The sequence below is a fragment of the Phoenix dactylifera genome, unplaced genomic scaffold (assembly GCF_009389715.1).
Source record: "Phoenix dactylifera cultivar Barhee BC4 unplaced genomic scaffold, palm_55x_up_171113_PBpolish2nd_filt_p 000182F, whole genome shotgun sequence".
Taxonomy (NCBI): domain Eukaryota; kingdom Viridiplantae; phylum Streptophyta; class Magnoliopsida; order Arecales; family Arecaceae; genus Phoenix; species Phoenix dactylifera.
The window spans coordinates 857,992-930,080 of NW_024067712.1; the positions used below are offsets into that span (position 1 = coordinate 857,992).

At 42.5% G+C, this 72,089-nt stretch overlaps 2 protein-coding genes and 1 long non-coding RNA gene across 6 annotated transcripts; 2 read left to right on the forward strand and 1 right to left on the reverse strand.

Moving 5' to 3' along the window:
* The first annotated feature begins 31,832 nt into the window (after nt 1-31,832).
* LOC103723152 (BEL1-like homeodomain protein 7) lies at nt 31,833-59,574 on the forward strand. 4 transcript variants are annotated; one of them, XM_008813974.2, is made up of 7 exons: nt 31,833-32,546; nt 33,350-33,440; nt 33,911-34,145; nt 34,213-35,014; nt 56,981-57,357; nt 57,451-57,511; nt 58,559-59,574. In XM_008813974.2, the coding sequence occupies exons 3-7, from the start codon at nt 34,009-34,011 to the stop codon at nt 59,195-59,197; spliced, it is 2,016 nt and encodes a 671-aa protein (XP_008812196.2). In that variant the 5' UTR covers nt 31,833-32,546; nt 33,350-33,440; nt 33,911-34,008; the 3' UTR covers nt 59,198-59,574. The 4 variants fall into 4 exon arrangements, with proteins under 4 accessions (XP_008812196.2, XP_008812200.2, XP_017702156.2 ...); XM_008813978.2 differs by having other exon boundaries at nt 31,835-32,546; nt 34,224-35,014; XM_017846667.3 differs by lacking the exon at nt 31,833-32,546 and adding an exon at nt 32,649-32,743 and having other exon boundaries at nt 33,911-35,014.
* Nucleotides 37,110-38,410, forward strand: LOC120105037. The gene is made up of 2 exons (XR_005507418.1): nt 37,110-37,322; nt 38,232-38,410. It is a non-coding gene; the product is annotated as an uncharacterized LOC120105037 (long non-coding RNA).
* LOC113462083 lies at nt 40,287-42,686 on the reverse strand. The gene is made up of 4 exons (XM_039117088.1): nt 40,900-42,686; nt 40,682-40,815; nt 40,518-40,593; nt 40,287-40,425 (listed from the first exon to the last, which is right to left on the reverse strand). The coding sequence occupies exons 1-2, from the start codon at nt 41,705-41,707 to the stop codon at nt 40,790-40,792; spliced, it is 834 nt and encodes a 277-aa protein (XP_038973016.1). The 5' UTR covers nt 41,708-42,686; the 3' UTR covers nt 40,287-40,425; nt 40,518-40,593; nt 40,682-40,789.
* Nucleotides 59,575-72,089: the final 12,515 nt, after the last annotated feature.

Sequence of the window (72,089 nt, forward strand, 5' to 3'; positions counted from 1 at the left end):
AATGGAGTAATTGTTGGGAACCCGCCCATGCCGCTGATATTTCAAAAATTAAATCAGATGGCAGCGGAATCGGCATGCACGGGTTCGACGTTCATCGCATGAACGTTGTTTCGAGACCTTTCGTAATTAGGCAAGAATTAAAAACTTTTAAAACTATTAGGAAGATCAAATCTTCACCTTGCGCGGGTAGATGATCACCGCAAATCTGAATTCGTGGTTTTAGGATGATGGTTCGTTTGAAGCCGTTCAAACGTCCGGCCTCTACGGGTATCCACACGAAGCAGAGGACCGATCAAAGCTTTCTTGTCTTCCCGGGGTGCTAGCTCCCTTGCAAAGACTTCTTTTGATGGCTGATCTCCTCTCTTTCAATCAACCCTTGATTGTGCTTGAGAGGAGGAAGAAGAAGGATGAAGATGGGAAGAAGATCAAAAGCCCCTGCAGCCTTCTTCTCTTTTCATGCGTTGGAGCCAAGGAAGAAGACCAAGAGGAGGGAGACGCCTCCTCTTCTTTTCCCTTTGCTGATGGCGGCTGAACCAAGGAAGGGAGAGGGGTGGCCACGTGATGGAAGAGGAGAGGGAGAGCTCATACCTAGGGCGCCGGCCCTAGGTCCCTTTTTATAAGCATCAAGGGCTCCTACAAGTTAGGAGCCCTTGACAACCTTCTTTCTTTGGAGCGCCGGCCCCTTCTCTCTTCTTGTCGCCCTAACCAATTGAAGAGGGGCTGATGCCCCTCTTACTTGGTTAGCCTAATCCTCTTCCAAAGAGGATTAGGTGCCTCTCTCATGGTTTAATCCTAATCTAATTAGGATTAGCCAATTTTGGGTTCAATCTATGCTAGTCCTAATCCAATTAGGAGTCATGTTGATTCATTAGATTAATAATTAATTTAGACTTAAGGAATCCTAATCCAATTAGGATGTATTTAATTTTAGTCCTAATCCAATTAGGACTCTATTTGAATCCGAAGTCCTAATCCAATTAGGATTTCTAGGAATCCTACTCCAAGTAGGAATCCAATTTTAATTCAAAATTTCTAATCTCATTAGGATTGTAGGAATCCTATTCCAAGTAGGAATCCCAGTCCTACTCCAACTAGGATTCCCAGTCCTAATCCAATTAGGACTCTAGGAATCCTACCCGAAGTAGGACTCTTGTTTCAAGTCCAATTAATTAATTTCCTTTGTTCCTTTCTTCAACTTCTTATCAATCAAATTGATTACTTGTGATTCCTAATCACGATTTCAACCATCGGATCGGTCAATACTTCTAGTGTGTGTGACCCCATAGGTTCTATTCTGACTGGTAGTGAGATATATTGTGATCTCTATCTCAATATCATTGAAAACTCCTTTCAATGGGTTGGAACGATTCCAACTCAACTCATTAGGGTTTATCGATCATCAAGATAATCCCTATGAGTCCCACCATCCACCAGTGACACCTAGCAGCATGTAGTGGCTACCCAGCAGAATGGAATGATGAACCTCTAGGTGCAGTTAACATGTGATACAGTCCTACTATCGTGGATCCCTACAGGACGGAGGTCATGGACAACTCGTCAAACCCCATCGTCTGTCATATGTCAAGATTTATTCGACTTGAGTTCGATAGTGGAAAACTCTTTCTCCACTTTACTGCCCTGGCCAAGGTCTTAGAACTCAGTCTAACAAATCACATAGGATCACTCCTCTTCTATCAAGGTCGATAGATTCCTTATAGGTGCATACCCTACTCCTACAGTGAACCTACTGCAGCCAATCTACACTGCATGGACCCATATGGCTAGAGACCATGTATGTGTGCAGTCAAACTACAATAACCTCACTGTGAGTAGCCGAAGCACCGCAGGTCAAAGGACCAGTCACACTACTGCAACATCAAGCAAGTCACTGACGAGTGGATAGACATCCAAGTGACTTCTTGTCTTGGTCACGCTCAGTACCCTTGTTCTCTAACAAGCACCTGCACTATCACTTCAGTGTCCCTACACTGTGGACTCAAGTCTCGTCCATCCAGAAGGAGAGTGATCTGTGCACTGATCGGATCGATCACCGTCCTCGTGATGATCCATTGATCAGGAGCATTTAGAAATCAATCACCAATGATACATGGCTCAAATTCTCAACTCTTGAGAATATGTATCATCATCTTATTAATTTCTTGGACGATTCATAGACACATAAACAATATGAATGAAAAGATGCCTTTTATTTATTCAATAATAAATAGTCAAGTACAAAATTATGTCTCTAGAATCAACAATGTGTCAGCCAAATTGGCTTCTAGGGCATACATCTAACAATCTCCCACTTGCACTAAAGCCAATTGGTCATATATCTTAGGCCCATCTTCTCAAGGTGGGCTTCAGTCTTTTGCTAACTCAGCTGCTTAGTGAACGGGTCTGCCACGTTATTCGCGGAGTCTACTCTCTGCACCTCTACATCATAGTCGCGTATGAAATGGAAGCGCCGCTCTATGTGCTTGGACTTCTGATGAGACCATGGATCCATAGCTAGTGCTATGGTGCCAATGTTATCGCAGTAAAGTGTTATGGCATCTAATGACATTACACCTAACTCTGCAATTAACTTTTAATCAGAAGGTTTTCACTGCACCCTTAGATACGGCTTAACATTCAGCTTCTAAGGTAGAATCTATAATGATCAGTTGTTTGGAACTCTTCCAATTTACTGAACCATCATTGCACATATTCTGATGTAGACTTTCTATCATCAATATGTGTGCATCCTTCTACCTTCAACTCTGATCTTCTCCCAAAGACCAAGAACATGTCCTTAGTTCTTCTCAAGTACTTAAGACTGTTCTTTCACAGCTATCCAGTGTTCTTCACCTGGATTCGACTGATATCTGCTTGTGACACTCACAGCAAGAGCTATATCAGGTCGTGTACATAGCATGGCATACATGAGGCTTCCTATTGCCGATGCATAAGGAATCTTGCTCTTGCGTTGAATCTCTTCAGATGTGTTGGGGCACATCTTCTTGGAGAGATGAATTCCATGCCTTAGGGGTAAGAGACCCCTCTTGGAGTTTTCCATGCTGAACCTCTTCAGCACCTCCTCTATGTACATCTTTTGTGAAAGACCAAGCATCCTTTTAGATCTATCTCTATAGACCTTTATTCCCAAAATATAGGATGCTTCCCCAAGGTCTTTCATGGAGAATTCTTTTGACAACCAAACCTTGACCGAGGTTAGCATGGAAATATCATTCCCAATCAGGAGAATGTCATCTACGTACAGTACGAGAAAAACGACAGCACTCCCACTAACCTTTTTGTAAACACACGGTTCCTCTTCATTTTTGATGAAATCAAACGTTTTGATTGCATCATCGAAACGAGTGTTCCAACTCCGAGATGCTTGCTTAAGTCCATAGATGGACCTTTGCAGCTTGCAGATCTTGTGATCTCCATCACTGGAAGTGAAACCTAAAGGCTGTTCCATATAGATATCTTCATCAAGATATCCATTCAGGAAAGCAGTTTTCACATCCATCTGCCAGATTTCATAATCATGAAATGCTGCAATGGCAAGCAATGTTCGGATGGATTTTAGCATGGCTACAGGTGAAAAGGTCTCCTGATAGTCAATGCCTTCGCGCTGACTATACCCTTTCGCCACAAGCCTTGCCTTATAGGTCTCTACCTCTCCATCCGAACCTATCTTCCTTTTGTAGATCCATTTGCATCCAATAGGTACAATACCTTCTGGTGGATCTACTAAGATCCAGACTTGGTTGGAATGCATGGAGTCTATCTCTGACTTCATAGCTTCCAGCCATTTCTCGGAATCGTATCAGATATCGCCTTGTTGTAGGTTTTGGGATCCTGTATGTGATCCCTATCTCCCACTAGGAACATTTCCTCGGTATCCTCTTCTAGTATACCTAAGTATCTATCGGGAGGATGGGAGACCCTACTAGATCTACGAGGTGGTTGAGGGACATCGTGTACTGGCTCTTTATGAATGGGTTCTATAGGATCCATGACTCGTTGCTTTTCAGAGACTTTCTCTTCAAGCTCAATTTTCCTCCCACTGCCTCTATCAAGGATAAACTGATTTTCCAAGAAGATGGCATGACGGCTCACAAACACATTGTGATCCTCTGAGACGTAAAAATTGTATCCTAATGACTCTTTAGGATATCCTATAAAACGAGCACTTATGGTCCTAGCCTCTAACTTGTCCGCCTGTAGTCGCTTGACGTGGGCCGGACATCCCCAAATCTTGAGATGACCCAGACTTGGTTTCTTACCATGCCATATCTCATACGGTGTGGTAGGAACAGATTTAGAGGGAACTCTATTCAACAAATAAATCGCTGTGAGTAAGGCATCTCCCCAAAGGAACATAGGTAAATCAGTGAAGCTCATCATGGACCTGACCATATCCAATAGGGTCCGATTCCTCCTCTCTGACACCCCGTTGAGTTGAGGTGTACCCGGAGGTGTCCATTGTGAGACTATGCCGTTTTCTTTGAGATAGTTCCGGAATTCCCCACTAAGGTATTCTCCTCCTCGATCTGATCGAAGAGCCTTAAGAGGTTTTCGAGTTTGTTTTTCTACTTCATTCTTGAACTCTTTGAACTTTTCAAAAGACTCAGACTTGTGTCTCATAAGATACACATACCCATACCGTGAGTAATCATCGGTAAAGGTAATGAAGTAAGAATAACGTCCCCTGGCTAGCACATCGAATGGGCCACATACATCTGTATGTACTAGGGCAAGTAATTCAGTGGTCCTCTCCCCATGTCCTACAAAGGGCAGTCTTGCCATTTTTCCTTGAAGACAGGACTCGCAAACTGGATATGACTCGGAAGTCAATGAGCCTAAAAGCCCATCTTTATCCATTTTGTTCATTCTGTCCTCTCCAATATGGCCAAGCCTGAGGTGCCACAAATATCTTTGGTTTATCTCATCTCTGGATCTTTTGGATCCTTTGGCACTCACATCTTGCTCGGTAACATTCACAGATACATCCATATGTAAATGATAGAGACTGTCAATCATGAAACCGCGTGCGACTATTTTATTTCTTAAATAAATAGAACAGCAGTCTTTGTCAAATGTAAAAAACATGACCTTCCTGTGCTAGACATGAAACAGAAATCAAATTTCTGCTAGCAACAGGTACATAATAGCAGTCTCTAAGTATTAAACTAAATCCAGACGGTAGTCGCAGATGGTAGGTGCCCACAGCCACAGCAGCAACTTTTGCCCCGTTGCCAACCCGAAGGGTTACCGCACCTTCCGCCAGCCTTCTACTTTCCTTTAGACCCTGCATGGTAGTGCACAGATGAGCACTAGAACCAGAATCTATAACCCAACTAGAAGTAGAAGAAACCGTTAGATTAGTTTCAATTATGAGCAAGTCTATACCTTCTGAAGGTGTGTCACCTTTCTTGTTCTTTAGGCTCTCGAGGTATGAAGGACAGTTTCTCTTCCAGTGGCCTTCGACATTGCAGTGGAAACATTTTCCTTTGTCGTTAGCACTTTTCTTTTGAACTTCCTTCTTTGGCTTCTTGTCTTTCTTCTGCTTCTTAGCAGGCTTCTTTTTCTTCCAAGTAGACTTTCTCTTGGAACCAGAAGTCAACTCAGCAGCAAGGACATTGCCCCTTGAACCTTTCAAGGCTCCCTCAGCAGTTACCAACATGTTGATTAGTTCAGTCTTAGTGCATTCAATTTTATTCATGTGGTAGTTTACTATAAACTGACCAAATGAATCAGGAAGTGACTGTAGGATCAAATCCACTTGTAATTCCTTGTGCATGTTCATACCGAGCTTCTCAAGCTCCTCTAGGTCCTTGATCATGGTCAGACCGTGATCATGGACAGACTGCCCTTCGCGCATCTTCGCTTTGAAAAGCCTCTTGGACACTTCAAAACGAGCTGTGCGACTCTGCTCACCATACAACTCTTGCAGGTGTGCCAGTATGTCCCTAGCAGTCTTTATATTTTCATGCTGGCATTGGAGTTCATTAGACATAGATGCCATCATATAGCATTTTACTCTAATGTCATCGTCCAACCACTTTTTATGTATCTCACGCTGAACATCAGTAGGACGTGCTGGTAGTGTGGGAATATCTGAATCGAGTATATAGCCTATTTTCTCACAGTCCAAAACAATTTTGAGATTTCTAAGCCAGTCCTTGTAATTGGTTCCGGTCAGTCGGTTGGTCTCAAGAATACGGGTCAAAGGGTTTGAAGCCGACATTGTATCTGCAGAGAGTAAAGATTCTAATTAGACTTTTGTACTTGATCCTAATCTGTCCTAAGGTCTTTTAGAACAAATGTGACTCCCACTATTTTCTCGAATTCCTCACACTCCCCTGGTAGGAAAACGGAAATCCCACACGACTAGGGTTTCTAGTGGGTACTGCGGTCCCACCAATTCATATGCCACCTCACCTAACAGTTATTGGTGACACATAGATGGATGAGTGTACAACTCTTGTACAATGCTTCTCAAGCATGTTGCAGTGCAACTTGGTCTCTAAGCCATGAAGACCTCACCTAACAGTTATTGGTCCCATTTCTTAGTTAAGTCAGACCCACCGTATAACCGTAGGAATAAAGTCGTCATTGGGTCCTCACCTAACAGTTATTGGTGCCCAACCCCACCTTTACCCTACAACATCTCATGTCTATAGAGAGGTCTAGCCCCCCAATGCAACTTGACCACTGTATCCAGCCGAGACAAGTCAACATCAGAAAGGCCTTAGCAGCTCTACTACAGTGGAAGACCTATTGACTTAATATTGGTTAATCAGGTCTTAGTGTTTGCAACTTGAGCCTTTCATAAGAGGTAATCGAACAATTGACCAGGTAAGCAGGTGGGAGGCTCCCCTTACTCAGAGAGTAAGGTCCTAATTAAGTAACCACCTTTCATGCTTTCCTAGACACCAATTAGATCAATTAATCTAATATGACTTGCTCATGTCGGTTCACTCTCGACTTGATTGAGGAGGTTTTGATTTAGGTCTCAATTGGGTTTGCTACATCACATGTAGACCTATCTACCCGACTCTCATTCACATCACATGCAAACGGCGCATTGCAGGCAGTTATAATCGCGGCAATAATTAAAGCTAAACTTTAACTAGGTGATGATCATGGATTCTAATTAGGTCGTATTACAAGCACATGCACATCAATCGATCAAGTGGTCTTCAACTCTTGAATTGATTCCAAGCTTCCTTGATTCGATCCTTGATCAACTCTTGATCCCATCGCCATCAACCGCTTAGATCACCTTTCATCTCATGCCTTTGCTTCAACTTGATCGTTGATGTACATCACATCACAGAAATACAACCAGATGTAAAATAAAAATAAAAATAAATTACATCTCCTTTTAGGAGGCACGCAGGCCTCTCAAAACATCAAATAAGATGCATGCAAGCATCTGAAAAATTACATGACATCGCAGATCACATCGCAGGTCATTACATTTGATACCAAAAGGGGTTGAATCCTATGATCATCACCGTATGCTACAATTATAATTTCAGATCTGAAAACTAACTGATTATATCATGACATAGGTCGCTGATCATGCTAATCATGATTCTAAACTTTGTAATCCCATTAACAATGCAATTAGAATCATCTTTTTATCACATAAAAATCAGCATGTAAAAAATCAGCACCCCTGAAAAAATCTGCATGCAGAATTTTTCAGCATGCATGATCATTTAATTTTCAGATCTAATATGCCTTTAGATATTTAATTCTTGCCTTAATCTACGAAGCCTAGGCTCTGATACCACTGTTGGGAACCCGCCCATGCCGCTGATATTTCAAAAATTAAATCAGATGGCAGCGGAATCGGCATGCACGGGTTCGACGTTCATCGCATGAACGTTGTTTCGAGACCTTTCGTAATTAGGCAAGAATTAAAAACTTTTAAAACTATTAGGAAGATCAAATCTTCACCTTGCGCGGGTAGATGATCACCGCAAATCTGAATTCGTGGTTTTAGGATGATGGTTCGTTTGAAGCCGTTCAAACGTCCGGCCTCTACGGGTATCCACACGAAGCAGAGGACCGATCAAAGCTTTCTTGTCTTCCCGGGGTGCTAGCTCCCTTGCAAAGACTTCTTTTGATGGCTGATCTCCTCTCTTTCAATCAACCCTTGATTGTGCTTGAGAGGAGGAAGAAGAAGGATGAAGATGGGAAGAAGATCAAAAGCCCCTGCAGCCTTCTTCTCTTTTCATGCGTTGGAGCCAAGGAAGAAGACCAAGAGGAGGGAGACGCCTCCTCTTCTTTTCCCTTTGCTGATGGCGGCTGAACCAAGGAAGGGAGAGGGGTGGCCACGTGATGGAAGAGGAGAGGGAGAGCTCATACCTAGGGCGCCGGCCCTAGGTCCCTTTTTATAAGCATCAAGGGCTCCTACAAGTTAGGAGCCCTTGACAACCTTCTTTCTTTGGAGCGCCGGCCCCTTCTCTCTTCTTGTCGCCCTAACCAATTGAAGAGGGGCTGATGCCCCTCTTACTTGGTTAGCCTAATCCTCTTCCAAAGAGGATTAGGTGCCTCTCTCATGGTTTAATCCTAATCTAATTAGGATTAGCCAATTTTGGGTTCAATCTATGCTAGTCCTAATCCAATTAGGACTTGAATGAACCATGACTCAATTGAACTCTTCAATCCTAATCCAATTAGGAGTCATGTTGATTCATTAGATTAATAATTAATTTAGACTTAAGGAATCCTAATCCAATTAGGATGTATTTAATTTTAGTCCTAATCCAATTAGGACTCTATTTGAATCCGAAGTCCTAATCCAATTAGGATTTCTAGGAATCCTACTCCAAGTAGGAATCCAATTTTAATTCAAAATTTCTAATCTCATTAGGATTGTAGGAATCCTATTCCAAGTAGGAATCCCAGTCCTACTCCAACTAGGATTCCCAGTCCTAATCCAATTAGGACTCTAGGAATCCTACCCGAAGTAGGACTCTTGTTTCAAGTCCAATTAATTAATTCCCTTTGTTCCTTTCTTCAACTTCTTATCAATCAAATTGATTACTTGTGATTCCTAATCACGATTTCAACCATCGGATCGGTCAATACTTCTAGTGTGTGTGACCCCATAGGTTCTATTCTGACTGGTAGTGAGATATATTGTGATCTCTATCTCAATATCATTGAAAACTCCTTTCAATGGGTTGGAACGATTCCAACTCAACTCATTAGGGTTTATCGATCATCAAGATAATCCCTATGAGTCCCACCATCCACCAGTGACACCTAGCAGCATGTAGTGGCTACCCAGCAGAATGGAATGATGAACCTCTAGGTGCAGTTAACATGTGATACAGTCCTACTATCGTGGATCCCTACAGGACGGAGGTCATGGACAACTCGTCAAACCCCATCGTCTGTCATATGTCAAGATTTATTCGACTTGAGTTCGATAGTGGAAAACTCTTTCTCCACTTTACTGCCCTGGCCAAGGTCTTAGAACTCAGTCTAACAAATCACATAGGATCACTCCTCTTCTATCAAGGTCGATAGATTCCTTATAGGTGCATACCCTACTCCTACAGTGAACCTACTGCAGCCAATCTACACTGCATGGACCCATATGGCTAGAGACCATGTATGTGTGCAGTCAAACTACAATAACCTCACTGTGAGTAGCCGAAGCACCGCAGGTCAAAGGACCAGTCACACTACTGCAACATCAAGCAAGTCACTGACGAGTGGATAGACATCCAAGTGACTTCTTGTCTTGGTCACGCTCAGTACCCTTGTTCTCTAACAAGCACCTGCACTATCACTTCAGTGTCCCTACACTGTGGACTCAAGTCTCGTCCATCCAGAAGGAGAGTGATCTGTGCACTGATCGGATCGATCACCGTCCTCGTGATGATCCATTGATCAGGAGCATTTAGAAATCAATCACCAATGATACATGGCTCAAATTCTCAACTCTTGAGAATATGTATCATCATCTTATTAATTTCTTGGACGATTCATAGACACATAAACAATATGAATGAAAAGATGCCTTTTATTTATTCAATAATAAATAGTCAAGTACAAAATTATGTCCCTAGAATCAACAATGTGTCAGCCAAATTGGCTTCTAGGGCATACATCTAACAGTAATCTCCAGAATCTATTCAAGGGATATTCGGAGATTAGTTGAATCCTACTCAAGAACAAATTGACAGATTTTCCCTCTAAAAACCAAAAATTTCAGTTCAAAAACTTCAATGCATTAAAAGGAAATTCAGAGAATTAAAACAAAGTTGAATGCATATGCTGAGGGGGAGAATCTGAATTTTTAAGAAAGCTAAATCATTAATTATATATAAGCCAAACAATTGATTGCATGATATGAAGGCTTATATAATTCCAAATGAAAGGGGGAGCTTTAATTCCAAAATTTATTGTTTCACACCTTTCAAACTTGGATAAAATAAATAACCAGACATTTGAATTCATTTATAGTTTTTATTTTCTTGGTTATTGAGCAATTTACTTTACATATACTCAATGTTTTGTCATCATCAAAAAGGGGGAGATTGTGGAGTGATTGATCATAACCCTATTTGATTTTGATGAGATCAAAGCATTTGAGTATATCTTTTGTTTACTAATGAATTCAATTGAGTGTTTCAGTGAAAATCTTGTCTAAGTGGTTCTAGACTTGGTTCATAATATTTTAGATAAGTTAAGAAGTCAGTTTGAACCAAAGTCTGAGACTCGAGTCGACTCCAGAGTATTACGAGTCGACTCCAAGCGTATCAGGATCACTGGCACGGGCTCGAGTCGACTCCTGACCATTACGAGTCGACTCCAACTGAGAACAGACAGACAAACAGAAAGCATCAACTCAAAACCTGTCAACGAGTCGACTCCTGAAGTGCGCGAGTCGACTCCGATGTTCACCGAGTCGACTCCGGGGTAGTATGAGTCGACTCCAAGAAGTTACAGACAGAAAAGTCAGAGAGCGAATTTCGACCCTGAGATTCGAGTCGACTCCTGTGGAACGCGAGTCGACTCCGATGGTTGGCAGGTCGACTCCAAAGAAAGTGAGAGTCGACTCTCAGTGGTACACAAAGAAAAAGTCAGAGAGGAGTTTTCGGACTCTGAGATTCGAGTCGACTCCCGCAATACACGAGTCGACTCCGAGACAGCGCGACACCAAAAAGACAGAAGGCCAAGTTTCGGAAACTGAGAGCCGAGTCGACTCCAGAGAAGTTCGAGTCGACTCCAAGACTGGACGAGCCAAAAGACAGAAGATCGGGAGTTCGGGCTCTGAGCGCCGAGTCGACTCCCAGGATTATCGAGTCGACTCGAGTGGGCCAAGTTGAAAATTGGCTCCGTGGACTTCAAAGGATGAGCCGACTCCGAAAGTGCCAAGTCAGCTCCAGAAGTTGGCGAGTTGACTCCGGGTCAAGTCGAGTCGACTCCCAGTCGAAGAGGCGACTTTAATTCAAATCCGGAACAGTTGCCGAGTCGACTCCAGAAAAGCATGAGTCGACTCCCGCTACAGCCGAGTCGACTCCTGATCTCGCGAGTCGACTCCGACCCCCCAACGGACATATTGTCAGGTTGTGCAGAGTGTGCAGAACGGGCAGAAAAAGGTCTCTAACGGCTAGTTTCCGTGGGGGATGGCTTAAATAGCCACAGAGGACTGTAGCAAGGCAGAGAAGCACCATTCCATTCAAAGAGATCAAGCTTTCATTCTCTGCAAGTTGGTTTTCAACGAAAAGAGGGAAGAGCGGCATTAACTCCATCCAACTTCCTCTTCCCAGCATTTAAAGAAGCCTCCTCCTGCATTCAAGTCGACCAGACATTCAAGAGGAGACCCAAAGTTCAAGAAGCCCTACTCAACTCCAACTCAAACGTGTTTGAGGGCTTCTAACCTCTCTTCAGTTTATATTGTTATTTATCTGCTTTTGAGAAGCTTTGTTTTTCTGTTCGTCCTTTTTCTTTACATCTTATCTTTGCTTGGTTCAATCGGAGGATTGAATCAAGGGTGTAGAGGTTGGTTGGTGAGCCGAGTGTAAAACCAACGTGTGTAAGGGTTCGATTGTGATTCCGGAAAAACAATCGGGGTGGTTCTAGTCGGTGAGCCAGGGAAAACCGACCGAGTTCGTTGTGAGCTCGTAAAACAACAAGTTTGGTTGTGAGCTTGTAAAACAACCGGCTGTAATCCAAGGGGTTATAGTGAATTCCCAAGTGAGACTTGGGGAGTGGACGTAGGAGCAAGGGTTAGCTTCGAACCACTATAAAACATTGTGTTTGTGATTGATTGTCTCTCTCTATTTCTCTCATTTCATTCACAGCACATATAAACGAATCAATCATCACGCTAAAGCATTAATTAGTCATCCACAAACGTTTTAAATAGCTAAATTATTTTAAAACCCAATTCATCCCCCCTCTTGGGTTGTCTATCTGGGCAACAAGTGGTATCAGAGCCTAAACTCTTCTACCTTAGAGTCAAAGATCAAAATGACAACCCCATTTGGATCTTCCCACATCGAGGGTCAGTCCACCCAAAGACCCCCTTTCTTTAATGGATCCGACTACTCATATTGGAAGGCTAGGATGAGAATATTTATCCAAGCCCAAGATTATGAGATGTGGACCATTATAGTAAATGGGCCATACATCCCATCCATCTATGTAGAGGGTGTCAATGTACCCAAACTAGAAAAGGATTGGGATGACCATGACTTTAGGAAGGCACAACTCAATGCGAAAGCAATGAATGTGCTTTATTGTTCACTAGATAGGAATGAATTCAATAGAGTCTCTACTTGCAATTCAGCAAAAGAGATTTGGGACAGACTTGAAGTGACCCATGAGGGCACAAATCAAGTCAAAGAATCCAAAATAAATATATTAGTTCATAAGTATGAACTATTTAAGATGGATTCAAATGAAACAATCACTAGCATGTTCACTAGGTTTACTGACATTGTCAATGGCCTAAAAAGCCTTGGCAAAAACATACTAACAGTGATCTTGTCAGAAAAATTCTTCGCTGTCTACCAAGATCATGGGAAGCCAAGGTGACGGCAATCCAAGAAGCCAAGGACTTGAACAAGCTTCCACTTGAAGAGCTCCTTGGATCCCTAATGACTCACGAGCTAACTATGAAGCAACACAACGAAGAGGAGTCCTCCCATAAGAAAAAGGTAATAGCTCTTAAATCTACATCATCTAACAAGGACTTGTCTTGCAGTAGCAGCAGTGAAGAAGAGGATCATGAGGGAGATGATGATGAGGCTCTTCTAGTGCGCAAGTTCAGAAAATTCATCAACAATAAAAAGTCCTTTCATCAAAGGAGAGGCCCCTCAAATTCCTACCGCAAGGATAAAGGTAAGAAAAGGGAAAGTGAGGGGATTGGGTGTTATGAGTGCAAGAAACCGGGGCACATCCGAGCTGAGTGTCCCTTACTAAAGAAGGGGAGCAAATACAAGAAGAAGAAAGCTCTCGTCACCACCCTATCGGACTCCGACTCATCATCATCATCATCGGATGATGAACAAGAAGAAAAGGCCAATTTCTGCTTCATGGCCAATGAAAATGAGGTAACGTCCGAATCGCATCTAGATTTTACATTTGATGAATTGTATGATGCATTTAATGAACTAATGATTGAATATAAGGCCATAAATCTTAAGAATAAAGAGCTAAAGATAGCTAATCAATCATACCTACATAAATATGATAAATTAGTTAAGGATAAGGACTCTATCACCAAAGAAAATTTAGAACTTAAGACAAGCAATCAACTCTTAACTCAAAAGACTAATACCTTGAGTAAAGATAATGAAAAATTAACTAAGGAAATTTCAGAACTTAAAAACAATAAACAAATCTTAAACGAGAATCTCATAAAAGATTTAAACATTCTAAAAACCGAAAAACAAACTCTAACTAAAGAACTTGAAAAGTACAAACCTTTGGTTGAAAAGTTTACATATAGTTCTGAAAAATTGAATATGATACTTAATAGTCAACGAGCGGTATTTAATAGAGCGGGTTTAGGGTATAAACCAAAAAATAAGCAAAAACTTCTTAGTAACTTCTTTGTTAAAGCTGGGGAAAGTAAAACTAAGAAAATAACCTGTTTTTGTTGTGGAACCTTAGGACATAAAGCAAATGTGTGCGATTATAGAAAAGGTAAAACTAAAAGAAAAATTAAAAGGGTATGGGTTCCAAAAGAAACCAACATGACTAACCATGAAGGACCCAAGAAAACTTGGGTACCTAAGATTATATGATCTGCTTGTGTAGGAGTGTCTTGCAGCCAAGGTCAACAAAAATTGCTGGTACTTGGATAGTGGCTGCTCAAGACACATGACGGGTGACAAGGATCAATTCTTCACCCTTGAAGCTAAGAAGGGAGGTGCTGTGACTTTTGGAGACAACAACCAAGGTCACATCATTGGTATTGGTAAAGTTCAAATTACCCCTTCTATTTTTATTGATAATGTTAGATATGTTGATGGTCTTAAGCATAATTTATTAAGCATTAGTCAATTATGTGATAGAGGCTATAATGTTATGTTTAAACCATCACTATGCATCATAACAAACCCAAACGACAATTGTTTAGTTTTTAAAGGAATAAGACGTGGGAATGTGTATGTTGTAGATCTTGAGGATCTTGCCAAACACAACCCATGCTTAGTTGTTAATGAAACTAAGGACAATGATGCTAGTTGGCTATGGCACCGTAAGTTAGGTCATGCAAGCATGGACACAATATCTAAACTAGTTAAAAGAGATTCCGTGATAGGTTTGCCAAAACTAAGATTTGAAAAGAATAAAATATGTGAAGCTTGTCAATATGGCAAACAATCTAGGAACTCCTTTAAATCCATAAAATGTGTCTCTACTTCTAGACCTCTAGAATTATTACACATGGACCTATTCGGACTAACTAGAACAACAAGCCTAGGTGGAAATAAATATGGTCTAGTTATTGTAGATGATTATTCTAGATACACATGGGTCATGTTCTTAGCTCATAAGGATCAAGCATTTTCTGTTTTCAAGAAATTCCATAAAGAAGTAACCAATGCTAGAGATACCTCAGTAATAGCTATTAGAAGTGACCATGGTACCGAATTTGAAAATCAGTTATTCGATGAGTTTTGTAGTAAACAGGGGATAACTCATAATTTTTCTACACCTAGGACACCACAACAAAATGGAGTTGTGGAAAGAAAAAATAGAACTCTAGAGGAAATGGCTAGAACTATGTTATGTGAAAGTAACCTCCCTAAGTACTTTTGGGGAGAAGCCATTAATACTTCTTGTCATATATTAAATAGAGTTCTATTAAGACCCATTATAAAGAAAACACCTTATGAACTTTGGAAAAATAGAAAACCAAAGGTAAATTACTTTCATGTTTTTGGATGTAGGTGTTTTGTTCATAATAATGGGAAAGATAATCTAGGAAAATTTGACTCTAAATCTGATGAGGGCATATTCTTAGGCTACTCTACAACTAGTAAAGCCTATAGAGTCTTTAATAAAAGAACCCTAGTCATAGAAGAATCTATACATGTTGTTTTTGATGACTCGAGTGATATCTCCTCTAGTAAGAGAGTTAATTTTGATGATGATACGGAAATTCTTGAAGAAAAGATTGATGAGATGACATTACAAGATAACAATCAAAAATTAATTGAAGATGCATCATCAAGCCAAGAGACTATAGTAGATCATGGGCTAACTAAAGCTTGGAGGTATGCTCACGGGCATCCTAAGGAATTAATTCTAGATGATCCGTCTCAACCTATTAGGACTAGAGCATCCCTTAGGAACATGAATAATCATCTAGTCTTTGTTTCACATTTTGAGCCCAAACACATAGAAGAAGCTGAAAAAGATGTAAATTGGATAAATGCAATGCCAGAAGAGTTAAACCAATTTACTAGAAACAAAGTATGGAATCTAGTTGAAAGACCTTCTGAATATCCAATTATAGGTACTAAATAGATTTATAAAAATAAACTTGATGAAAATGGAATTGTAATAAGGAATAAGGCTAGACTAGTAGCAAAGGGCTATAATCAAGAAGAAGGTATAGATTTTGATGAAACCTTTGCTCCTGTAGCTAGACTTGAGGCTATTAGATTATTATTAGCATATGCATGCTCTAAGGACTTCAAATTATTTCAAATGGATGTAAAAAGTACATTCTTAAATGGGTATATTAATGAGGAGGTATATGTAGAACAACCTCCTGGTTTTGAAAATCATCAATACCCCAATCATGTTTATAAATTGAACAAAGCACTTTATGGGTTGAAACAAGCACCTAGAGCATGGTATGAGAGACTTAGCAAATTCCTATTAGAACATGAGTTCTCTAGGGGTAATGTAGATACAACATTATTTTTAAAAAAGAAAAACAAAGATATGTTATTAGTACAGATTTATGTTGATGATATTATTTTCGGTGCTACTAACAATCTCCTCTGCGAAGAATTTGCTAACTTAATGCAGAGTGAATTTGAGATGAGCATGATGGGAGAGCTGAACTATTTCCTCGGGCTTCAAATCAAGCAATCTGAAGAAGGCATCTTCATCAATCAAGCCAAATACATCAAGGAGATGCTCAAGAAGTTTGATATGGAGGGAAACAAGTCAATCAGCACCCCCATGAGCTCATCATGCAAATTAGACCAAGATGAATCAGGTAAATCTGTAGATCAGAAACTATATAGAGGTATGATAGGATCTTTATTGTATCTTACTGCAAGTAGACCTGATATCATGTTTAGTGTTTGCATGTGTGCTAGATATCAGTCTAATCCTAAGGAATCACATCTAATTGCAGTTAAAAGAATCTTTAAATACCTAATAGGAACTAAGAATATAGGATTATGGTATTCTAAAGAATCTAGCCTAAACTTAATAGGATACACAGATTCAGACTTTGCTGGATGTAAACTTGATAGAAAAAGCACCAGTGGGTCATGTCAATTCCTAGGAGAAAACTTAATCTCATGGTTTAGCAAGAAACAAAATTCGGTTGCATTATCTACTGCTGAAGCTGAATATGTTGCAGCCGGGAGTTGTTGTGCTCAAATCTTATGGATCAAACAACAACTAGAAGATTATGGCATTAAACAAGATAAAATACCCATTAATTGTGATAATACAAGTGCCATTAATCTAACTAAAAATCCAATTCAGCATTCAAGAACTAAACATATTGAGATAAGACATCACTTCATAAGAGATCATGTACTGAATGGTGATGTGACACTCCAATTTGTTTGTAATGATGATCAATTAGCTGACATTTTTACAAAACCCTTAAGTGAAGAGAGATTTAGTGTGCTTAGGAGGGGTTTAGGAGTGATTGATCCATCCTAGTGGTATTATCCACTAGATTCATTGATTTTGATGATTAGATTGTGATTAATATAGAGTTTCGTTTCAATGATCATCAAATCAGATCATAATTTAGTGATTTTTCCTCATTCGGCACGAACATAGCATGATTTTTAGGTGCGTGCCAGAGTTCGAGACGACTCGAGCAAGTTTCAGAGTCGGCTCGTAAGGGGGAGTCGACTCGCATACAGTCGGGAGTCGACTCGAGGTCAACAGGCGCATAAGGAGAGTCGACTCGCGCATATTTTGGAGTCGACTCGAGGTCGAGTCGACTCGCGACTCAGTGGAGTCGACTCGCAGTCGGGATCCGACTTTTTAACCCTAACTTCATCGCTTAGAAAACATTTCTTATCACCGCCGCCACTGTTCAAAACCCTAGAGTCGACTCGTAGATCGTCTCCGGCCGCCCCTAGGTCCTTTTCCCGTCGATTTTTCATCGTCCATTAGGTTTTCATCCCATTCTAGGTCAACCATGCCTCGCAAATCCGTTGTCTCAAGCCGGAAGAGGCCCCATTCCGCGACCGGTGCCGAGCGGCGTTCCAAGGCTCGGAACGACCCCGTGAGGCCACAACCTCCGGCTCGTTCCCCGCCGAGGGCGGTTCCCGCGAGGCCGTGCGCCGGGAAGGCGGTCTCCACCGGGAGATACGTCGATTTCGACTATCTCTCCCGGGAGGGCTTCACCATAGGTGAGAGATTGCGTGTCCAGGGCTTAGAGTATTTTCTTACGTTAGATCTCCCCACATACCCTGGATTAGTTAGAGAGTTTTACGGTACCGTCCATCGGGGAGATGGGGGTATAGAGGGCACGGTAGCCGGTGTCCCTTTATTCATTTCGGAGGATATCATTGCCCACATCCTCCACCTTCCACAAGTAGGGGTGGCTCCCACACACCCCGAGGATAGGACTGAGGCCCTTACGGCCATTCTAGGATACCCACCTCAGTCCCCCTTAGATGAGGTGTCCGCTAGCTCACTTCCTGTTGAGGTGCGGATCCTCCTGAGCATCTTGTCTAGGTCCATCTTCCCGAAGACTGGCCGCTTCGATTTTGTTTCTGAGAGGGACCTCGCCCTTATGTTTTATATTCTTCAGGACACCCCAATCAACTTCCCCAAACTCATTTATAGGTATCTATGTGAGCCACTAGATAGACCTAGGCTCACCCTTCCCTACGGTATGTTGTTCACTCTTTTGTTTAGGGAGTACGAGATTCCTATTCCAGAGGGGGAACCCTCTCGCGCATTGCGATGGACAGATCGCATGCGTCCGGGGACCCTACACAGGATGGGGTTTCGGAAGGTAGAGGGGACCTGGATTAGGAAGTCTTCCACCTCCACACATACCACCAGACATTCCCCTAGTCCTGAGCCAGACTCAGATTATCCTGACTTTCCCTCCACTTCTGCTCCTACCACCTCAGCCGGACCCTCCTCCTCAGCTCCTCAGCCCATGGAGGTCCGGATTGCTCCTGAGCAGCTCCTGGAGTTGCGGCAGGAGATTGTCCGAGACCTGCGGGACGACCTACTTCGGGAGCTCCGAGGTTCAGTGCCTGCTCCCACTCCTGCACCCACATCTTCTGAGTTGGTCCCTTCCTTGACAGCCGTGACTGACATGACGGCCCATGTACGGAAAGAGATCTACAATGTCCGAAGTTTGGTCCAGGCTCAGTTCTCCAGTATGAGTGAGGTCACGGGCATCACTCGGAAGATGCGCGATGACATCCGGAAGGACATGAGCACCACTACTCAGGGGGCCGAGCGCTTGTCGAATGTGCTCATCGACAAGCTGGACGCACTTCAGAAGTCGGTGACCGAGCTCTCCACTACACATAGCAGGGCCACTTCGTCCATTATCTCTCAGCTCGGGCATGTTACAGATGCAGTCACCCTCCTCATGGAGCAGAACAGATTGAGAGGAGGAGCCACATCCTCAAGAGGAGGAGCCACATCCTCGAGAGGAGGAGATACATCCTCGAGAGGAGGAGCTACATCCTCGAGGAGACCTTAGCTGTTTTTGTGTTTTATTTTGACATGTATTGTTTTGCTTTACTTATTGTATTCTCAAACGTATTTACATACAAATCAATACAATGAGTAGACATGTTCTCTTCAATTCCTGTGCAATTTGATCTATGATTGAGTGTGTGTTCTGATTACCTTCTTTTTGATACAATGACAAAAAGGGGGAGAAATATTTAATAGATATGTAAATGAAATCAACATAAAAGGAATCAAAATGAAAATTAAAACATAATTTGTTCTTAGTGGATTTGGTACCTCGAGGCTCATTATCTCTCTGTTGGGGCTCCTAATGGAGTAATCTCCAGAATCTATTCAAGGGATATTCGGAGATTAGTTGAATCCTACTCAAGAACAAATTGACAGATTTTTCCTCTAAAAACCAAAAATTTCAGTTCAAAAACTTCAATACATTAAAAGGAAATTCAGAGAATTAAAACAAAGTTGAATGCATATGCTGAGGGGGAGAATCTGAATTTTTAAGAAAGCTAAATCATTAATTATATATAAGCCAAACAATTGATTGCATGATATGAAGGCTTATATAATTCCAAATGAAAGGGGGAGCTTTAATTCCAAAATTTATTGTTTCACACCTTTCAAACTTGGATAAAATAAATAACCAGACATTTGAATTCATTTATAGTTTTTATTTCCTTGGTTATTGAGCAATTTACTTTACATATACTCAATGTTTTGTCATCATCAAAAAGGGGGAGATTGTGGAGTGATTGATCATAACCCTATTTGATTTTGATGAGATCAAAGCATTTGAGTATATCTTTTGTTTACTAATGAATTCAATTGAGTGTTTCAGTGAAAATCTTGTCTAAGTGGTTCTAGACTTGGTTCATAATATTTTGGATAAGTTAAGAAGTCAGTTTGAACCAAAGTCTGAGACTCGAGTCGACTCCAGAGTATTACGAGTCGACTCCAAGCGTATCAGGATCACTGGCACGGGCTCGAGTCGACTCCTGACCATTACGAGTCGACTCCAACTGAGAACAGACAGACAAACAGAAAGCATCAACTCAAAACCTGTCAACGAGTCGACTCCTGAAGTGCGCGAGTCGACTCCGATGTTCACCGAGTCGACTCCGGAGTAGTATGAGTCGACTCCAAGAAGTTACAGACAGAAAAGTCAGAGAGCGAATTTCGACCCTGAGATTCGAGTCGACTCCTGTGGAACGCGAGTCGACTCCGATGGTTGGCAGGTCGACTCCAAAGAAAGTGAGAGTCGACTCTCAGTGGTACACAAAGAAAAAGTCAGAGAGGAGTTTTCGGACTCTGAGATTCGAGTCGACTCCCGCAATACACGAGTCGACTCCGAGACAGCGCGACACCAAAAAGACAGAAGGCCAAGTTTCGGAAACTGAGAGCCGAGTCGACTCCAGAGAAGTTCGAGTCGACTCCAAGACTGGACGAGCCAAAAGACAGAAGATCGGGAGTTCGGGCTCTGAGCGCCGAGTCGACTCCCAGGATTATCGAGTCGACTCGAGTGGGCCAAGTTGAAAATTGGCTCCGTGGACTTCAAAGGATGAGCCGACTCCGAAAGTGCCAAGTCAGCTCCAGAAGTTGGCGAGTCGACTCCGGGTCAAGTCGAGTCGACTCCCAGTCGAAGAGGCGACTTTAATTCAAATCCGGAACAGTTGCCGAGTCGACTCCAGAAAAGCATGAGTCGACTCCCGCTACAGCCGAGTCGACTCCTGATCGCGCGAGTCGACTCCGACCCCCCAACGGACATATTGTCAGGTTGTGCAGAGTGTGCAGAACGGGCAGAAAAAGGTCTCTAACGGCTAGTTTCCGTGGGGGATGGCTTAAATAGCCACAGAGGACTGTAGCAAGGCAGAGAAGCACCATTCCATTCAAAGAGATCAAGCTTTCATTCTCTGCAAGTTGGTTTTCAACGAAAAGAGGGAAGAGCGGCATTAACTCCATCCAACTTCCTCTTCCCAGCATTTAAAGAAGCCTCCTCCTGCATTCAAGTCGACCAGACATTCAAGAGGAGACCCGAAGTTCAAGAAGCCCTACTCAACTCCAACTCAAACGTGTTTGAGGGCTTCTAACCTCTCTTCAGTTTATATTGTTATTTATCTGCTTTTGAGAAGCTTTGTTTTTCTGTTCGTCCTTTTTCTTTACATCTTATCTTTGCTTGGTTCAATCGGGGGATTGAATCAAGGGTGTAGAGGTTGGTTGGTGAGCCGAGTGTAAAACCAACGTGTGTAAGGGTTCGATTGTGATCCCGGAAAAACAATCGGGGTGGTTCTAGTCGGTGAGCCAGGGAAAACCGACCGAGTTCGTTGTGAGCTCGTAAAACAACAAGTTTGGTTGTGAGCTTGTAAAACAACCGGCTGTAATCCAAGGGGTTATAGTGAATTCCCAAGTGAGACTTGGGAAGTGGACGTAGGTGCAAGGGTTAGCTCCGAACCACTATAAAACATTGTGTTTGTGATTGATTGTCTCTCTCTATTTCTCTCATTTCATTCACAGCACATATAAACGAATCAATCATCACGCTAAAGCATTAATTAGTCATCCACAAACGTTTTAAATAGCTAAATTATTTTAAAACCCAATTCACCCCCCCTCTTGGGTTGTCTATCTGGGCAACACTCACGGAGTAATCTCCAGAGCTTATTCAACGGGCATTCGGAGATTGACTGACGCATAAAGATTGTGTTTAGTTTACATTCAAGTTATTGCTAAAAAAAAATAAAAAAAAATTAAAATTTTTTTTTAGTAAAAGTAAAAAAAAAATGCTTGCTCATTTAATCAATACAACCTAATGACATTGCATAAACTTTAAAAAAAAACCATTGATTATTTGCTGCATTTAGTATTAAGCATTTGCATAAAAAAATTTAAGGGCAAAATCCATTAAAAAGATAAGGTCAGGAAGTCATTACTTGTCCTTAGCCCAAAAATCACACCTTGCATACATATCCTAAGCCAAATTAAATTAAAATCAAATTAGACGTTGGCCTTAGGGTTTTCGAGCTCAATTAGGCTCTTGGAAAGAAGCGGCTGAAAGCCACTCCAGTGAGAATTTAGTAATTGGTGATGTCTAGGAAAGTTTTACAACAGTGAGAACTGTTACGGGTATTGTGGTATCGGTGTATCCCTTCTGGCACCACCGCACACCCCGGGACTTTCCTGGTCACTGGTTACTGGATCACTTAACTGGTAAGCTCAAGCTTAATCTGAAAGGGAGATTAGGAGCTGTCTAATCTAGAGAGAATTTCAGAAACTTTTTAACCTAATAAATCTCTGTGCAACTAGATTTTAAAAGCTACTAAACCTCACTTAGTTCTAAGACTAATAGGGTCAAATTGTTGTGTGGTGTTGATTGTGGTCATCTTGGTCTAGCCCTTCTTCTCTTCTTCTAGGATTTCGTTTAGGAGTCGAGTCTAATTAAGTTGTGGATAATGTATGCATGGTAGAAGATCATTAAGGGGTAAGTTAACACCATTTAACCCAGAGGTTGGAAAAAAGCATCGTCACATCCGACGAATTATTGATCAACCACCAATCTATACAATGGGTGATCACATTAGAACCCTGAATGAATTATTCGCTCCTGCATCCGCTAGTCCACCTATATGTATAGTATTGCCAATAAATAATGCAGCCCAATTTGAAATTCGGGCTGCAACAATAAACATGTTACCCAAGTTTCATGGGTTCGAGAGTGAACAACCCTATATTCATCTAAACAAATTTTTGACAATCTATCAAACGTTTAGAAATCAAAACTTAGATGAAGAGGGTATTAAATTAAGGTTGTTTTCCATGACTTTAGAGGATCGTGCTGCTGCATGGCTGTATTCCCTTGCTTCAAATTCCATCACATCATGGGAACAACTATCTAAGAAGTTCATGGCTAAGTTCTATCCTATGGTAAAGACTGAAAAAATTAAGGATGCCATAAGAACTTTTAGAGAAAAATCTGAGAAGGAATTTTCCCAACTTTGGAAAAGATTCCATGACTTGTTGGTCAAATGCCCACACCATGGGCTTGATAAGGCTGATCTGGTCCACTTCTTTTATAAAGGACTACCTCCAGTACATAGAAACATGATTGAGTCCATGCACAAAGGTAGGTTCATGAACCAAACCCCGGATCAAGCCTATGAATTTCTTGTTGACTTAGCTGAAAATGCCCAAAATTGGAGTAGCTATGGTAAGGAAGTAATTAGAGATGAGTTTGGATCTAGAAAACCAGGTAATTATGAAATGAAAGCAGACCCAGAACTCAAAAATGTCATGTCCAATCTGGTGGCTGGAATGAACAACTTGAGTAAAAAGTTTGATGCTTTCACTGTTTCCACTAGTTCGAGTTCATATAAAGAGTCAAATCCCGTCATGAAAGTGGATCACGAGTCATATAGTTTGTGTGTCTTGTATAACAGTCCAGAGCATCTAGTGGAGTGCTGCCCTAATCTGCCCACCATAAAGGCCGAGCAAGCAAATGCTCTAAATTCATATAGTGCCTTTAAGAAGCCCACTCCCAATTCGTTCAGCCCAGTTTACCATCCTGATAATAGGTTCCACCCAAATTTCTCATATAAGCAGAATGAACCTATTCAGCATCAAGGTGGTCCACCAGGTTTTCAGAACAACTTTTCCAGGATAGGGCCACCACAAATGAACCAATCTTTGGTTCCATCTGTACCTCCCTATAATGCCTCTATCCCACAGCAATCTTCACCATTAGAAACCATGATGGCTAATATGATGAAACAACAACAAGATTTTATCAAGCAACAATAACAGACCAATACAGCCCAAGCCCAGACTAACCAATTCCATGCGCAAGCAATTGCAAAACTTGAGGTTAGTCTAAGCCAAATAGCAAACTCTCTAGGGGATAGAAAGAAAGGTGAACTACCTAGTCAACCAGTGTCTAACCCTAGTAGACAACAAAATCAAGATCAAAAAGGTTAGTATCAAATCAATGAAAATCCGACCTATGAAGTCCAGGCAATTACCACTTTAAGGTCTGGTAAGCAAGTGGACAATAAAGTCCAACTTCCTGAACATGAAAAAGAAAATAAAACTGAATCTGATAAGAACCCTATTCAGAAGAAGAGTCAAGAACAGGATAAATCAGACAAAAAGGAAGAACCCATAGAAACATACAAACCTAAGGTTCCCTTTCCCAGTAGACTTCAGGACTCCAAGAAACAATCTAACTTTGATGAAATCATGGAAGTCTTTAAAACTGTTCGGATAAATATACCTTTTCTCGATGCCATAAGACAAATTCCCTCCTATACAAAATTCTTGAAAGACCTCACCATGGTCAAAAGAAAAACCAGCATTCCTAGGCAAGCTGTTATGGCTGCACAAGCCTCATCTCTCATTCAACAACAGATTGCCCCGAAATTCAAAGATCCTGGTTGCCCCACCATTGAAATAAAAATAGGAGAGACGATCATCCAGAGAGCCCTATTAGATTTAGGAGCCAGTGTGAATCTACTTCCCTACTATGTGTACCAAAAGTTAGGTTTGGGGGAATTAAAGCCTACAAATATTACCCTTTCCTTAGCAGATAGGACAGTGAAGTACCCCAAGGGGATTGTAGAGGATGTAATAGTGAAAGTAAACGAGTTTTACTATCCTGTGGACTTCGTTATCCTTGAGACTGAACCTGCAATACATCCAGACAGTCACACACCTATAATTTTAGGTAGACCTTTCTTAGCCACAGCAAATGCTGTGATCAACTGTCGAAATGGGATGCTGAAGTTATCTTTTGGCAACATGAAAGTCGAGCTTAATGTCTTCAACATAAGTAAACAACCACCAGACGACAAAGAAATCAATGAAGTTGACATGATTGAAAGTCTGGTTCAGGAGACTTTCTTACAAACTTATAATAAGGACCCTTTAGAAGCTTACCTTGCCCATTCCGAGGAAGGGGTCAAGCATGCGCCCCTTAGTTCTGTTCCCTTTATGAGCATAGATCGTCATCAGCCGACTGTTCTTCATCAGACTCTTCCAAAACCATTCTTAGATAATGGTTGAAAAAAGGAGGATTTACATTTTGTCCGGCTGAAGACATAAAACTTAGCGCTCTTGGGAGGCAACCCAACATGTAAATATTATAAAAAAAATCAAAAATAATAATAATAATAATAATAAATAAAAAATTTGCTAACATGCAGGTTTGGAGTTTTTTTTTTTTTTTGGCCCCAATTGTCACTTTACCCACCTATATCAGGTAACTTCTCCTCTGTCCTATTATTGCTTTAAATTTTTTTTAACATTGAGGACAATGTTAGATTTAGGTTGGGGGGTGATGAGAATATTTTTGATTTTTCTACCTAAAATAAAAATAAAAAAAGATTTAAAATTGAAAATATTTTTGATTTTTTTTAAAAAAAAGATTTTTTTTAAAAAAAAAGAGAAGAGATTTCAAATTTTTAACTCAAGATCTAATCTTTTTGGCTGTACAAACTAGAAATTGCTTTGACAATAGCTTTGAGTTAAGGAATATGATAGCAGTTCTAGCTTGAGTTTTCGTTCCACCTATCTTCTGCTAACATGATACAAGATGATTTAGCACCAACACGTAAGCACATGAATAGTGGGGTATGTATACTTGCAACTAATATGAATACTTTTAATCTTCGGGATAATTTAAAGTTACATGTGTGATGAACACCCTAATCAAAAAAAAAAGAGATAAAATAAAATAAAATAATGAGTTTATTTTAAGTTTTCTCACTGAGTAACCGGGCCTCTTGCCTGGCAAGCAGCGAGTGTTCGCGTAAAAAGGTGAGGATGATTGAGATTAAACTCTGAGTGACTAATTTGGCCTTGAAGCCTAGTTAACTTGAGTTATTAAGCCTGTTAGGATGTCTCTACACCTAGTGCCCTGAGCCATCTGGATCGGGAGTCATTGGCCTAACACTCGCTATATGGGTTAGCTAGAAAGCTTAATAAGGCTAGATATTGCACAAGTCATTCTTCTTAGCATTTAGTCTAAAAAAAAAAGAGAATAAATAAATCCGGGGTGTTCATTACCATTTAACTCTAGAAAGTCTTGAAAAATGGAGTAATCATGTTGGAAGTAAGTAAAAGCCACTCATTTATACGATACTATCTTGCACCTCACTACATTCTTCACTTGTTAGTAGATAGATTGGGTGTAATGAAACTTGAGTTAGAGTCTGTTAAAATATGATAACAACAAGTCTCTATTGTCCTTGCAATTCTAGTTTCATACAGTAATACCTGTTCAAATTTCGAGTTAAAAATTGGAAATCCCTAACTGATGAAGTTTGTGGGTAACTTCACTGCAAACCCTCACGAGACAACACTCGTCCACTAGGGTAACCTAGGGGTTTAAAGGCTTGTTGCACATGCTAAGTGCAATCGTAATGCTCTACGAAAGTGAGTATTTATCTTAGTTCATGTATATATATAATAATTAATACTTTTGCACTCTCATTTCTGCAATAAATTGCTAGAGACTAGCAATAAGCTGGTTGGGGGGTGTGATGAGAGCACAAAAGTGCGACCTACATGTCACTAAAATTAGTGTTATTGCTAACCGATAATAATAAATTCGCTAGATTAATATTATATTTGGGTTTGACACAGATTATCATAAATTAGAGATAAAATGCACATTGAGTACAAATTTGACTTCAGAAGGATCCCTTCCTAGATCCAACCCGGTTGAAGATCGGGTCGGGTCCGAGTCAGGTTTAGGTCCGAATCGGGTCCATTTTATTTGTGCTTTTGGGAAAGAATTTTGGGCAAATCTAATTTAGCCATATCATAACTATGAGGTGCTGGGTGACCCATGACTTGAAAGACTTGCAATTGACCTCCAGTCAGAACAAATGACCCGTGATCTCATTTCCTTCTCCCACTGCAGCGTGATCCAAGCACAACGCCCAGCCATCCCGCCGTCCACGACACCTCCAACTCTTCCCGGATCCACGGCAGATCAGCTCCTCCTAGCATCCCACGAAGCTCACGCGCTCGTCCGAGTCCGCCTCCTCCGAGATTCCTCCCAGCGTTCCAGCACCCAACCACGATCAACATCCTTCCAGATCAACATCTCCCGCTTCCAATCCGGCACCCAAAGAAGGAAACCCATCACCTCTTCTTTCGGTGGAACACGTCCGCTACCAGCTCCCGTGATCCAGCCTCCACCGCGTCCGTGAATCAGCGCCCCTCATGCAGCTTCTTCCGCCCGTTTCAAAGATCTCCAGCTTCATCCCGTGCGGAAACGGGGAAAAAGAAAGGATCCCGCCCGAACGCCGCACACATCCCTCCACGGATCCTGCGCCCATCAAGCCATGATCGGCTCCTCCCGTAGATCCCGCAGCCATCCGTGAAGGAAATTCCATCGCGTCCAGCCAAAGATCCCAGCCTTCCGTGATCAAGCTCCAGCCGTCCGCCTCTTTCGCCTTCTCAATCTCCCACGCACAATCCCAGGCACCTGTTCCTCCTCCTCTTCACGCAGAAAGGGGATCCATCGCCGGGGTGGGAGCTATCTATAAAAGGAGAGGGAACCATCGGTAGGAGGGGGGAGTGGCCGGTGGGTCCAAATCGGGTGGTTGGCGAGCCCAAAGAAAGGAGAAAGAAGAAACAGAGCATTGCTCTGTTTCTCTTGGGAAGAAGAAAGAAATAAAAAATTTGTTATTTTATGTTGAGGGAGAAGCTTATTTGTTTTATATTTTTTTTTATGTTATTTGTAAAAGGGAAGAAACATTAGGTTTCTAATCTCCACTTTTATTTGTAATGAATTTTCTTTTTATCAAATCTATCATTTCTTTTTCATGCAATCCTTGTTCTAGGTTTAAGTTAATTTCTATTTTTTTATGCAATCTTTTAATTCTTCTTTGATGCAATATATTAAATTTTCTTTTATCCAATTTATGTTCTAGGATTTTGATCTTCTTAGCACTTGCTTTCATCCATTTGAATTTATGCCAAAATTTTTCTTTGAATAGTTAAACATTTCATGAATTTATAAATGCTCTTTGATTTCTAAGTACTTGTCTTTTTATTATTTTTAAATAAAGAAAATTCTCTGGTAAATTAGAGAATCTATCATCATCCCCGACATCATGTTTTTCTTTAGTTATTCAAAAATCGATTTTGAATCCGAGTGAACGTTCTAATTTTTAAGCAACTCCAATCGCCTCCCTGTGGATCGACCTCTTCCAACCACTATTCTTCGAGTAGGAAAGGTAAGAGTAGAATTTAAATTTAACTTTTGTTCGTCGGTTCTAACAACGATCTGTCTAGCATATTTTTAGGTAGACAGGAATCGGACGAACATTAAGTGTGATACTATGGACCTACTTTGTAGGGATTAAGTGTGGTACTACGAATTTATTTCACAAAGGTTAAATGTAGTACTCTAGTCTTGCCACAAGGATAATATGGTCATAGGCTATTGAGTTGAACAGAATATTTTCAAAATCGGATTTATGAATATGAGCATGAATATTTGAGCAATATTATAGTTTCTGAATATGATTTAAAATAAAACGTACTCGATCACAAGTATCCAACCTATGTGGGAATGATCATAGCCACGACTATGGGTTTGGGCAACCCAATCAACTCTTATGAAAATCAAAGTATCGGCACAAGGCTATAATAATGCAGATCTGCCTAAAGAACTAGTTGATCTATATTGTGTGCAGGATTGTTGGAATCTTAGTTCATAAGGACAAAGATCTGCAGATCTGCAGTGACTATCGAGTAACATATTTTTAGAGTAAAGCAATTAAGATTTATATTCCACCAGAATTCCTTTTCCCCCAAATATAACATAAGGAGAAAATTATTTGTGGCTCTTCTGGGATAGAGGCATTTGCGTGTGCAAACTATGAGGTAGTTGATACCAACTTACCAAGTCCATACTCTTCACAGCTCTATTTCCATCCAATGCAGAGATCACACAGAAAACCTAGCACTGAAATGATAGACATTGATCTTTTTTTCTTTTTTTGAAGCACGTGCACCAAACTGTTTTGGCCTTTATGATGAGACTTGTGATACTAGTTTAGAAATCAAGTTAATATCATGTTATTTAATTGCTTGAGAAGCTGAGAGTTGTGCCCTATTGGCTTGCTTGCTACAATAACAAATTAAAATGTCATTGAAGAACAAAGTTTGTGAAGTTTGCTCGCTCCATCTCCCGAGTCTCGTCTTAAGCTGATATTATCATATCCAACATGAACCAGATCTTTTTGTTTTCTTTTTTCCTTGCGTAGAGCTTTTAAATGTCTTACAACTTTCATGTGTTCAGATTTCTCTGTACAACCCCAATGTAGGATTTTGCTAATAATATTTTGATCCAACAGTGTCAGCATTGTGCAGCATTAATTGTTCTCCTTTATCGTCGATTCGATTTTCTTAAAATATTGCGTAAATCCTTCTAGAGTTTCATGGTTACAACCTTATTCTGTGTTTCTACCTTTACGAGCTCATTCCTGTTGATTGCCTCACCTTCATTTTCACCTCATACAACAATATGAAACCAGTATCTTTTGGTATATGTGATTCCTGCAACTTGAAAAGGCTAGAGGTTCTTCCCTGCACTTCAGAGCTTTCAAATTACATTCCTGGGAACCTTGACTCCATACTCTTAAAGAGACTAGCTAACTTAGTTCACTATCTTCTTATACTACATTATACTACATATCCTCACACTAATTGCTGGTCTTATGCGCTTGTAAGTTTATTTCACTTTACTTCCAATGTCCCATTATTTTCAATAAATGGATCTTTAACAATTATGAATTCAAACAGTTTGACTACAACTTAGTGATAAACCAACTAAGCCATGAACCATTTGGTGGACAGATATGAAATGGAGGTAAAGAGGGCATATCAACATGATGGAAGAAATCCTTACAACTCCAAACACCACTGTAAGAGAATTATTTGCATTAAAGAGGCTTTATGTGAACCGGAACAAGAGACTTTAAGTTCACATTTACAAGTTCAATTCAAAGGCACTTTTATTTTCACTCAGGAGGTAGTAGATCTAGGAAAAGTACCATCCAATGGCTAAGGTAGACCAACCTCTCCTCTTACTTTCTGATGACCAGTCTGTGAGAATTGTACTGGAAGTATGAACATATGGCCCCTCTCCAAGCTAGGTCTAAAAGTTATAATTTAGACCTATTCCAAGGTCTTGTAGCAGAGCACCCTAAAGGCAAAGTTGGTGCATTCAATTAGTTGTAAGTCAACTAAGAACAAAATCCAATAAATATTGGGAAGATATTGCACATGAAATTCTAAAAGGTTTCCAAACAATCAAACTATCATGATTTCATGTTATATGGAAAAACATATTAAGAACTCAGCTCTGGTGGGGCAGGTGGAGAGTGGTCTTGCCACCAACTTTTTAGATGATTTACCTGCAGATCTTCAGGTACTCATTTTCTCGATGAGAAAAAGACATTATCAGACCTTCAAACCTTGGTCGACCAGTTTGCAAATGCAATGGAATTCCTATTTCACTATAATGGATAACTGTTCGTATTCAACCCATCAATATTTTTATCGATAATTTGTATATATTTTTTTGAATTTATGCATTAAATCAATTAATTAGTCTACCTTAATTGTTCTACTATCTTTTTATTTATTTGGTTAGGCGCTCCATGGACTGGCAACAATGGGCTATTGGATAATGGAACCAAGAATTCCTTCTGACTATAAATAGCAGTGACCGGTATTCCCCACCATGGTCAAGCTACCAAGGTTGGATCATGCATGATCATGTAATCTATTGCAGCTAAATTATTGAAAGACTCCAGAATCTACTGTTGAAGTTCACATGAGGGCATTGAAATATTTCAACTCAGCTAATCACCTGTCGACACGACGCCCCGATCGATCTACGAATTCCAAGGAGGATTTGCCAGAATTGCACTCATCCAGAATTTAAAAACTAATAAAGCCATGCACAAACAGTTAGAAAGGGACATCAGGCATGCAAGCAGGCTTTGCACACAACACCAAGCACACACTTGATGCGAAGCAATTAAAAAAGAATTACAAGGGAAGTGATTTTTAATCAAGACATGCCATAACCCACATCAGCATGTACACTCTTTCTCATATGTGAGCTGGATTTTTTTTTTAATGAGCAAGCCCAACATATAAAATTTTTAATAATAAGGTTAATGAGTGCGGAGATAAAATTCGAATTCAGAATTTCTGTTCTGATATCACGTTGAAATCATCTTTTTTTTTTTACTTAAATTAATAAAATAAAATAGATTTATTTATATATTTTATATTTTTGTACAGCAAAAGGTCTCACAAAGGGTGCTCAAAAGGTTGGGAAACCCGCATACCCATCAATCTACATAATGATGCCCTTGTTCTAAAGCAAGTTCCCCACAGGATGGTTTGGGGAAGGATGGCCTTTTCATAAGAGAGAATTAGAGTCAGGACTCCCTTTTATTTTATGTGGTCTGGATTGTGAGATGTCAGCATCTTCCTCATGCTTTGGAACTCGGTATGATGAGAGGGAGGGAGGGGCAAGGAACCAAGGGAGGACCAAATGAGTTTAAGAGAAGATTTTGGTCTACCAACTGGTGGTTAGAAGATTGAACACCGTAACAATTCCAGCACCAACTCCCAAGAGTGAAGGCGATAGGAAGGTGCTTCAGACTTGGCTAAGAAGAGAGGTAAAAGAAGAGAGAGAGAGAGAGAGAGAGAGAGAGAGAGAAGCCATTGTCATGGCTTTTTGAAGCTCAGGGACTGTTATTCTCACGTGAAAGTTAGAATGTTGGGGTCTGATGATGATAAAATCTAATGAGATAGAGAGGAAGAGGAAGAGAGAGAGAGGGAGGGAGAGAGAAGGGAAAGCAATTTAAAAAGGAGTCATTAGTGGACGTATTATATTATTCTGGGTGCTGGTATTGGTGCTGAGGTAAGTATTGTTATATAGGAGGAGGAGCAAAGGAAGGAAAAGAATTAGAAAGGGGGCTGGGTGGTGATTTGAATCCTTGGGATCGGTTTGTCTCCGTATTGGGAGGATTTCCCACGGCGGATCGGCTGCGAATTCGTGCTTTCCTGCTCCCCATAGGGTGCACAGCAGCCCTTCTCCCGCGGCTCTCGCTCAAGCAAGTCTCCATCCCTCCTCCTTTTCTGTCTCAGTTATTAATGTTATTCGTACCCACATAGACGTACATATACAATTCTATATCTGCACTTTTTCTTTGTACAAATTCGCCATCTCATTTATTTCTTCTTCTGCTGCTCTTTTTGTCTCTTGCTCTCTGTATACAATTTCTTTAATCTAATTATTCTTTTGTATCTGGTGGGTGCAACAAACTTTCTCCCTGATTTTTCTTTTCTTCTGAAAATTTTGTTTTTTCTTTGCAAGGAATAATTCACTAGAAATTGGTTCTGTTGTTTTTTCTTCTTCTTGGGTGCTCTCCACTTTCTTGGGTTTAATGAGTACTTCTGGAGAAGGGGTTGGTGTTCTGTTTTCCTACTTCGCTTAATTTTGGTTTTTGGGTGTGCTGCTTTTGGGTTCGGGAAAGCTTTTCTTTCTTTCTTCTGTTTTTGGTTATGGGGTTTGGAATTTTTGGGACTCTTGGGTGTGTTGACTAGGTGAAGGAAAGGAGCTTTTGAGATGGGTTTTGGGTTTTATAGGTGAAAGCCCTTTGCCTCAGAGATGCTAAAAAGGAAGGGAGGTAAAATAGAATTATTTGGGCTCTTTTGGTGCTGGTTCTTCTGCGCTTTATTTCTGCTTTTCTGTTAGTTGGCATAAATTGTTGTGTGCTTTGAGCTGAAGTTGTGGGAATTGAGATTCTGATATCTTTCAGTAGAAGTTTGTTGCGTGCCTTACTTTTGGATATTGTTCAAGCATGTAGCCTTAAAAGGAAAGAAACTTGGTTTATTTGTTTGATTTTTTATCCAGGTTGGTCGCGAGCTTGCTTCTTTCATGGCTGAAGAGGTGGAACAACTATGAGCTGCTTGCTGCTGATTGCTCTTCCGATCATTGTATAAAGGTAAGGACCGGAGGATATGGTGTTCAATCATTCTGTTATTTGTTTGTGTATACTTTATTGATCCTCGTATGTCCTTAATTTGTTTTTATTGTTTCTTTGTTTATCCCTTTTTTTTTTTTCTTTCTGATTATGCTAATTTAGTGGTTCAGAAACCATCCTTGCGAGAGCAGTTACTAAGCCTAGAAGTACGAGGAATGGTTGCCGGATGCCAGTTTATGATCCAATTTCACTCCCTTTTCTTCTTTTCATCTTGTTATCAAGACATTCTTGGTAACAAAGGAAAATCAAATCAATAAACCATGTCATATTTATAAATAAATGCCCACTACTTTCTCTTTCAAGATCTATGCTAATTTTCCCCCTATATTTAATGATTTATTAGTTTGTCTTTGTATATGCTCCTGATCTCGTACCTGCTGACCTTTTTTTCCCCTGTGCAAACTTCTTGCATCGAACTCATTTCTTCACAGAGGACTCGAGCTTTCTGTATTCTGAAAATTGATGCAATTGGGAGCCTTCCTGACTCCTCATGACAGGCAGCTAGCCTACTGCTGTACCCAATATTGTAATGATTTATTGTTCAACTCTTGCTATTTCTGAAGATCTCGAACTGCTTGAAATCAAGGGAGAGGGAAATGGCTACTTTCTATACCAGCTCTACCAATCAAAGAGATGCCATGCCGAACCTGTGTCTAAGGGATCCAGGTCATACTCCATATCCTGAGTCATCAATTACTGGCAACATGCTATATCTTAACTATCCCTCTTCTAGTCCATATTCAGATGCTTTGGCAGGCGATACTCAATCACAGCAGAACTCTGTCGAGCTCCCTGTTCCCACTGCTATGATTTCACAAGGCTCATCTGTGGAAGGTCCTCACATGGTGTCTTCTCATCTTGACAAAAATGTTTACAATGCTTGGAGGGATGGGAGAATTGAGATGCCATTCATGCAAACAATTGGCGGGTCAATGAATGGTCCAGGAAATCTTGTTCGCAGTTCTGTTAGTGATGAATGCCACATGGGTCTGCAGACCCAGTTGGGCACCTTAAATGGACAGAACTTGTCTTTGCAGCAGTCAAATGTTTCCACCATGCAAAACCATGGACTGTCACTTAGCCTTGGCACACAAATTCTGGTTCCTTCATTTCAGTGCCGGCCTGCTAGCTCAGACATATTTTTCTTTGGGCCACATCAGTCAAATTTAGGAAATGGCAGTTCATGTAGAGATGATGACTCTAGAAACAACAATATGCATGCTAACCTTTCTCCTTATGGAGTTTCAAGTCTTACAAGTTCCATTCCAAATTCTAAGTATCTCAAGGCAGCACAAGAGTTACTTGATGAAGTTGTTAATGCCCGGAAGACTTTGAAGCACAAGGCAGATAAAAGCCAAAGTGTCCATTCTTCTGCTGGTACGACTGGTTGTAAGGATACCGATGGGGTATCAAAGAGTAAAGGGATGCCTTCAAACCCTCAAGAGTCCACTGCCAACTCTTCTAGTGAGCTCTCACCCTCCGAAAGACAGGACCTTCAGAACAAGGTCATGAAACTGTTGGCTATGTTGGATGAGGTGCGCATATATTCATTTCCCCAATACAAGTTCCTTTAGTTGATATTTCCTTGATATGTAGTAAAAGAAAAAACTGTAGGCTTTATCAGCACCACTGCCAGTAAAATTTTGCTAGTTATTTCTTCCTTATATTAGTAGTTGAGTATTTTTTTAAAATTTTAAATTAACAGAATAATTGTAATTTCTCATACTGTTGCATAATCTAAGTTTTATTTGGATATAGTTGCATGTTTCTAAGTAAAACTGGAATTTAGCATGAATATAAATGTCGATTTGTTTAGCACTTGTTTCTTTTTTATATTAGACTGTTCAGCAATAGCCCTGAGGAGTAACTAAATTAGCTTTCTGGTAATATCTTCATCATGCAAGTCTTTGTGGCAGTATATTTGCTGCTTCATGCACAGTTTCGTATATAATATGTGTATTGCTGGAGAGAGAAGTCTATGTTCATAGGTAGATAAGAAAAATTGGCATTTTCATTGCCTGATTTCTAAAAATCGCCTTACATACTCCATTGGAATCAACTACTCTATTTTTTCATAAGTTTAACGAGTATAGAGGCACAAAATGAAAATTTTTGAGAGATTTTTTGTAGGTTCTGTAATGTCCGGGCCCACAACCTACTAGGCCCAATAAGAAATAGGCCCAGTTAAGGGTTTGGGCCCAAATTTCACTGTGGGCAGTATTATTATAATGGTTATTATAATGGTTAAAAAAATAAAAAAAAAACGAAGGGATAAGACCGACAGGGAAGGGTTACCTCACCCCCTGCTGGCAGCCGATGCCGGCGCGCCGGAGACAGGGGGGGCGGCGGCCAGTCCCGGAGCAGGGAGGGATGGAGAGGATGGGACCTCTCAGAGGGGGGGTCTCATCCTCTAAACAAATTATTTAAGCCTCTGCCGGCAACCCCAAGTGACAGACCCCTAAACTTTGAACGAGAGAGAGAGCCGAAGCCCTGGAGCCTAAGGCCAAGGAGCCCTGAAGCTCTGAGAAAGGGGAGACTACCAGGGAGGAAGCACTGCCCGACTACACCCGGCTAAAACCAGGTATGGACCCCCTTTTAATAAAAATTTTAAAGTCTGGATAAACCCTCTGTGGAGGATTTCCCCTCTGTCTCAACAACGAAACAGAGGGGAGGAGATCGGCAGAAGGGAGAAGGGTCACGGGCCAGACCCATGGACCACGGACCGGCCTGAGAATGGCCGCGGCCCAAGACCAGGCCCGATGACCACTCGGGCCGAGCCGCCTGCAGGGCACCGCAGCCTCGGCTGCGGCTACGCTAGGGCTCGGGGGGCAGCCCGGGCCGCCGGATCTGGCCGAGCCGGCAACAGAGGTGGCCACAAGGCCACCAGCCCCGGCCGGACCGCCACCTCTTCTCCGGCAAGAGGTGGTGGCGCCGGAAGGAAGGACCAAAGAAAAGAAAAGGAAGAAGGGAAGAAAAGAAAGAAAAAAAAAAGAAAAGGGGAACTCACCGGACCTTAAGGCTTCTTCCCCTCCGGCCATGCCCTGCCGTGGACGGAACGGATGGAGGCTCTCGGGTATAGCCCGGACTCCGACCCATCTCCGAGCCCCTTCCCCTCTCCGGCATCACTTCGGAGAGAGGAAGGGCCGGCCTTCCTTTTCGCCGGTGCACCGAGGGGAAACCCCCGCCTCGGTCGGTGGATCGGGGGGGAGCCTCGTCTCCCCGGTCGCCTGCGGGAGAAGAAGGGGAGGAGACAGTGGGTTCCGGTGGGGGGCGAAGGGTCGGAAGCTAGGGTTCGGCGAAAACAAAGAAGAAAGAAAGAAAGACAAAGAAAGGAAGAAAGAGGGAAAGAGAAAGAAAGAGAGGGAGTGACGGAGGAAGAGAGGCCGTGGATTCGGCCGGAGAAGAAGAAGAAGGCTGAGGAATCGGCCGAAACACCCACGATTCCGGCGAGGGCGAAGAAGAGAAGAGAGAGGAAGAGCGTCGGAGGAGAGAGGGGTCGCGGAAGGTGAAGAGGCGGAAGCCTCTGGAAGGGGGGAGAAGGAAAAACATGAGCACGGGTTCGCGGGTCGGATCCGAACCCGAACCCGAACCCGCAACCCGTTAAGCTTAAATAAATAAATATATATATATATATATGTATATATGTGTGTATATATATATATAATTAGAATGGGTTAGGTGAACCCAATAAAACCAGACCCAGTCTATTTGGATGAACCCGGATGAGGGATGGGCTAAACTTCAGGTAGAAAAGGAAATAACATATTATTATTATGACATGATTGTAGGTGACTTAGGACTCGTCACCAGGACGCGGGAGACCTAGGAAAAAGGCAAATTACTGTAAGTAACTTGTTTTAATCTTGTTGTGAATCATGTATGTAAGTAGCCTGCCCTAATCTTTATGGATCATACATGAAATTTAACATGTTATGCATGTACTGTAGGCTAAGAACGATATGTGTATCTGACATGCTCTAGTTACACAAGATATGAGTTATGAAATATGAACATGGGTGGTACATGTCAGTCACATAATTCATAGTTGTGCACATATTATGTTTTCATAGCTCTTGTGATACATGCAAAATGAATTGAATTCCGTATTATGATTTTATTAGCATGAGTGTAAAGAATGATAATGATTTGCTCTAGCGGCATATTGCTTGTAAAGGGGTACCTAAGAACTCCTATTGCTACGGGCCGAATGCAACTGAGCCGGCCTTGCCAGTGGCCGATAATGACTGAGCCAGCCCCGCCAGTGGCCGACTAATAACTGAGCAGGCCCCGCCAGTGACCAATAATGAATTCGCCGTAGCATCTATGAGGTACTACCTATACGAAGCATTATTTATGAACTCTTAAGAGCTACTGACCCAATGTAACTGAGCCGGCCTTGCCAGTGGCCGAGAATGACTGAGCCAGCCCCGCCAGTGGCCGCCTAATAACTGAGCCGGTCTCGCCAGTGGCCAAGAATGACTTCGCAGTAGCATTTAAGAGCACGACCACGGCATGCCGGTGGCACGATTTTTCCTACATGTGCATATTACATGATTTCTTGACATTGTAGGATACTGTTTTATTTACTCAGCATGGATATTTTATTATGATGATTGATTTAGTAGCATACATGTCAGCTTCTCAAACCCTGATAAGCATGGTTAGCATTTTTAGTCGATTCGACAAGATTATGCAGGATTACTTACTGAGCCGTGTAGCTCATGCCTGTTCATTTACGTTTTTTTTTTTTAGATCACCACCAGTGACAGCTGCCAGAAGCATTTTTCTTTTGCAACAGGGCTTCTTTATTTTTGGGGATGATATAAATAAACTTTTGTGTATATAAACTATGTAGAAGCTCTGTACTTTATATGAACCAGTGGGTTGTAATACCTTCTTTTGATATATACAAGTTACACTGCTTTTGACTACCTGTTGACCATGTACGAGGCTGCGTGCTATTGTGGGCGGTAGTCGGCAATAGCACGGCCGTGTCACGGAGCCGGATCCGGGGCGTGACAGGTTCCATGGTTTTTGTTGACTCTTATTTTGATTTCTCTGAAGGAAAGTGGAAATTTATTTGATGGACACCATGCATCTCTTCCATAGCCACATCAGCTGAGGCCACCTACTAACTCCTGAGCTTCTACTTCATCTTCATCATCATCATCATCATCTTCTCCTCCTCCTTCGTCTTTTCCTCCTCCTCCTCCTCCTCCTCCTCCTCCTTTTGCCTCCTCCTCCTCCTCCTCCTTCTCCTTCTTCTGCTTCTTCTTCTTCTCCTCCTCCTCCTCCTCCTCCTTCTCCTTCTTCCTTCTTCCTCTTCTTCTCCTTCTTCCTCTTCTTCTCCTTCTTCTTCTTCTTCTTCTTCTTCTTCTCCTTCTCCTTCTTCTTCTTCTTCTTCTCCTTCTTCCTCTTCTTCTTCTTCTCCTTCTCCTTCTTCCTCTTCTTCTTCTTCTCCTTCTCCTTTTTCTTCTTCTCCTTCTCCTTCTCCTTCTTCTTCTCTTGTGATTTCTCAGACCATCTGACAAGTAAAGGATGGTGTCCGACATTTTGAAAACATTCCATGAAACAGTTTATACCAAGGTCCGCCGTACCGGTACCGGTCGGCGTACCGGTGGCCGGCCGGACTGGTACGGTACCGGTACGGACCGGTACCGTACCGGCCGGTACCGCGAGCCAGACATTTTTTTTTTTTAAAAAATGTTGTCTCTGTTGGATCTTAAATTAAGTGAAGATTGATGTTTTTTTATTGCTTTTTTCATGATTTTTGATGTTTTTATATTTAAATTTAGGGTTGAAATTTGAAATATAGATGATGCATGTTATGTTTTCCTTCCGTTCCAAATGATAAAATGATACACATAAAATATCTTCAAATTAAGATACAATCATTTACATACATTTAAAGTACTCTAGGATATCTAAAATCGGGACGAGTGCCGATGGCTCTCGTAGATATCCGGATCATAAGTATAATCAGGAGGCAAATCAACCCAATCAGAAGGAACGCGCGCCAGGTTATAAGAACTGTCGGATCTCTCGCTCACGCTCTGGCTCTGAGAGGTGTCCTCTGATTGTGTAGGGGCCCATCCAAATATGGCGGAAGCAAAATTCAATGCACCATATTCATATTCGTCAGGCTGAGACTGTGGATGATAGAATCCGTATCCGTATGTTGTCGGATCTGCAGTTGTATCCTGTCTTCCTGAACGACCTCGAGGAGCCCGTCTTCTATATCCAATGATATCCTCACGAAATCTATCAGGTGGTCGACCGTGGTCCGTATCCTGTGTAGCACCCGTAAATTGGGACTCACCGGTGAAATAAAGACCACCCTCCGGCTGTGTCTCATGAGGACCATACTGTCCTCCGCTCCCTCCATGGCTAGAAGATCCATCACCACTAGAACCTTCATCGCTGCTAGTCCAAGTCTCTTCCTCGACACTCTCCATTGGGACCCTTTGTTTTTCTTTCCTGGTCCACTCTGTCTGGCTCCCCTGTGCCTGCGGCTGATCAGCTCTGGGAGTGTGTGGAATATTGCGCTCAGCCCATTGCTCTGGATCGACCCCAGCTTCGGTGGCTATGAAGGTAGCTGGTCGTGGAGGCGATCCTGGCTCGTCAAGCTCGGGCTCCTGCTGCTGGCCTACAAGCCAGCCGAGTAGTGGATCATCGTTATCAGCGGTGAAGGTTCCGTAAATCGGATCTGTATACTTGAACTCCACTTCCTCCTGGATGCACTTTAGCCTCGACCGCAAATTGTAATGCACATAAACAAGGTCGTTGAGACACTTTTGCGTCAAACGGTTTTTTTGTTTGCTGTGGATAAGGGCGAAGGTGGACCAATTGCGCTCACATCCACTAGAGGAGACTGTTTGGGAGAGGATCCGGATAGCTATCCGCTTTAGATTTCTCGCGGATCCGCCAAAATGCACCCACCATTCAGCTGCAAAAATATTTATGAAAATTACATATATGATAGTTCCATAATAGTAACTAAGTAACACCAGGTGAATGTTTAGCTTTAGTATCACGTACCTGGATTCATATTGTGTTTGCTGACGACAGCCGCTCGTTGGCCAAAACTGTAGCTGCCCTCTCTAAATAATTTGCTCTGTGAAAAATAAGCATAAGAAAACCATGTTAATAATTGAAGATGCCGATATACTTATATATGCTGGTAATTACTAAATCATAATTACCTCTTCAAGACATAGGGCCGCTTTTTCTGGATCATGCTCCATCTTGTAAATCACATTACGCAAAGCATCCAGAAGTGTTTCATCCATACCAATTCCATCTATGCTGTACTAAAACCGGAGGTTTAGGTAGTATGCTGCACATATATGAGACTATCTTAGCATAATTATATAATTACATCCATCTCTATAATTGTCACTATAATTATATCTTAGCTTACCTGCTAGATGTAATTCTGTACCCATTTGCGCTCCCCACCGTTGCTCAATGATGTTGATGTACGACCGGCCATGTGCTGGATCTGCCTCCATAATCTGATCCTTTGCCTTGACCATCATGTGATACAAAAATTCCATCTGGGGGTAGATCTCGCTATCTACGGTCCGCAGCACTTCATATAATGGTTTGATAGCCTTGACTATTGTAGTAGCCCGCTGCCAGAATGGCTGTCTCATCACCAAGTCTTCTATCTTGCTCCCTTCAGTGCCGGCATAAGAATATCTACTATCATACCACTTGGAACTGGCAAACATCTGACGTAGGGCTCCTTTCTTCTCGAGTATGCTATCAAGTGCGATGAAGTTGGTAGCAAACCGTGTGACTCCTGGTCTCAGAATCTCTTCTCCTGCATACTTTCTCATCAGTGAAAGGACCCAGTTATGGTTATAAATATACCTGGTAATGCGTTGGGCTGTCTCCACCGTTTGTTGCACCCTACGGATCTTTCCAATGTCTATCAATATGAGATCAATATAATGTGCAGCACATGGGGTCCAAAAAATATGTGGTCGCCGCTCCATCAAGACCTGCCCGGCAGCCTTAAATTGCGGCCCATTATCAGTGACGACTTGCACGACATTCTCCTCTCCTACCATATCAATCACATCCTCCATAAATTTCAGCATGTACGAGGTGTTGTGCACATAAGCCGAAGCATCAACCGACTTGTGGAAGAAGGTCTTAGCATCACAGTATGTCCGGAAGTTGATGATGCTCCGCCTGGTCGGATCGGTCCAACAATCGCACATGATGGTTAGTCCATATATGGGCCACTTGCTCTTGTAGGAGTCAATCCAATTCTCCAGCTCCTTATTGTTGTCAAGAAGCTCACCGTATATTTTCTTCGGGCCTGGAGGAACTACACCGGGATCGGCAGCTTGTATGGCGGCAATGGCAGACCTGTAGTATGTATTGTCTGCCACATTCGCTGGAATGTGGCTGAAGTGAAATCAGGATCCAATAGCTCGCCACATAGTTTTCTTCTTATCCTTCATCCACATTGTGTCTACCCTCTGCTGCCTTGATCTCTGCTGGGGAGAGCATGCGGATCTACATCATGAATTGTCGCTCCTTGTGGAATTCCTCTAGATGACTTCTTTCGGCTACCAAAACTACCCAGCATAGATGCAATCCGGCCACGTTCTTTGCCGACGCCCTCCCTGACTGAAGTTGTCCTCAAGAACTTTGGATCTTGTCTAGTGCTCCCAGAACCGCCGTCCGACTCGTATGCAGAGGGCCCAAATCGAGCCCTATGCCTGACCACCTCCTCCTGCTTCCACTGATCATCCAGGTTTGCATGCATGGCTGCCTGAATATCTGCCTCCTCCTCATCTAGATCCTCGACCTCCTCTGGCTCCCTAGAGTGATAGGAAGGTGGCTCTGCCACTCGGTGATCGACCTCCGCCCTCTTCTTGGAAGCCATTTCCTTCGCTTCTTTGACCTCAGCGAGATTCTGCCTCATCAGCACACGAATCTCGCTTGGACAATTTGGGCACGTAGCAACCTCACCGGAATTTCCGGCTAAGTGTTGCTTCAACCTGGTTACCCCTCCTCCCTTGAAAACCTTGTCGCAAAACTTGCATTGAAACTGGTGTCGTTGCTCCTCACTTCCAAGTCTTCGTCCATAAAACCAGCCAATATCACGCTTTGCAGGGTTCGTTTTTCTTGATGGCTCCATTTCTATCATAAATGTACAACTTATCAAAAAATTAAGCTAATAAAGTAAATTTTTGCATTATCTTATTATTTAAGTAATTTATAAACTATTTTTTTAGTTACTTATTAACAAAATTAATGAAATAACATAGGACAAAAAAATTGCACCTTAAATAGTCTCCGCTGGATTTTTTGGGCAGGACCTCCTCCTCAATTTGTGGGCTATCTCTCAAATCTTTCCGTCTCTGATTACTCTTCAGAGGCTCACTCCTGGATTTTAGTTACTCTGGAGTCTGGACAGAGCCTCTCGTTTGGTTTTTATAACCGAACGAGCGAGGAAGAAGTGGCTGAGAGGCCACTTCGATTTTCGTGCTGTCAACTCAAAAAAAGAAGTGGCCTCTCGGCCACTTCTATTTTTTAAAACAAAAATAACAAAAAAGAAGTGGCCTTTGATTTGATAGAACAGAAGTGGCCGAGAGGCCACTTCTTTGTTTTTTGAGAGATAAAAACCACAGCGCGAGGCGCTGTGGTCGGTACCGACGCGAACCGGCCGGTTCGCACTGGTACGAGGCTGGTACCAAGCGGTACCGGCCGGTACCGATCGGTATGGACTCCGTACCGGCCGGTTCGCACAAAAAAACCAGAAAATACCGGCTTTCATCTATTTCCGGTACCGGTCAAGGACCGGACCGGTACGTACCGGACCGTACCGGTCGGTACGGGCTGGTACGGCATTCCTTGGTTTATACAGTTTCTGGAAACTGCATCAGGTATTGGAAGCTAGTAAGCATGGGTGTTTCTTTAGTGGTCTTTTGAAGTGGGTTACAACAAAATGGTATAATAAGAATTAGATATCTCCTAAAAGTTGTTTAAGACCTTTTGTTGAGTACAGAAAAATGTAAAAAGTTTTAATTTAAGGACACCTTGCTGCTCAATTTCATATTGTTTCAGTGTCCACATATGCCCATTAGTCTTACCCATATTACAATTCTTGATTTCATATCATCCTTTTTCTCACTATTTCCTGAAAGTTGTTTACTTTTGTTTGTTATGTTTATGACTTAGGGTTGAAAATGTTTAATACCTAAGACTGTAAAATGCTTCTTTCTTAGATATCCCTATCTCTGTGGGATACTACTGTTTTTGTCAAAACCACAGGGAAGCATGTGATTCTAATGTGGTTTCTACAAGTCTATTCACTTTTTCTACATTAATTTTTCGTTAGATTGAGATGGGTTAAGTAAAGCTATCTTTTTAGGTTGAGATAGATGGAATATCTTCTATATTGTTAGCAAGTCCTCTTTGTTGTGGCCGGCAACAAGACAAAGGAAGAGGGCAATGTCATGATTAACTACACTATTCAACTTCTTCAGTTCTATGACCGACCCCTTTCATTAATCCTTCTCTGATTGTCTATTTACTTAGGATAAATCAGTTGTTTCATATCATGATATTGATTTTGTTTTGTTTAGTTTGGACTTGGAAAACCCTACTATTTAGGATTGAAATGGAGTAAGTTCGAGGCTTCAGACCTGCACTTTTTGGACCTCTGGTTCTTTTCCTTAGTGAGCTAATGACATATATTTTGTGGATAAATGATTAATGAAGCTCCTATACTTTTGAAAAGTTTTCTCCCTTTTTCCTTTAATATCTGTCCCCATTGTGATTTCTCTTTTCTTTCTCTTCTATTGCCCCTTATCTGAATTTTCCCTTTTTTATCGTATTCTTTTTTTTGTATAATGGTGGAATGATGATATATCCTTTTGTCCTGTAATCTAACATATAATGAATCTTAATATTAACCAACAAACCTGATCACATATCTATCAGATCAGCAGTATGGACCGAAGTATAATCCATCAACGATTAATAAGTTTTTTTTCTAGTGGTTCTCTACCTCGTGTCAACTCTCTATAAGTTTATGGCTTTGTGCGATATTCCTGTTCAAGAAAACTCTGTGGAAGTGAGGGACATACTACCAAACCTAAAAGAGCCAGCTGATGGCTGCGAGACCTACTAAATTAGTAAATTGGTCTGATCTTGCTGTTGTAGATTTGAAGGTGTCATTAACCATTGAAAAGCATCATACTGTGCAGTTTGGTTCCATTTCTCATACGTTATAAATTTCACCCCTTTTCTCCATCACTGTCATACTCTTTTTAAATGATATCATTAAACAATTTTCCAGCCTAAGAGATGTCAAGTATACATAAGTGGGAGACCCTTTTTCTCAATCACGAGCAGAGACTATTTTAAATGACACCTATTTGCAGATTCTTAGCCTAGAGAAATTGAGAATTCAATTTTTGTACAACCTTCAAAGCAAAGTTTGTCTGATATTTGGCAAGAAACACTTTTGAGCTTGTTACGGTTGTTTCAACTTTCAAAACTTTCCAACTTTTATGAAACTGTTGACCATCAGGGACATACTCATTTGCACCAAAAAAGGGGGAAAAAAAAGAAGAAAAAAAACATTTCTTTCATCAAGGAAAAAAATATCTACGTCTATGTTGCAATTCTAGCTTATACATCTGCTCTTTCTTTTTTTAATTAGTCTTAGCAGCTACAGCATCTGTTTGTATGATTCATTTTCTAACATCATATATCATTAATCTATCATTCATATAATTAAAACTATGTCAAGCTCTTAGTTCTTGTAATATTTTTGTGATGAAGGGTCTTTGAATAATGTGTTTCTATTACTCCAGCAATCTAGCTAGAAGTCCTTTCACATATTGAAAGGAAATTGATAAATCCTTCAAGAATTATCCACTTTGAGCTCTATCTTAGGGCTTCAAATTCTTTATGACCTAATCAAAGATCGTCTGAGGCATTGCATGAATGTTATAATGTTTATACTTTAGTTGGTTCTTGCATCAGACTTTTTTATTGGGGCAGCTATAGGTTTGAACTTAACAGTGCAGAAGGACTTGGTAACTTCTTAAGGTTTGCATTGTATAGTTTGGAAGTAAACCACATATTAGATTAAGATTTATACTTTGGATAAAGGAAGTAAAATGATGTTTGATGAATTTATGGATTTACAACTTGATCTACATTTTTTTTTTCCAATTTAGTTCATAAAAACTAGAATAGCGAAATTAAGCTTATGTTGGTTATACTGCTAAATATTAATTTCAAGATTATTATTTCCGTTGTTTAAAAAGATTTTAGGCTGCACACCAGCAGCCAGGAGGCCAGGTAGGTGTTAGCTGGGTCGCAAAAGTCAAGGCAACCAAGAAAATAATAATTTAAAAATTAATGAGCATAATGATGAAAAATAGCTATATCCAAAATAATCGAAACATATCCAATAAGATTTAGTAAGTTAGCAAAAACTACTAATTTGGGAAGAATTGAACTCCTAAGTCAGTTTCATGTACCATGCTCAAATTGGTTGAAAATATTGCGGCAGGCGCTAGGTGGCTGCCTCAGTGCCTTGTCGAGGTAGGTGCATAGATGGCTAAGGTGGCGACTTTTAGACTAATATTATTTTTTATTATATTTCCATGGAAAGTTAATTAATGTTGCTTTTTCTTAGAATTTCCTAATCTCTTGTTTTTGCCTCTTAATTAACCGATAGCATGGTCTGCCGTACCGGTCCGTACCGGCCGGTACGTACCGGTCCGGCCTGGGACCGGTACCGGATCAGCGTGAAATCCGGTACCGGTAATTTATTGTTGAAGAACCGGTACGGGACCGGTACGGGATCGGTACGGGACCGGTACGGGATCGGTACGGACCGGTACGCCACCGATACGGACCGGTACGGGACCGGTTTCGTACCGGTCCGGGACGCCACCGGTACGCCGACCGGTACCGGTACGGCGGACCTTGACCGATAGCTTATTAGAGATAACCACATCATTGAGAAGTTATAGACATGCTATTCCAAAAATTAAATTAATAAAATGAAGTGCAATATGCCACCCTGGAGGAGACAAGGATGGCTGCGACCTGCGAGTAAAATTAAATGATATTTTATCATTTATAACCTTCTAAAATACATTCCAGCCTTTGAATGGTTCACTTGTTTCGGTCCCTTGGAGCAAGAGCTGAGCAAGAAGAATGCATTTACTAAAGATAAGAGTTTCTTTTTATGAGTGGAGAGTGGAAACATATGCAGTCAGTCATCCAATCCAAGGAATTTGTAGGGACATATACCCCATATGTTTATACCTATATAAATCATGGGTGAATGCATTTGTAATAAAAAATTGTGGATCCATTCTAGTCTTCTTTCAAAAAATAAATTATTTTATTGCTGTGCTTTATGATTAGTAGAAAGAGATGAAATCTAAGAACAAGGATTTAATTATAGATTCAGTTGGATTATTAGAAAAAGAGATGGACCTCTTTATATGAGGAGAGTAAACCTGGGCATTGTTACATTGGCATCCACACTTGTATCTCACCCACCCTCAACTAAAAAGTCAAAATTGTTATATATCAGAAAAAGAAAACACATGTTTTGACACTTGTATTAGCTGCTTTAATTTTATTGATTGACCAAATGAATGCTCTCAGAATTCTTTTCCGTTGATACTTTTTAAATTACTTTTCTAATAATGAGAGAAGCAATGAAAATACAATTTCTTTAAAAATGACAACCCATGTGCCTTTCCTAGTTTTTTATATATTATGGTTAATTTTCATTCATTGTTTTACCCATAATAGTTACTATTAAGCAGCATATCAGAGGCTTGGGATAAGGCTTAGTAACAGAGAGATGCCATTCTTAATTAAAAATACATGAAAAATAGGTTGAAACAAAAAGAAAAATAAAGTCTGTAATTTGGCATATTGATTGTGAGATTTTACTTTGTTGTATTTTCCTCCTTGTGCTTAAAACTACATGACATGGAATGATGCTCTATTTATGGCTTAAATGCCTTAGGTGCTGTATGTTTTCTCAATACCCATTTGCCTCCACTAACCATATGAAACAACCTTTGTCATCAGTCACCACTGCTATCAATTATTTTACCATTCTCCAAATCCATGTATTATAAATTTTCTATAAAAATAAAATCAAATTCTTATGCTTTTTTATGAATACAGATTGTAAGTTTTTACTTACAAGGAGAAAATTTCAAATATAAGTAATTGGATTTTATTGTTTTAATTAATGCTTCTTGGATTATCTGGAATCCTAACATCTTTTGAAAATGTCACTTCCTTAGTGTTCCTTCTTAATAGTTGGTCCATGTCGTTCACTTTTGGTCATACTAGGAGCGGAGTCATCCGCTATATCATCTGCCGACTTCTTGGTATGATGGAATTGAGCAAAGAACAATTATTTGGGAAGCGATGTTCACATTTTATGGTTTAAAATTTAAGGTGGATTTCGGTGAATCTCGGTAGGTATAGCCAAAATTAGTGTATATTATGCCATGTGCATCTATCATTCTATCTAGGTTTTGCTTTCAGTTCTGTTAATATATGAGGATCATTTTGTTAAGACATCAAATAAAGTGTGTGAGATCTACAAAATTTTGAATTATCATAGAAGCTTAGTTTCAAAATTATAATGATTGATGATGATCATTAAAGAAAGTATTACCTATATGTCAACTCAGCCACTTTTACTTTTGGCTATAGATTATTCTGAAGGGTAAGATAATATTGTCATAACGAATTGTGAATCAGATTTTTAAAACTTATGCTGATGATGTAATGGTTGATAGGACTGGAGTTTTGGTAAAAGTGTGGACATCAAGATGCCTTTCTTGGTTTTTGGCTTGAGTTCCAGGCCTTTGAGTTTCAAAAGTGTATGAGGTAGCTGCAAGATGGACAAATTGCATATGCGTGGGCTTTATTTGAAGAGATGTGACTTTTAAGATGAATGAATAGTACCATGGAAAGCAATGTTATCTAGATCCTTGGCATTATTGCCAAGTGGATGTGTCCTTCAGTGTTTGGCAAGACAAGCTCCAAAAATCTAAGCACGAGGATGTGGCACATAATGTACACGATAATATATGTATGTATTCATATGTGTACATACATGCATAGACATAAATGTGCACATGTATGTATCTATATATATATATATATATATATATATATATAAAATATATATATATATATATATATATATGTATCTATGTATGTATGCTAGGTTTTAAATGCTATGGAATTGGGCCATCCAATTTTTCCGTAGAATGGGACACCCCGCGTACTGACACTCAGGATGGTGAATGTCTCATCTTGTCCCAGTCCATTTCTTGACTCATCTTGTCCCAACACTTGGGACCAGGGCTAGTTCCGAGCCATACCGGCGGTTCACCAGTATGGTTTTGGCAACGAAACGAAAAGCGTTGCCAGAGCTGGAGAAGGAGAAGAAAAGAGTGCGAGCGGAGGAGGGAGGGAGAGGGAGAGGGAGGCCGCAGCCGGTTTTTCTATTTTTCGAAACAGGAGAACTAGCTGTGGCTTCCGCCGGCGTCTGCCGGCCGGCCTCCCTCCCTCTCTCCCACGATTTGCGTGCCTTCTCCTCTATTGGTATAGGTCCGGCATGACATGAGCCCGTACCGACTTGTGCCGCCGGAGAACCGGTATGGTGCCTGGTACTGATTCTGCCGACCTTGCTTAGGACGCTACCCTGTATCGACACTCAAGATGGTGAGATGCCTTACCATCAAGCCAATTTTTAAAACCTTGTATGTAATGTATGTGCGTTACTAACATATATACATTTCTCCAGGTTGACGCTTACTCAAAGTAAAATAACTTAAAATTAGAGAAAGATATATTTTCATTTAAAATGTGATGACATTTCGCTTAAAGTGTTCATATAATTATGATAATTTCATGTTAAAAACATAATTACAGTTGGCTTAAGGTGTCCATATAATCTTGATAGCTTTTATATTAAAAACTTAGGATACTTAAAGTGTCCATCACCAAGATATGACACTTCAAAAAAGTGCTTGATGTTGGACATTTTTTGCCAACATCAGCAAGAGACTTCAAAGTGGTAGGTCCAGTCATACGTCATATTGTGCCGGTGATCAAATGTCAAGAAACATTAATACTCCCAATAAGGTCCGTTGTACTGACCGTACCGACATACCGGTGGGTGCCGGTACTGGTTTGGTTTGGTTCACGCATTCAAAAGCCCCAAAAAAATTTGGAACCGGTACGGGCCAGTTCGGGCCGGTACGGTTAGCCGGTTCGTGATGGTACCGACCGGTATAGGCCGGTACCGATCGGTACGGGGCTGGTACAGGCCAATACTGGTTTTTAACACTGAACCAAATTGGTCAGAGACGATACCGGTTCGGTACTGGCTGAACCGGCTGGTACGGGCCGGTTTAGCATTCCTCGACTCCCATATAGCTTAAAAATGAAGTGTCTAGGCAACGGCGGAGCAAGGATTAATCTCAAGGGGAGTCTACATGCATTGTATCACATATTTAAAAGCCATCGGAATGTGACGATGCTGTTGGTACCAAGGTTTGCTGTACCGGTCGGTACCGAGCGTACCGTACCCGTATCGATGGGTACCGGTATCGGTACCCCAATGTCGGTACGCTTGGCGTACCGCATACCGTACCGTACCGACACTCGGTACATCTATACTAGTGCGGCACCGGTACGGGGTTCGGTACCGGTACGGCGAACCTTGGTATGTACCATACAGTTTCAACATAAAACCGACACTAGTATGAGTGTTAGGATGCCAAAAACCATCCATATCAGTATGTATTGACCATACCAATGTCTATGGGTCCATATTGACAATACTACATCAATTGTCCTACTTAGGATTGATGGTTTTTCATTTTTTTGTATGCTGTCAGTTTTAATATGTATCTGCTGGCACTGATAATGTCCTGATGCCATAGCGTTTTGATGGAAAAATGTAATGGGGTTTGGTATCAGTATTTAAGACCTTGTGTTATATGCTTAATAAGAAACATTATATGAAACCAACACTAAATATGTTATGCTAACTAGAGTGTTACGCCATGTATGCCCCATAGATGGTTGATGGAGCGGCATATGACCAATTTAGTTTCCATGTAGACTAAAACAATCATAGATCCTTATAATGGGTGGGAATATGCTAAGGTGAAAGCAAGATACGCCGTCTTGGTACTGGCCCCATACCTGTGCCACCCTATTACTGTGTCGGTATGCTCGGTATGGAGGCAGGTTCGTCATACTGAATATCGGTATGCCCGCCGTACCGCATACTGATACCAAACTGGTGCGGTATGGTATGTCTCGTACTGTCCAGTTCGGTATGGTATGGCATGCCTTGGATGAAAGTGTGAAAGAAATAAATTTCAACCATGGAATGCCGTACCGGTCCGTACCGGCCGGTACGGGCCGGTACGTACCGGTCCGGCCGTGGACCGGTACCGGAACGGATAAAAAACCGGTATTTCCCGATTTTTTATCCGAACCGGCCGGTACGGGTGCGTACCGGCCGGTTCGGGCCCGTACCGGCCGGTTCGGAGCCCGTACCGGCCGGTTCGCACCTCGTACCGGTGCGAACCGGCCGGTTCGCACCGGTACGATTTTTTTTTTTTTTTTAGAACCACAGCGCCGCGCGCTGTGGTTTTTGAAACCACCGCGTACCGGCCGGTACGGGACCGGTACCAGCCGGTACGTACCGGACCGGACCGGGACCGGACCGGTACCGTACCGGTCTGGCCGGCCACCGGTACGCCGACCGGTACCGGTACGGCGGACCTTGATTTCAACTATAATTTTCTTGCTACCAAACTTTAAATATTAGTTCACATTTCATATCACCTTCCAGTGAATGAATGTGGTGGTGATATTTAAGTTTCTTCCACAAGGATTTTTTATTGTTTGTCCAAAAGAATGCCATAATATCAATCCTCTGTTTGGCAATGTAAATTTTACTACTATTATATATTAACTGTAATTTTTTCTGGAAACCAAGTAAAGATTTTTCAGATGGGGTTTACCTCTGTTAATATTTTTATGGGCACAGAGTTCTGTTTATCTGATGCCTATTATTTACTCTATATCTGTTCTCTTCTGAGCATAAATGAGCCTAAACATGCAAAGGCAGACATATTATTGGTGGTACATGAAGGAAGTGATCAAACACCACAATACAAGAAAAGAGGTAGCAAGAGAGGGCCTTAGAAATCTAAAAGCACCTGACATAATCTTATTAGTATGCCAAGATCCAAATGGTAATCAATGTGGAAAGGCCCTACAAGAAATGCAACTGGCAAATAATGTCAAAAAGTTCACACTGGTAAAGACTAGTCCAGGCACATATTTCGCACATGAGTTTACCATATGTAATCTTTCAAAGATAATTTTTGATAAAATTTCAAATATACTTGTTAAGGAAAAAGAAACTTGAATTGTATAAAGATTTTAACATAAAGTTCAGATTAGAGTGCTACTACTACAGATCACCCTTCATAGCACTTCTTATTTCACCAGGTTGATGTGGCAGTTAGGCCTTGGTGAGGTACATGGGTGGGTTGGTGGTGTTAGTTGGGTCCCACCTACCTCTCAGCCAATCACTGACTTCCAAATTAGACCGATGAACTAAGCAATGATTTGGCGCATGATCTCTAGCTTTTCCCTAAATTTTAATATGTTTATACACTGACAATTACTTTGAATATCTTGAGAAATATGTTCATACATCTATAACAACCTTTGTAGTTTGTACCTTTATGTTGAGTAGGGAAGTTAGTTTTATTATGCATCACTAGTGATATTTGATACTTCAAAGAAGATTACAAGCATATTCATTACACTTTCTTTGTATATATATGTTTGCGCTTATTATGATATAAACGCATACCCTTACAAATTGAACATAGAAAATATAGGTTGGCATTGATTTTTTAAATAAATAAAAAAATCATGCCTTGCTCCCATATATTTGGTTTTTTTCCTTAATCATGTGCATTGCTTGTGTTTAGTTATAGTATTTAATATTAAAGAAATTGAAACATGTATCAAGAAACCTAAATTAACAAATTTTCAAGTTATGAAAATTTACTGATAGAAAAAGGGATAGGAAAATGAAACCTAACTTGATATAAATATAAATTTTTCTAGGAGAAATACTTAACCATGTCCACTACATGTATCTTCATTTCTAGTATTAAATAAAAAAAGGAATCAGGTATAAAAATGCTTAAATTAGTACTCTAAATTATGAAAAAAACTAATAACAAAAACGGAAGGAAACATGACACCTAATTTAATAGTTTTGTAAAAAATAAGTTTCTGAGGAGAAATTTTTTTATAGGTACAGCTTGGTTAACTTAACCAAAACACCAACATGACCTACAGTTTGTGAAATAATTTTAAATCTCTCTACCAAAAGAATTAGTTTTCTAGAAAAATAGTCAGTTTAAAGTTGAGGGCAGCCTTATTTTTTGACTTACGTTCTATTTGTAACATCTTGAAGGATATTTAACCAAAAAGTTCGAGTAGTTTCTCTTCTGATTGGAGTTGGTCTTTTCTTTTGGTCGTTCTTTGTTCTTGCCGGACTATGCTAGATAACATGCGGTAGGAATACAAGTCTTACTTGAAGGGAGAGGCGGCAACCACCACCATGTTACCACATAGCTCTTCTTGATGGAATGTAAATTTTCAAAACTACCCTTTAAGGATATTCCTTGGTTTCATTTTTTTTCCCTGCTAGATCACAATAAATAAAATTGTGAGAGACACATGACATGTGGGAAGGATGAAAAGTGGAGGGTTATAGATAGTGTGAGGACAAGGGGCGAACTAAAGCCAAATGAAGGGAATATGAGTAAAACTTTTGGTTCATTTTTTAATAGTGATCAATGAGAAGTTGGAACCATGAGAACTACATGGACATTGTAGTATATTCTTTTGATGAATAAATATTTTAAAGGTACTTATCTAAACTGCCTTAATGGGCAAGACTCTAGGCTTCCAGCCACTTTGCCTAGGGCCAAGTCACTTATGTGGTCCCTTTGTGCTGCCCGTTCACATACCAAGCACCCAAGCAATTTGCTTGCCAAGCCACCGAGGCCTTGGTGATCTTGCTGTCCTAAGCAAGTACTAGCTGAGCTGTTATTATGGGAAGCTAAGGCAGCCAGTTAACCCCCCTCACCCGTTGGTGCCCTAACACTGTATCTTTGGTACAACATGCAAGTTTCACTAATTGTTGCTTCTTATATTGATGATTGTTTATCATAGAGTTGCCAAGTGTATGGAATGTCAGTTTTCTAATAAAAACATACACCAAAACAATTCCTTAAGTACATGTAAGAGTATTTACCACATAGGCTTCTTAATCTATTTCTACTTTCCAAATTATTTTTACTTCTTTATGAATTTTAACATTTTTCTGTACATAATCTTCCTAGTGACCATTGTTCACCGTATCGGCCCGAACTGGGCTGTATAGGGCGTACTGCACCGTACCAGTTCGGTACCGATATTCAGTACGGAAGGCGTATCAACACTCGATACGCCGAAAAGATCTCGTACCATAACGTACTGATATAGTGATAGCGTAGCACCGGTACAGGATCCGGTACCGAGACGGCAAACCTTGCTAGTGACTAATCAAAACTTGCATTGATTGTATCCTTGACCATCAAAATATCATTACGAGTTTACGACCTTTTAGGACACTTATTTACAAAAATAAAGTGAGTTAAAACTACACTGATAACAAGAAAAAACCCTGGAGCTACACTATATTTTTTTTTCCTTTTTTTGTTTTCTTTTGACACATTAAATAATGTAAATTCTTTAGAGATTAAGAATTAGTATCACGAAAGAGCATTGGAGGAAGCAAAAAAAAAAGATTTGGCTTTATGTGACACTATGAAGTTATTGAAGGGTTTGTCGAGACAACATACAAGGATTTGGAAAAAGAATGGCTTTATAATTATCAAGCATGAGCAATTGATGGAAAGATCGAAAGAGAAAAATCATGAGCTGGGCCTCGTTATTGTCAACTTGGGGAGAGCATAAGTGTGCCACCTAGTGATTTTGCTATTTATGTTCTGGACATAAATAAAATAATATATTTAATAGATGGTCAGTATTGACAATTTTAGTAGTAGTTGTGGTGAGGCAAGTGAATCTATAGCACGTGTGAAGCAAGCATCTAGAATCGGGCTTTAAACTTTACCTTTTGAATTGTAACACTTCTCTTAGTTAAGTTTTCCTTTTGATATTTACAAAGAAAACTAGAAGCCTACTTCATTTTTGAATGATAGCCATAACCATAACTATCAGGCCGTGTCCCAAATATTGAGGGTCACCTTAATAAATTCTTGTTCATCAAAATTTTTCTATATACAGCTACCTTATATGTTAAAAGAAGGGAAGCCCCAGCTTCCATGAATTTTGAACTTGGATTTGTTTCAAAGTTGTGTTTTATACAGAAGTGAACCTAACATCAACTCTGCACTGTTTTCATTTGGGATTTTTACCCGCATTTGTGGTGGTTATTTGTGAATGGTGTAATTAATGAGTAACATGGATTTTCTACATTAGAATTGTGGTAGGGAAATTCCAGGTTAAGGGTTTAAGAAATCAATCTATGTAAAAAGTATATATGAAATGAGTATCAATGGAAAAGAATAAGTGATTATGAGCCATTGTTTGCCATAGCGGTTGGTATTGGTGCATACCGACCATATTATACTGTATCTGTACCAAATCGGTGCGCGGTCTTGAATCGGTACGCAGTACAAGAGGTGTTCCGAGTGTTGGTAGGCTAACCTGGCCTCCATATTAGGCATATCGACACAGTACGAGAATGGTACCGGTACAGGGTTTGGTACCTTCAGTCAAGGTTTAAGATCAATGCGCATTAAATACCAAGACAACGAACCTTGTTATGAGCCTTCAGTCAAGGTTTAAGATTGATGCGCTTTAAATACCTATAAACAAGAACTTTACCTTGATTCTATTGTGTAGAGAAATGAATGGACAGTGGACAAGACATTTCTAGTACAGTTAGTCGTGATTTGGATGTTTATGCTGTTATTGACTGATACTTGCCCATCAAATTGAGGGAAAAATTTCAAATGCCTTAGCATGGATGACTGCCATATTTTTTTAGACTGTTTGAAATGCTTGTGTTGAAAGAGCCTAAGGACAAAATTTGAAATGCGTAAACAGAGGAAGCTTAAAAGGTTGCATCAGTAGTAGGCAAAGTGATGAAGCACTTACTGAAAACAATGTTCATGCATGAAATCTCTGATGCAAGAATTCAAAAGGGGAGACAATTGAAATGTGCTGAAGCATCAGAAAGGAGATAATATGTATCATGAGAAAACATGTGATAAGGATGTCATTGGTTATTTCATTAATCCTTGATAGTGACCATGGACTGAGAAAAGCTCTATCTTGTCTTGATTTATGCCTACCATCTATTGATCATCTTCATCACCTTTTATGTAGAGGATCCATTTCAAGTATATATCGGATACTTATGCATATACCTTTATCTCATTTATTCTATCATCATTGTCACCTTTTACATTGAGGATCTGTTTCAAGTATATACTACTGTATACTTCTGCTTCTGCCTTTATCTGATCTGTTCTATCATCAAAAGCTTCATTTTTTCTGATTATGTTTAACATTATACACACTCACGAGATTTGAGAAGATGTCGCTAGTCTCTGAGGAAAGACTACTGCATGTATATCTCATTGATGTTGATTGCCTTTCAAGTATATAATGATTACTCCTGCATGTACCTTCATCTCAGCTACTGCATCAACAAAAGCTTCAAACTTCTTCTGATCATCTTGAGTACTATAAGCACGCAGTCGCTGATGTTGAGTATCTGTTGCTAATCTCTGAGGGAGATTGTCTTTGTTTGGTGACACCCTTAAATTATTTCCTACATTGTATAACCACCCATGCCAAGGAATCAGTAGCATACCTTCTTTCACTGAGAATTTCTTATTGGATCTCGCTTATGACTTCTTTCATTGTGACCCTGAAATTTCATGTGCTAGTTCAAATGAGAGGACTGCAATAACTGAATTTATCTCTGAAAGCAAAGCAGAAGATTATGCGCAATCTTTAAGGATAAGTATTTAACTTGAACAATGCTCATATTGTGTTGATTTTTGGATCTAACTGAATAAAGTATTTATCATCTATCGATGCAGAAAAGATGCATTGATCAATATGCAGTGAGATTCACATATGAAACATCATAAACCTGAAAGATTTTTGGATAAAAAGCTCCAAACATCCTGAATTCTGCCAAAAAGACTACTGGCAATAATATATTGTCAATTTTATCAATGGGAAATTGTGTGCTTTATGAATTTTATTGTATGATAGACTTTCTTGCTCTTTATCTGTGGATTGAGTTGCACTTCTTTTCCCTTCTATTGCAGGTCGATGGAAGATATAAACAATATTACCATCAAATGCAGATTGTAGTGTCATCATTTGATGTAATTGCGGGTTCTGGAGCTGCTAAACCTTATACTGCACTCGCCCTTCAGACGATCTCTCAGCACTTCCGCTGCCTCAGAGATGCCATCAGTGGTCAGATTCAAGCTACACGGAAAACCCTTGGAGAACAAGACAGTTCAATTAGCCAGGGAGGTGGAATTGCTCGCCTACGTTATATAGACCAGCAGCTAAGGCAACAGAGGGCCATGCAGCAGTTTGGTATGATGCAACAGCATTCTTGGAGGCCACAGCGGGGGTTACCTGAGTCGTCTGTATCAATCCTTCGTGCTTGGCTGTTTGAGCACTTCCTTCATCCGTAAACTTCCACTACCTCCTTCTCCTGTAACTTTGATGATATTACTGTGTATATTTCTTCATTGTAACTGTTTATTACCTAATCTTTTGCCAGTTACCCAAAGGATTCTGAGAAGCTGATGCTTGCAAGACAGACAGGCTTGACAAGGAGTCAGGTTTGCTTCTCACTATTTATATTATCGAGAACTTTAAAGGATTATCTTTGGGCATGGTTAGGATGTTTTCCCCCTTTTAATGATCAATTGCACGACTGATTATGTAGGTTACTTAGAGAGCAAGTAAAAGCTGTTATACTTCTACCGTTAGTCCCCTTATTCTGCCTATCTACACCACTATCTTCATCATATGTTATCTTGACTCCCTTCCAACTTCCGCTTCATGATCCTTACACAACTATGTATGTGATCTCAGCTCCTCTATGCACCAATATATCTTAGCTCTCTTTGCACTTGATACCAGTGTTACCTAGACACTCGCATCCAGCTGTGAAAAGCCGAGTCGGATGCATATCCCAACTGGATATGTGTTAACACTTGGATGCTTATGATTTTTCTTGCAGCTTTTAGGGATTGGTAGAGAGCTGGACTCTAACAACAATGAGAGACCGTCCATTTTGTCATTAGAAGTAAGATAAGACAATGTCTTCTAATTTAAAAGGTACAAGTACTATCATGGTATGCCATGCTGGTGCATACCAAGCATACCGTACCATACCACTACTAAATCGATTCGTGGTACGTGGGATGCACCAAGTATTGGTATACCAAACCGATTCCGTAGCAGGCATACCGCACTATACCTAGATGGTAACGGTACAGGATCCGGTACAAGATTGAGAACCTTGAATATTATATTGTTTAAACAAAATTGTATTCTATCCTGTGTATCCATGTATCTCCATTTTCTTCTCTTGCTGAGTCATACAATTGGATACGTGTCTGAATCCGATGCACTATCGTGTCCATGCAACACTACCTGATACTCACCACTGATCTTATGTTGGGTCCCACTATCTATATGATGCACACTGTCAAACATGTACTTGATTAAATCACTTTGTTACCGATCCTGTGCATGGCTCACCATAATATTATGTTGCAAGTACAATATTTAGAGCCTGACCCTGTTCAATCCACGATGGTCAGCTGCCATTTATTTCTATTATCTCCTAGTTGTTTATCATCTGCCCTCCCTTCGTCTAGGTTTCAAACTGGTTCATTAATGCACGAGTTCGGCTTTGGAAGCCGATGATTGAGGACATGTACAAAGAAGAGTTTGGTGACCCTGAGATTGACTCAAACTCTTCATCAGAGAATGGGCCCAAATGTAAGGATGAGATCCGATCCTCGGAGGACCGGGAGGACTTACAAAACTTTTCAGCAGAAAGGAGTCAGACAAACCAAGTTAATGACTCAAAGTCCAAAGCCATCCACACCATGGATACAGATGGGGCTTCTGCTTGCTTCCAGCATGAAACAAATTCTAATGATGCTTATATGAATCTTAAGTTGAATGAGCAAAGACCAACCAGCGATGACTGTAGCATTCTGCAAGACACACTTACCCACTCGGATGGGAGTGGGAGGTATATGGCTTATCAGATGGCTGAGGTGGGTCGGTATGGGAACAGCGGGTTCTCACTGACATTGGGCCTACAACACTGCGATGGAAGCCTTCCTATATCAAACGGTCAGCACAGCTTTCTTGCAGCGAGGGGGGAAGACATTTATGGTGCAGCTGCTCCAATTGGAGCTGACACAGCTGATTACGAGTTCATGAATATGGAGGATCGGCGGCACAGATTCGGGTCCTCAAATCTACAGAATGATTTTGTTGCTTGAAGTGCCAATTGTGACAGTGGCGGCTGTTCAAATTTATGATGTTGGAATAACAGCATGAAGCTGCCATTCGATACCGCTCGTAATTGTTATAGAAGAAAGAGCCATGAAGTTGCCGTTCGATACGGCTTGCAATTGTTATAGAAGAAAGAACTTTAGGTTGATATACGCTGTAATATAAGTGTGAGATAAAGTGAGCTGGTGGAATATACAGGGTAGCATGTTGTAAAGATAGAAGCATAATTTTGTGTAATCTGTGAAAGAAGAAAACATGTAACACTATTATTTGTGTATCAACCTTTTGTATAATGTTGGAATGGCTTTAGCCCCAGTGTGATAATAAAATTTCAAGAGCCCGTGTGATGGCTTTAGGTCCCTCAGGTGAAACCAAGCATGCGACCTTTCTAAGCCAATGTGGCATGCTATGGATGAAGGATCTGGATCTAATTCTTTCCCATGGTTTATTGTTTGATGGAATGTTTCATGTACTGCAAACCAGAGTTATACATTTGTAGCTGTGTACTCTGCCTTCACATGATGGTGATTTCCTTCTCTATCACAAGTGTTGTGCCAAATCAAGATATATACCTGCACTTGCGAGCACAAAAATTGTTATGCAACGATGTATCAAAGCTGTTCTTGGCCATCTAACTAATGGGCTTAGGCTAGCAGTGGTTAATTGGCAGGACGCTTGAACACTTATCTTCGATGCTTTTGTTTTCAACCATCTCTCTCTCTTTGAGAACTTGTGGGTTGAACAAACCTAGCATGTGAAGAGCAGGGGAAGAGGAGAAAGAATATGGTGAATCAAATAAGATGCTACTTTGAAAATAGGATGTCATAAACCATTTGTGGAATCTTTTTCTATGACAAAGGGTAATACCATAGAAAGTCAAACATTTGAGCAGTCATCCTCCTGTTAGACGGTTAATGGTTGACAAGGTAATACAAAGAGTCAAATACTTGAACAGTCATCTCTTGTTGGATTGTCAAGGGTTGATCCTTTCAATTCCCTATCGGGTTGACCGTGTCCATACTACTAAAAGAATAAAGAAAATCAGAGCTTGTTGATAGCACCAAATAGACTAAATGAAAATCCATGAGTGAACCTAAGCTTGCTTTCTTGCGACATCCAGCTTTTCCTATTCTAAGAGTATAATATGGCAGAGTGCGGGCTCTCTATCAAATAAGATAGATACTTCCGCCAAATAGAAACAACCTTCTGGTCAGTCTAATATTCGGTACATCGTGCATTCGATCTCCTCCCCTTCTAAGATGTTTGAATGATCTATTGATCTGTCTGATGTAGAGTAGAGGTGCGACAGTCGGTAATAGACAAGATCGGGAAGTTGGCTGCAAGGCTCATATCCAGCGCGGTAGAGCCAAATCGTTTGTCGTCATCCGCTCCCAGGCCCAAAAGAAAGGAGACATAAATTGATGCCGACTCCCCAAAATTCGGTACTTCATTAACCCCCACTTAGGGCTCGTTTGGTTCGCAGGAAAAGGAGGGGGGAAAGTGTGGTCAACGGGAAAGTAATGAAATGCCTCTTGTTTGGTTGGAGTTTTCAAAGGAGAGAGATGGGAAAGTTGTATTCCCATGGGAATATGATTCCCACATTTCATGGGAAAGTCTTTCCCATGAGAAACATGGGAAAGTTACTTTCCCATGAGGTGGGAATCACTCCTTTTTTATTTTTTCCCAAAAAGACCCTTCAGCATTAAAGAAGCATTAAAGAGGCATTAAAGACCTAATTTTTATTAAGGGCATAATAGGAATTATACATAACTTTCCTAGGAAAGTGGATGGTCAACCAAACATAAGCACTTTGGAAATTTGTCACTTTCCCATGGTTAATCAAACATGCCAAAAGTACTTTCCTAGGTATCCTCTTCCTAGGAATTTGATTCCCAGGAATCATATTCCTAGGAGGGAAAATACTTCCCGCGAACCAAACGAGCCCTTATTGTACCATTTTCTGGCATATAACTGTTATCTCAAGTTCTAGATCAAGCTAATCTATTGATATCGTTCACGGGTGGAAAATGAGTTTTTTTTGGATCTTGGAAGATTGACGGGGAACTGTTAGCTTTCGAATACAGGATATCTATCCTAGCCAGACATATTTGTCCTATTGATACATCTGAAGGAATCAATTTTGGATTTAATGGATGACAATTCACAGGCAAAGCAACTAGACCATACATCACATACAAGTTTCAGAAAGGATTAGCAGTCAAGCAGCTGTAGAGACCCATCATGGGTCGACGTTATTGACACCCCACAATTACACTCAAACGGAGTTACCAAAGAATAACATGCACTCACAGCATACTAATTGTATTCAGATTTCCTGCAACATGTTCAATAAACTACTAGAAATTTCCTTAGAAACCTATAAGGATGCTACAAGAAACCAAGGCACAGGCTATCTTTCAACGTGGAAAACTTTATGCACTAATGTAGAGAAGAAGGTTGAATGAAGCTGTCATATCTAAGTCTCTCTATACCATTAGACAGCAGAATCATCAAATGGGCACAAACATATGAATGATGTAGCACATGTATTAGTTTCCAGAAGGATTAGCAACCAAAAAATTACACAGATATACGTGTTTACAACATTCACCATCTGCATTCATCTGATCAGCTCCCAAACAGCTTCAAAAAGCATCTATAGTCCCAAAACATATGGCGCAGCGGCAAATTTACATCAGTCCCTGCAGAAGTAAAAAAAGGATGCTAGTTGATATTAAAAAATTTAAAGATGCAGCACAACGATCAATATCCAGACGTAGAAGATGGCTGCAAGAGTCTGTAATTGGCAGTATGAACAATCTCTATTGATATTGAGCAAGTCATTTAATCAACATTCTCCAACCAAATTCTTTCATTTAAGGGTCTCTATCTGTTGTGGGATGGGTGCTCTAGTTTAGTCCCACATCGGCTAATCAGCGGAAAGGTCTGTGCCCTATAATGAGGAGGTGCAAACCTTTCCTCCAGAGGACCCTTTTGTGGGACAAAACCGTGCGGGCACGGAGATACTCATCGGGCGGGCCCTCGGAACGGGGATACTCATCGGGCGAGCCCCCAGGACCCAGAGCGGACAATACCTCTGGAAGAGACGCGGATGCTTTCCCTGCTCGGCCGGTGTGCGGGCTGGTGCCGGGGTGCAAACCCCGTATCAGATGGCGCTAGAAGGAGGGCCCCGCCCACGCATAGACCTTTCCGCTGGGAGGGCTATGTTGTGGGATGGGTGCTCCAGTTTAGTCCCACATCGGCTAATCCGCGGAAAGGTATGTGCCTTATAATGAGGAGGTGCAAACCTTTCCTCCAGAGGGCCTTTTTGTGGGACAAAACCGTGCGGGCACAAGGATACTCATCGGACGAGCCCCCGGAACGGGGATACTCATCGAGCGAGCCCCCGGGACCTAGAGCGGACAATACCTCTGGAAGGGACGCGGATGCTTTCCCTGCTCGGCCGGTGTGCGAGCTGGTGCCGGGGTGCAAACCCCGCATCAGATGGCGCTAGAAGGAGGGGTTTTCCTTTTATAGAAGGATATAGGTGTACCTGCGATGTGACGGAGCGAGTGGGTTACCGTCATAATTGAGCATGTCGTCCGAATTAATGCACAATCGTGTGAATTATTGCACTGCCGTAGGAGATCAGGCCGGAGCCAGTAAGTCGTCGTGGCTGATCGGACGTAGCCGAGCAGGTCAGCTGTTTGTCGTGAAGGGCTTGAGATCCGTAGATAGCATGCATTAATTGTTGAGTGAGCCGGAGATCAGCAGAGGCCATGCACATTAATTGTTGAGTGAGCCGGAGATCAGCAGAGGCCTTGCGCATTAATTGTTGACGGCGGTAGCAGGGCATGGTCCCTGGTTGAACTGCAGGAGGATGTGACCGCAGCAGGTAGGTGGTGCGGTCGGAAGGTCGGGCTCTCGAAGTCGAGGATGCCGAGGTCAAGTGTTCGGACGGGGCATCTCGGAGTCGAGTGTCTGGTCGGACGTCGGGCCCGGCTGCATGCCTTAAAGTCGGGCGGGCGCCTCCAGGTCTGGCGCCTCCAGGTCGGGCGCCTGGTTGGGCGCCTTTAGGTCGGAGGCCTGGTCGGGCGCCTCCAAGCACGTGCTGGCCACGCGCCCATATGTTTCGGAGGCGGCCCCGGAACAGGAATACTCATCGGGCGAGCCCCCGAGACCCAGAGCGGACAATACCTCTGGAAGGGACGCGGATGCTTTCCCTGCTCGGCCGGTGTGCGGACTGGTGCCGGGGTGCAAACCCCGCATCAGATGGTGCTAGAAGGAGGGCCCCGCCCATGCACAGACCTTCCCCCTGGGGGGCTGTGGTGTGGGATGGGTGCTCTAGTTTAGTCTTACATCGGCTAATCAGCGGAAAGGTTTGTGCCTTATAATGAGGAGGTGCAAACCTTTCCTCTAGAGGGCCCTTTTGTGGGACAAAACAGTGCGGGCATAGGGATACTCATCGGGCGAGCCCCCGGGACCCAGAGCGGACAATACCTCTGGAAGGGACGCGGATGCTTTCCCTTTTCGGCCGGTGTGCGGGCTGGTTCTGGGGTGCAAACCCCGCATCAGATGGCGCTAGAAGGAGGGCGCATGGCCAGCACGTGCCTGGAGGCGCCTTCAGGTCGGGCGCCTGGTCGGGCGCCTCCAAGTCGGGTGCCATCAGGTCAGGCGCCTGGTCGGGTGCCTTCAGGTCGGGCGCCTTCAGGTCGGGCGCCTGGTCGGGCGCCTCCAGGCACGTGCTGGCCACGCGCACATATGTTCCGGGCCCGGAAGTACGCAGAGGCCGAAGAGGCCATTGCCTCCAGGCGGAGCGCGACCGAGCAGACCTCCAAGAAGCAGAAGAGACGCCGCGAGGAGCGCGGTCGTTCTAAAAGCCCGTCTCCTCGCCAAAAAAAGAATCTACCTCGGCTAAGGAGTCCACCTCAGCAGCGGGGACAACTCCAACCAAGGTTTCCGCCCCGACCGAGATCTCCGACGCGGCCACGAGTACCCTCGGGGAGGTATGAGAATTATACTCCCCTCAATGCTCCCCAGGCAGAGATCTTGATGGAGATCGAAGGCCGGGATTACTTCCGACCTCCACCCTCGATGCGAGACCCCGGAGCTTGGCGCAATCCTAGGAAGTACTGCCGCTTCCACCGAGACCATGGCCATGATACGGAGGATTGCTTCCAGCTTCGGGACGAGATCGAGGCGCTTATCCGCCTCGGGGTACTCAACCAGTTCGTGCGGAACTGGCGTGAGGACAGGAGGCCAGCGGAAAATGCCGCGCCGCCCGAAAATCCAAATGACAACGGGCCCATCGCCGGCACCATCAACACCATTGGAGGAGGAAGCTCGGCTGAAGAACCAATCGAGGAAAGGGTTCCTCCAAAGCGCCCGTGCACCTCCGAAGCTATCTCATTCTCGGACGAGGATATGGAAGGAGTTGAGACTCCTCATGATGACGCTGTGGTCATCTCCATGATTGTAAATAAGTTTGATGTAAAGTGTGTTTTAGTTGATAATGGAAGCTCGGCAAATATTTTGTACTACCATGCCTACCAAAAAATGGGGTTGACAGAAATCCAGCTTCGGAGAATGAACGCTCCACTGGTCGGATTTATCGGAGATTCGGTCCCGGTTGAGGGCGAGGTTAGTTTTCTTGTCACAGTTGGGCTCGCCCCCCGAGAAAGTACTGTGAGGACGGAGTTTCTTATGGTACGTCTGCCTTCGGCCTACAACGCCATCCTTGGACGACTAGGACTTAACGCTCTCTGAGCTGTGGTCTCGACTTATCACCTGCTCGTGCGGTTCCCCACCGACCGAGGAGTAGGCAAAGTTTATGGAGACTAGTCAGTAGCTAAGCGGTGCTACATGGCAACCCACAAAACAAAGCAATCGGCTAAAGCACCAAGCCAAGAGGAGCAAACAGCCGAGGCGCCAATTCAAGTATCAGATCAGGCGCTGCCCATCGAAACCTTAGAGGTGCGGGACAACCCCTGGAAAGAACGGGTAGAGCCTGGTGAGCTTCTTACCTAGATTTCTTTACAAGAGAATTGTCCAGAGCTAACCGTGCAGGTCGGCTCCGGTCTGAGCTCCCTTGAAAGGGACCGCTTGATCGGGTTCCTTCGGTCCAACATGGACGTCTTCGCCTGAGGTCATGGTTCACCGACTCCAGGTGAAGCTGACCTGTAGGCCTGTGCGGCAGAAGAAACGGGGCTCCGCCCTGGAACGACAACGAGCAGCGGCCGAGGAAGTGGACAAACTCCTCGAGGCCGGCTTCATCCGGGAGGTCTCCTATACAGACTGGCTCGCCAATGTGGTCCTCGTGAAGAAATCCAACGGAAAGTGACACGTGTGCATGGACTACACCGACTTGAACAAAGCCTGCCCAAAGGACAGCTTTCCACTTCCCAGCATCGACCAGCTTGTCGATTCCACCTTGGGACACCAGTTACTGACCTTCATGGATGCCTTTTCGGGATATAACCAAATCCGAATGGTGCCAGAAGGCGAGGAGAAGACGACCTTCATCACCGACAAGGGCCTCTACTGCTATAAAGTGATGACGTTCGGGTTGAAGAATGTTGGAGCAACATATCAAAGATTGGTCAGCCAAATCTTCAAAAATCAAATAGGCCGAAACATGGAGGTCTATGTGGACGACATGCTGGTAAAGAGCCGAACGGCTAAGGACCATGTGGCTGACCTCAATGAGATATTCTCCACACTTAGAAAGTATCGGATGAAGCTCAACCCTGCTAAGTACGCATTCAAGGTCACCTCGGGCAAATTTCTTAACTTCGTAGTCACCCAGCGTGGAATCGAAGCAAATCTCGAGAAGATCCGAGTACTGCAAGAGATGGTGCCGCCGAAGACGGTCAAGAAGGTACAACGGCTCACAGGCCGGGTCGCAGCTCTGGGAAGATTTGTCTCCAGATCGGCCGAGCGGTGCCTCCCATTCTTCAAAATCCTCAAGCGACCGAAAGACTTCTTGTGGTCGGAGGAATGCCAGCAAACTTTTGAAAAGCTTAGGCGCTTTCTTGCTTGCCACTCACCAAACCCCAGCAGGGTGAGCTCCTCTATTTGTACCTGGCCATCTCCCTGGTCGCGGTAAGCTCGGTCCTAGTCCGAGAAGAGAACAAGCTCCAAAGACCAGTGTACTACGCCAGCCGGGTCCTGTGGGATGCTGAGACAAGATATTCCAAATTGGAGAAAACAATCTTTGCTCTGGTCATCTCGGTTCGGAGGCTCCGACCCTATTTTCAGGCCCACACTGTAGCCATACTCACCGACCAGCCTATGAAGCAAATTCTGCAGCGGTCGGATTGCGCCGGGAGAGTCGCGAAGTAGCCAATCGAGCTCGGGGAGTTCGACCTTGAATACCGTCCGAGGCCAGCAATCAAAGCCCAGGCGCTCGCTGACTTCATTGTGGAGTGCACCCTGCCGGATGATTCTGAGCTCGCACCCACGCCAGTGGTGGAGACCCCGAGGCAACCATGGACTCTACATGTGGATGGCTCCTCGACCTCGGAGGGTAGCAGAGCAGGCCTTATTCTCACTAGCCCGGACGGGGTGGTCACAGAGCAGGCTTTACGCCTCGAATTCTCCACCTCGAACAATATGGCAGAATACGAGGCGCTCATCGCCGGGCTTAAACTGGCGAAGGAGCTGAAAGTGGAGGATCCAAAGGTCTTCAGTAACTTCCAACTGGTCGTGAGCCAAATTCTGGGGGACTTTGAAGCAAGAGAGCCGTCGAAGCAGAGATATCTCCAAAAGGTGCGAGACTTCACATCCACCCTGGGCTCCTTCAATATCCAGCACATCCCCAGAACAGAGAACCTAAGGGAAGACCAACAGTCGAAGCTGGCGACCTCCCGCATGAGCGAGCTCCCTCAAGCAACAATGCTCGAATACCTCCAAATACCCAGCATGGAGGAGCCTGAGCCGACCCTCTGCATTGACACCGAGCCGAGCTGGATGGACGAGCTCATCAGCTATCTACAAAATGAAGCCCTTCCCAATGATGAGCTCGAAGCTCGCCGAATCAGGCGTCTAGCCTTCCGATACATATTATATGAAGGCAAGCTCTACCGAAAATTCTTCACCTCTCCTCTCCTCAGATGCCTCCGCCCGTCAGAGGCGGACTATGCTATGCGAGAGGTCCATGAAGGGATATGCGGGAACCATTTGGGAGGCTGAGCACTGGCCTATAAAATCTTGCGCAAAGGATACTATTGGCCCACGCTTCAAAAGGAGGCAACGGACTTTGTTCGAAAGTGTGATCGATGCCAGCGGAACGCCAACATCCAACGCCGACCCTCGGCCCCGCTCACCTCGATCAGTGTCCTCTGGCCATTCGCCCAGTGGGGGATTGACATCCTAGGGCCATTCCCCCTAGCTATCGGGCAGAGAAAATTTTTGGTCATCTCCATCGACTACTTCACCAAATGGGTCGAAGCCGAACTAGTGGCCCGGATCACCGAGCAGAAGATGCGGAACTTTGTTTGGAAGTCAATAATCTGCATATTCGGACTCCCCCGCATCCTTATATCTGACAACGACCGTCAGTTCGACAACATCCGTTTCAGAGAATTCTGCTTCGAGCTCGGTATCGATCACCGCTTCACCTCGGTCGCCCATCCACAGACAAATGAAGAAACCGAGGTGACGAATCGCACCATCCTCCAGGGACTCAAGGCCAGGCTCGACCGATCCAAGGGGCAATGGGTCGAAGACCTCTACAATGTCCTCTAGGCCTACAGAACCACATCCCGACTTCCTACCGGCGAGATCCCCTTCAACCTGGCATACGAAACGGAAGCTGTTATCCCCCTGGAAGTTGGACTCCCCTCACCAAGAGTGGAACATTACGACGCGGCCTCCAACTCCTCCCAACTCAGGGGCAACCTGGATCTCGTCGAGGAGACAAGGGAGGCAGCCCGAGTTTGCATGGTGAGATATCAACGAAAAACGGCACAGTACTATAACTCCAGAGTAAAAGCCAAGCTTTTCAAGGTAGGTGATCTCGTCCTTAGGAGAGCAGAAGCCTCTCGGCCTACCGAGCAGGGAAAGCTCGCCCCAAACTGGGAAGGGTCATACCGGATTGCACGAGTCCAACGGCCCGGAGCATACAAGTTGGAGTCTCTCGAAGGGACCCTCATCCCACGAAGCTGGAATTCCGAAAATCTTCGGATGTATTACTAATAGAGCCCTAAGGGGTCCTTGACGATGGGGAATACGATTCTTGTCTCCTTCTTATGTTAATTTATTCACAATTCTCCATTGATTATTCTGTGCTCCTCCTGATATTGGGACACTTGTGATCTTCAGAAAACTCGACCAAGCTCGGATGCCCGACCAACCTCGGATACCCGACTAAGTTCGGAAGCACCAGCCAAGTCTGGAACGCCTCGCCACGCCGACGTCGAGCTCGGTATCGATCTTCCTCAAAGACCCCGGCTAAGTTCGGGATGCTCCGAGAGTCAACAGCGAGCCCAAGCTCCCTCGACCTCAAAAAGACGAGGTAGTACCTTTGCGGCCCTCCGTGGCGCTCGACATCGACAACGGGGTAGTACCTTCGCGCCCCCCCGTTGCACCTCCTCGACTAAGGTCGAGATGCTCCGATAAGTCGACAGCGAGCCCAAGCTCTCTCGACCTCGGAAAGACGGGGTAGTACCTTCGCGGCCCTCCGTGGCGCTCGACATCGACAACGGGGTAGTACCTGTTGTCCCTTTCTTGTTTACCTAAAAATGCGCTAAACAGATCGTTGTTAGAATCAACAAACAAAGTTTAATTTAATTATACTCTTACCTTTTCTACTTAAAGAATAGTGGTTGTAAGAGGTCGATCCACAGGAAGACGATTGGAGTTGCATAAAAATTAAAACATTCACTCAGATTAAAAATCAATTTTTGAATGATAATAGAAAAATATTACTTCGGGGATGTTGAATGATTCTCTAGTCTACCAGAGTATATTTTTTACTTAAAATTAACTAAAAGACAGATACTTAGATTCGAAAAGCATTTATATATTTAACTAATCAAAGAAGAGCTTTGGCATAGAAAATGGATGGAAGCTAAGAAGATTGAAGCCTGGAACATAAATTGCATAAAAGAAAATTTCATATATTGCATGAAAGAAAAATTAAAAGATTGCATAAAAAAAACAGAAATTAAACTGAACCTAGAACAAGGATTGCATGAAAGAGAAATGATAGATTTTATAAAAATAAATTGATTACAAAGGTAGAAATGAAGATTGGTAGCCTGATGCTGCTTTTCTTCTGCAAATAAAATAAAGAAAAGAAATAACAAAAATCAAAAAGAAAACTTCTCCTGTGGCACGCTCGGTGGCTATTTTTTTTTATTTTCTCTTTCTTTCCAAAATAGAGCAATGCTCTGTTTCTTCTTTTTTCTTTCTTTCTTCTCTCCCAAACCGAACCCTCTTCTCCCCTGTTCTTTGGCCCCCAACCGAGCACCACCCTCCTCCCTTTTGGACCCTGCCGATGGCTCCCTTATATAGATCCCCAGCAAGCACACGGAGAGGATGGGAAAATGGATGCTGATTAATGAGATTGGGTCTCCGGAAGCTGGCCGCGGGATGGGAGGCTGAGACGAAGGAGCTTGATTGCAGCGTGGGATCACGGACGGAAGGAAATGGCTGGATCACGGCTTGCATCACGGTTGGGACGCTTGTAGTCGGAAGGAGTGGATCACGGATGCTGATTCGTGAAGGAAGCTGGGATTTGGGGGAGAATCACGGGCGGCTGGACGCGATGCTTGGATCACGGCTTTGGATGCTTCGAAAGCTGGCCGCGGGACCACTGGAGATGCGGGGATGGTGCTGGGAGCGACGCGGATGGCTGGAGTTGGGTCGCGGACGGCTGGAGGAAGAAACAGACGCATGAGGGAATCCGGAAAGACTCCCACGGCTTCGCTGGGGTGCTGGAGTTCCGAGAGGTGGGAGCTTTGGCTGTGGCGATGCTGGAATGGGGTGCTAATCCGGACAACGAGGTTGGGGCGCTGCTTCGACGTGTTGTGAATGCGGACGGATGGTGAACGGCTTGATTGTTTGGAGGAACGCGCGGCTCGGTTGATCGTGGGACCATTTCTTCTCCCTTGATGAAGCTGGAGATCGCATGAGATGCTCATTGTGACTTGATGCTTGGGCTCGCGTGATCTCACGGGATGAGATACGCGAAGACTGATTTGGAAGGATGTGGTCGGGTGGTGGGACTCCACTGTTAGCTCTCCTACTCTATGTCTTCAAATCGGGCTCGGTTCTATGATCCTTGGATGGTGCAAATGTGCTCGATTAGATCATGGCAGGATTGGGCCCGCGCGGTTTGGGGCCATGATGCATCTCTCTAAACCCAGTCTATACCAAATGCGCATTTAAACTTTAATTTATAATAACCTGTGCCAAACAACAATATAATATTAAACCAGTGAATTTATCATTATCAGTCAACAATAATACTAATTTAGTTGATATGTAGATCGTACTTTTATAGTCTCATCAGTACCTTCGCAGCCCCCCGTAGCGCCTCCTCGACTAAGGTCGAGATGCTCCGATAAGTCGATAGCGAGCCCAAGCTCCCTCGACCTCGGAAAGACGGGGTAGTACCTTTGCGGCCCCCCGTAGCACCTCCTCGACTAAGGTCGAGATGCCCCGATAAGTCGACAGCGAGCCCAAGCTTCCTCGACCTCGAAAAGATGGGGTAGTACCTTCGCGGCCCTCCGTGGCGCTCGACATCGACAACGGGGTAGTACCTTCACGGCACCCCGTTGCGCCTCCTCGACTAAGGTCGAGATGCCCCAATAAGTCGACAGCGAGCCCAAGCTCCCTCGATCTCGGAAAGATGGGGTAGTACCTTTGCGCCCCCCCATGGCGCCTCCTCGACTAAGGTCGAGATGCCCCAATAAGTCGACAGTGAGCCCAACCTTCCTCGACCTCGGAAAGACAGGATAGTACTTCCGTCCCCCCCCCCCCCCCCGCGGTGTTCGACAACGACAACGGAACAATACCCGCATGGATTCCCGACAACAGCAACATCCTCCAATGTGCCGGTGTGCCTGAAGCGGATCCTAGGCGAAAGAACGCCCCCAAAGGCTTACCTCAGCATGGGGCACCTGACTCTGACGGTGCACGAGGTACATTCTACTCAGCACCTGCTTTATTACATCTATTCATTTATATCACTGACAAAATTCCGATCAAGCTCGGGACCTCCCCCGACCAAGGACGGGATGCCCTACTGAGCCAACCATAAGCCGAGGTCTCCTCGACCCCAAGCATGCTCTCCTCACCGCTAATCTACAGGTCAGTCTATATAGACCCCTCTGAATGAGGGCTCGGCCGAGTCTAAACGTTGATTTAAGTCGACGCTGGCCTGTAGCGACGACCTCGAGCCCGGATATTCTAGCCGAGCTCAGAAGTGCCGAATCACTCACTGTAAGTTTTGATTCTACTTATTAATATTCCGACCAAGTTCGAGACCAACAGCCACGAAAACCCCAACGATAGCTTGACTTTGGTCTACGATCTCCTCGGGAATCGACCCTAAAGTTTTTGTAAGCCTATACCCGAAACGCCGAGCTTGAAAACCTGGCCAAATCTTCCGGAAGATGGACCTAAAGACCTGACGAAACCCCTTCGAGGTCCTAGGTCCGAGCTCAGCGTTTCGGCAATTTAGGAGCCGAGCTCAAGGGCTTGGCGAGATTTGAGTCCGAGCTCAAAGACTTGGTGAATTTTCCTAAAGTCTGAGCTCGGGACCTTCCCTATCGGATCTAAGCTTAACAATTTAGCGAACATAATCGGGACCTAAGTCTACGGACCCTAAGTCTATGAACTTAGCCGAGCACGAAGACTTGGAGGAATTCGCTG

What these genes read in the sequence shown, in the direction of transcription:
- LOC103723152 (XM_008813974.2), top strand. Translation starts at nt 34,009, where the DNA reads ATGATTTATTGTTCAACTCTTGCTATTTCTGAAGATCTCGAACTGCTT. An exon ending in TGTTGGCTATGTTGGATGAG is followed by an intron (nt 35,015 to 56,980) that starts GTGCGCATATAT and finishes CTTCTATTGCAG; the next exon opens with GTCGATGGAAGATATAAACA. An exon ending in CAGGCTTGACAAGGAGTCAG is followed by an intron (nt 57,512 to 58,558) that starts GTTTGCTTCTCA and finishes CCCTTCGTCTAG; the next exon opens with GTTTCAAACTGGTTCATTAA.
- LOC113462083 (XM_039117088.1), bottom strand. Translation starts at nt 41,707, where the DNA reads ATGTGCGATTGTTGGACCGATCCGACCAGGCGGAGCATCATCAACTTC. An exon ending in TACAGAATTACATCTAGCAG is followed by an intron (nt 40,816 to 40,899) that starts GTAAGCTAAGAT and finishes ATATATGTGCAG; the next exon opens with CATACTACCTAAACCTCCGG.